At 31.0% G+C, this 60,948-nt stretch overlaps 6 protein-coding genes across 10 annotated transcripts in view; 3 read left to right on the top strand and 3 right to left on the bottom strand.

Moving 5' to 3' along the window:
• The first annotated feature begins 283 nt into the window (after positions 1-283).
• On the top strand, positions 284-15,625 carry LOC111293657 (WW domain-containing protein). Of its 3 annotated transcripts, none has more exons than XM_089743420.1 (13): positions 284-463; positions 561-601; positions 673-748; positions 844-922; positions 1,210-1,296; positions 1,411-1,583; positions 1,843-1,899; positions 2,961-3,120; positions 5,784-6,003; positions 9,122-9,235; positions 14,424-14,549; positions 14,664-14,715; positions 14,837-15,625. In XM_089743420.1, exons 1-13 carry the CDS (start codon positions 407-409, stop codon positions 14,987-14,989), a joined length of 1,395 nt encoding a protein of 464 aa, XP_089599546.1. In that variant the 5' UTR covers positions 284-406; the 3' UTR covers positions 14,990-15,625. The 3 variants fall into 3 exon arrangements, with proteins under 3 accessions (XP_089599546.1, XP_022742236.2, XP_089599547.1); XM_022886501.2 differs by having other exon boundaries at positions 1,204-1,296; XM_089743421.1 differs by lacking the exons at positions 1,210-1,296; positions 1,411-1,583 and having other exon boundaries at positions 1,843-1,895.
• Positions 15,626-19,182: 3,557 nt separating this feature from the next.
• On the bottom strand, positions 19,183-21,546 carry LOC111295287 (transcription factor MYBC1-like). The gene is made up of 2 exons (XM_022888720.2): positions 21,209-21,546; positions 19,183-21,097 (listed from the first exon to the last, which is right to left on the bottom strand). The coding sequence occupies exon 2, from the start codon at positions 20,997-20,999 to the stop codon at positions 20,070-20,072; it is 930 nt and encodes a 309-aa protein (XP_022744455.1). The 5' UTR covers positions 21,000-21,097; positions 21,209-21,546; the 3' UTR covers positions 19,183-20,069.
• A 5,106-nt stretch (positions 21,547-26,652) lies between these two features.
• Positions 26,653-31,419, bottom strand: LOC111293599 (uncharacterized). Of its 2 annotated transcripts, none has more exons than XM_089743418.1 (4): positions 31,124-31,419; positions 28,030-29,490; positions 27,433-27,718; positions 26,653-26,927 (listed from the first exon to the last, which is right to left on the bottom strand). In XM_089743418.1, the coding sequence occupies exons 2-4, from the start codon at positions 28,842-28,844 to the stop codon at positions 26,877-26,879; spliced, it is 1,152 nt and encodes a 383-aa protein (XP_089599544.1). In that variant the 5' UTR covers positions 28,845-29,490; positions 31,124-31,419; the 3' UTR covers positions 26,653-26,876. The 2 variants fall into 2 exon arrangements, with proteins under 2 accessions (XP_089599544.1, XP_022742110.2); XM_022886375.2 differs by having other exon boundaries at positions 28,030-28,648.
• Positions 31,420-43,863: 12,444 nt separating this feature from the next.
• On the top strand, positions 43,864-47,328 carry BZIP17 (Basic-leucine zipper (bZIP) transcription factor family protein). Its single transcript, XM_022887764.2, has 2 exons — positions 43,864-45,760; positions 46,642-47,328. The coding sequence occupies exons 1-2, from the start codon at positions 44,146-44,148 to the stop codon at positions 47,076-47,078; spliced, it is 2,052 nt and encodes a 683-aa protein (XP_022743499.2). The 5' UTR covers positions 43,864-44,145; the 3' UTR covers positions 47,079-47,328.
• A 6,868-nt stretch (positions 47,329-54,196) lies between these two features.
• On the top strand, positions 54,197-57,332 carry CYP98A3 (cytochrome P450, family 98, subfamily A, polypeptide 3). The gene is made up of 3 exons (XM_022886470.2): positions 54,197-54,780; positions 56,043-56,440; positions 56,529-57,332. The coding sequence occupies exons 1-3, from the start codon at positions 54,294-54,296 to the stop codon at positions 57,171-57,173; spliced, it is 1,530 nt and encodes a 509-aa protein (XP_022742205.2). The 5' UTR covers positions 54,197-54,293; the 3' UTR covers positions 57,174-57,332.
• An 823-nt stretch (positions 57,333-58,155) lies between these two features.
• Positions 58,156-60,948, bottom strand: part of LOC111293641 (Cystatin/monellin family protein) — a 2,880-nt gene continuing 87 nt past the window's right edge. The window contains exons 1-4 of one of the 2 annotated variants that reach the window (XM_022886472.2): positions 60,725-60,948; positions 60,391-60,568; positions 58,743-58,861; positions 58,156-58,487 (exon numbers count right to left, since the gene is read on the bottom strand). The exon at positions 60,725-60,948 is cut by the window's right edge and continues 87 nt beyond it. In XM_022886472.2, the coding sequence (XP_022742207.2) occupies positions 58,365-58,487; positions 58,743-58,861; positions 60,391-60,568; positions 60,725-60,913 (609 nt within the window). In that variant the 5' untranslated portion in view covers positions 60,914-60,948 and the 3' untranslated portion in view covers positions 58,156-58,364. Of the gene's footprint in view, positions 58,488-58,742; positions 58,889-60,390; positions 60,569-60,724 lie in introns of both variants that reach the window. The other variant, XM_022886471.2, reaches the window with a different exon arrangement.

Genomic DNA, 60,948 nt, shown 5'->3' with positions numbered 1-60,948 from the left:
TATAAATTGAAATTCACAATTTTTGAACATTAATTTCAATAATATGTTAATTGATTTAAAAATCACTTCAAAAAAAGTTTTTAATTACATATAAATATATTATATTATTAAATAATAAATTATTAATATACTATAAATGTATAAAAAAGTATTAAATAAATGTTATAGTATATATTTTAATTTATTTTTTTCTAATGTAACACTAACCCAATCATTTAGACTAGGAAGATCCGACCCTCCCCACCAGATCCATTTAAAGAAAACCGTGGTAACGGGTCTTTTTACCGCCCCTAGGAAGAGGGATCCCGGCAGCGGCACCATCGAAAGCTCCATGCTTTGCAAGTTACAAGTTAGTGTTGCAACTACAATCTGACAGACATAATAGCAAACAGCTGCTGTGCGAAAGATGGAAGACAATTTGGAGAATGAAAATCCAGTACCCCATGTCCTTCTGCACGAACAAGTACCTCTCTCCCTTTCTCCCTCTCTCTCTCTCTTTTTATTTCCCTTTTCAAGTATTGTGCTAATCTGTCTAGTATTTGCTAATGATGTGTTGCCAGGAGATCGCTACCCAAAGAATCATCCAGGCTCAGAGCCAAAGGTATTGGTTTGGGATTCTCATTCTTGTTCTCTTCTGTTTAATCAATCTTTTAATTGGATAATTAATTTCAGAGAGGCAGTCGCTAAACCTCCGTATAAGGATGGCACAGACCTTTTCTGGGAGCGGCCTGACCCCAATGCCCTGAAAGTGAGTAATTTGCTTTCATATTTGCTCCCTTTTGGTTATCTGTTAATCCTCAGGCATAGTTTCTCATTTTCTGTATAATATGCATGTACATACAGGAGCATCTACTGAAAATGGCTTCAGAGCATCGTGCGGAAATGGCTTCTAAGCGTGGCAAGCCTACCCTTCCTGAACCAGGTTCATATTTCATAACTTCCCTTGTTCTTTTCATCAAGTTGATGTGATTGTGTACTTGAATGTAAAATTTACTTCTCCATCTCCTTGTGCTTTTCATCCTCTATCCCATTCTACTGTCCTACCAGCTAAAAGAGCAGTGTTTTTGACTCTCTGAAGAAGGAAAAGAAAGAACAAGAAAAACTTATGTTTTGGATCATGTGTTTTATCTGTTCAGTTACCTTTTTTTTTTTTTTTTAAAGAAGGAAAGAAAATTGCATATTGAGGTTAATTCTTTTCCTTAGCTTTAGGTAACATAGAAATTGGAAACGGGTATGGTGTACCAGGAGGAGGTGCTTATTTCTATGGCACAGCAAAGCCTAATGTAGCTACACCAGGTTGGATTTACCATCAATGCACAAATAGTTCTCATGATTATTTACTAAACCAAGTCAGCATTCTTTACAGAAAAAAAAGAGCAAGTTAAAATTTCATACCTTTTGATGTTTCAGGAAATTTGGGACTCGTAAATAATGATATAAGCCAGAAAAATTCTAAGCTTGGTGGAGAATCAAAACCAACGGCTGCATCTAAGGACTTACCTGAGTACCTTAAGCAAAAGTTGAGAGCAAGGGGCATTTTAAAAGATGATGCAGGGAAAGATGATCTTTCCAGAACTGATAATGCGAGTTTATTTTCTATGTCCTCATATACCTCTTCTCTTATTCTCTCCTTGTTTTAATCATTATAGGTTTTGTTGAACTAGAAAAGCATAGCTTCAGGACATTATTATTAGATCTTTTCTGGAAATCTAACTATTCTAGTTTGCCAGTAGTGTTTTCTGAATTTTTTCTGAAATTTGTTATGTGAGCTTCCTCATATGAGTGCCAATTAGTTACCAGGCAATAATCATTTAACAACTTGCTTTTTCCTTTGGATTTCAGAACTTGGAGACTGGTTCACCTCAGCTCATGGAAATTGGAAAGTTGCCTCCTGGGTGGGTGTGTATCAATGGCTAGCCTTGTGCTTTTAGGTTTAATTTGGTTCCTGTTTGTTTTACAGCTCTTTGGAATCTTTGTTTTGAAATTTTAGATGGACCATGGTTCAAGTCCTTGACATGTGACTCAGCATCGATTCTGTGCTTGCTTCAGTTTTATCTGATTGTTCTATTAAATCTTTAAATGATGTCAAGTTTAGGAGACTTGAAACCTTAATTGGAAATATTGAAGTAAGGAGCGTATAATAATTTGTATGGGTGAATAAGTAAGCTTTTATATTAAACTTGTATATGGGGTTAATAATTTCTTTCTGTAAACATATTAAATTTATAAACTATTCTCATGATAAGGAGATCATAGCAGTATGCAATAGATCATGTCAATGAGTTCATATTTTCACTATTCCCATCAACTAGGTTTTACTCTTGTTCTAGTTGAGCTAGAAGAATTGGAAATGTAAGAGTTGCTATAATATGAAGACACAGGGAAAGTAAATTCAATTATATTATAATCTGTTAAGCTGTCAAAAATTAAAGAAATTAGTTTTGGAAATTTGCTGGCATTAGCAAATTTTTCAGGTTTGAGTTTTAGGCCAATGAACTGGGTTATAGAGAATGGAAGGAAAATAAGGAAAGGGTTACCGTTCAGTTTTATTGGTGCTATCATGTTTAAGTTTTTTTAATATGATAATTGTTATGGGATTGGACTATCTTGAACTCAAAACTGTTTCACTCGGAAAATTTTCTTTTAGGTTCAAATTATTACTTCATGTATTTATGTTATTTCACTCTGGTACATATAAAGATGCTACTTCATTGCCAGAATTCATTTTCATGTGAGCATTCTACATAATGGTGACTAGGTGCCATTACTTTTAGGGTTTTAGTTACATATAGGTGTAAACCCTTTTCTATATGCAGGAAAAACAGATGGGAAAATAAAAACATTCTTAGCTGGATATGACTGTAATCTTATCTCTAAGAAGTTGTCAATTTTATATTCTGGAAAATGCTTTTCTCAATTCTGTTTCATGTCTCTGTTAACTTCTTTTAGTTCCTATGTAGGTGGAAGCAAAAGATCCTTCAACTGGTGCTTCATATTATTATAATGAAAGTATCGGAAAGAGTCAGTGGGAAAGACCAGTGGAAACATCTTTGAGTGCTCATATTCCGTTTGCTACACGACTAGGGGGAGATTGGGTGGAAGCAGTAGACGAAACAACGGGTTTGCTGTGCATTAAGATCTTTGTCTCATTGCCACATTCTGATTGATTTTCTAACTCCACAATATGATTTTCTTTTTGGAAGAAAATACAGAATAAAAATTTAAGGAATGCATGAATACCTGAATATATCTCTTAAGTGTGCAAATGTCATCAAATCTTTTAGAGTGCAGCAGCAGTGATTAGAAAGAAGGATTCTGACATTATGTTTGGGAATAGCTTTTGATAATCATTTTTATTGGAGCTGAACAAATTTGCTGACCAAACTTGTAAAGGCTCTGTCATTAGACTGATAGTTTATTAAGCATCTAACAGTTAAAAGGGAAAGGTTGCTAAAGTACACTGAATTGCAGCACTTTTTTGGAAGTGTTTAATAAAATGCATGCAAAAACAAGTTCGTTGGGTTTGAGAAAATTTGGGTTTTCCTTACTTTTTCTCTTCTGTATTAAATTGAGTTCACAATAATCAAGTGGACTGATGCAGCAGGGGTCAGGAAATGGAGGAAGGTAGAGGTGAGACAAAGGAGAAGAGGACGAAAGGAGGGAGAAAAGAGGAGAACAATGAATAGAAAGTTTAATCTTAATTCAGAAACCAAAAAGCTAGTCTTAGAAGTGGGAAGATAAATATTATGGTTGTAATTGTTTACCTACCAACATATCTATCATACTCATTAGTTCTCACCTTAAGTATCACTTGTCTTGTGGAATGCCATAGGTTGATGGTGTTCTGGACTAAATGAACCATCCACCAACGCCATTATTTCTTTCTTCTAAGTAAGTTAGATTAGGGATTTCTTCAAGATGAGCCTCTAATAGCGGCCTTAGAACAAAATTGTTTTCTATGAGACTGATAGATGTTGGAAGGATACTACTACAAGACCAAAATGAAAAATGTGCATTATCATTTTACTTAAAAGCTCACCTATCTCACATGTAGAAAGCTTTCCTTTCCTCCGTTCCTCACAACTTGCACTAACTGATTTCATCTTAGGGGTTAAATTACTTACCAGACTTTGGCTAGGGATGGTGCTTAAGAAATTCAGAGTAGAAACTTTAGAATCAAGATTGTGAAGAGTTGATACCTTTTGCTAAAAATGTTGAAGATAAACGATGAGGTAAACTTAAATTGTAGTAATAAACAATATGAATTTCTAAACTACTAGAATTTGCACATGGCTCATAAATTTAATGCCATTGGTGTCATGGTGTAATAAAGGATGTTTATATAGGCAATCAGGAGTCTAAGAAAGAAAAAGGCTTTAAGAATTTTATATTTCTGAATGGAAAAGAAAAGGATGAAACTCAACTAGGAGTAAGTAAATCAAGTGGCTGTCTAACCAAATAAGTAACAGGCAATTCTAATGGATGAATGTTAACCCTCACAAGCACAAAGACCACTAATTTGGAAAACCAAGCTGAAATTTTAGGAAATAGAATCATCATGTCAAAAATAGGGGGTTTTGGTCATTGTCGGATCATGATGGCTGTAATAGGGCTATTAAATGAATGTACGGTGTGGAGGCTCACTTCACTTAGATGATATAAAGACTTGGATGATATAAATGATATAAAGAGTAAGATAAGCATTTATGCTATCTTTGACATCAGCTTTAAGAAGGGCACATGATGAGCTTTAGGAAGGGCACATGAGCATATATGTGAGTGTCTATTAGTTGGTGTATGTGACCTGTGGATTTGGACGTAGAGTGTGTTTTATGTGTGTGTGTATACGAGTCCTATAGGCTGCAGTTGCAATGGTTTTTGGAGTTTTAAGCTGATCTACTGGTTGTTGGTAGTGGTGATAGAAAAAAGTCTCCAAAAGGTGGTTGAAAATGGTCAGAAATATAGGTTGAGTTGGTAGAAAATAGATTGTTTTGCAAGATACCATGTGATGCAGCTTCGTAGTAGTGATGGAGGAAACGTATAGGGAGAGGGATGATAGAGCAAGGTGAGGAAGAAAAAAGGTGAGTTATAGAATATTTATTCTTAAAATTGATAATCTGAAAGCTAAATTTCTAGATGTGACAGATACTACTTATATTCATAAGTCCATGTAACCATAGTTCCTACAAGGAAAGTAAACAAGTAACCTTACTTGTAAACAAAGTGTCTAATTCTGAGATCTTTGTCCAATGAAGTGTGTTGGGAGTTCCTTGATGGTAGTCCATGATTAGGGTTTGGGAAGTTAAGGTAGTGCAATGAAGAATCGGAGGAGGGGGTTTGTAGAGAGGTATAGCTTTGGCAAATACGTATGTTTTAGAAGGTGATAAACTGGTGAATTGGCTAGTGGCTTAGCATCAAGGAGTATTATTGATTTTAGAAGGTGATAAAACTGCACACTTGTACAAATATATATTATAATATTATATGCAGGCTTGAATTCTACACTTATATATGCAACAAAAACTTGAAACCGCATTGTTGACCTGCTTTGGTGTTGCTTCTATGTGTGCTAATATTTTTATATTATCATATTGGTTGTTGATTATACTGCTTGGAGATTAACGGCATACATTGCCTTGTGTTGTTAATGTACACATGTTTTAACTTTTGATAAAATCTACAATGTGCAATAGGATAATAACATTGCTTTGTTGTGCCTTTTGACTAAGTACAGAAATGTTAAGGGTTTTTCATTTTTCTTTATTTCTTTTGGGCAATAATAGGGCACAAATATTATTACAATACAAAGACCAATATATCTCAATGGGAGTGCCCTAATTTATCACAGCCAGTTGCATCAGAGTGCCCTGGAAACAGTTTTTCTGGAAATACTTTTAATGAGAATTTGGCTTCTCAGTCACCAGACCTGGACAAATGCATTGGTTGTGGAGGTTGGGGAGTGGGCCTGGTGCAGGTTTGGGGTTATTGCAATCATTGCACACGGTATGTAATTTCTTCAGATATAGCTTTTGTATTGCTTTAATTTTATGCTGAACAAGCTCTTTTTACCTGCACATTTTAGTAGGTTGCAAAACGAAGGAGCACATTGATGTTAACTCGCTTGCTAAATTTATCTTTAAACTTTTATAGGATAAAAATGATGTTTTATTGTATTACATTATAATGATAGACTGAGTTTCTGTTGTTTTTGTGTTATAAAATGATTTTATTATCATATTATAGAACATAATGCGGATGAGTAAATTGTGTTTGTTCTGGTGAAAAAAAAGAAAAAAATCATACACATTAGAGTTCAGAAAAAAACTATTTTATGTTTCTAGTTTAGGCAATAATGTCATGATACAATTTAGTAATTATGATTAATTACATAAGGAAACCATTTTTTATTGGTCTTTTAATTAGCAAAAAGTAAATCCATCAAACAAAATGTTTTTGTTGGAAATATGTTCTTCGTTTTCTTTTAACAACACCTTTTTGTTGTCTATGTAAAATATTAAAAACTACTATAAGTTATTCTACTAAAAATCAAAGAAACCTAACCAAGATTAATTTTCTTCTTACCTATGCAACTTAAATTTTTTGGGTGTAATAGGTTAGGTGTGCACCCTACACACTATATACATCTAAATCATATCTGAAGAATCTAGAAATGGAAAATAAAATGATTGGTGCATGGGAATTGAAAGACAGAAGAGAAGCTGGGAGAGTATCAGACCTTTAAGGGAAAGATGCAGAGCTTAGATTAATAAAAGGAAAGAAAGTGAAAGCCTCTCAAAAGCACTTAAGAATAAAGAAAGAGAAGCAACTAACAATGCATCTGTGAAAGGGACTCACCGTTCTAATTGAATGAGGTCCTATTTTAGTTCTATTAATATTTTTTATTCCACTGTTTCAATGGTTGCTAGTTGGTTCCAATAAATTGTCACAGTGAGTTTAATTTTTTAAATTTTTATTTCTTTTTTTTCAACTGTTTTTTGTTGCAGATAGTCTTTTAAAGTATTGTTAATTGATGGAGGAAAGTCTGTCCTAATGAGATTTTATAAATGGTTCTAAGCATTTTGGGAAGTAGTAAATGCATGCACTATTTGCCATTGTCCACAAGACTTTAATACTCTTTGTGTATGAAAAAGAAAAGCAAATATAGGGAGCCTATAAAATGGAAACAAAGAAAGGAGCAGCACCCTCAAGAACTAGGGTTGTAAAGGAAAGTTTATTTCCTAAAGACCTTGTAGAAGTCTGTAGTTTGAAATTATAATTAGAATAGCCATCTTTTGTCAAAATAGGGGGCTAAAGCTTTTAGTTTAGGTTTTATATTTGAGCAAACTATGTGAAAAGGTAAGAATGAATTGTGTGGGCTGATATTGAGGGACTATTAGTCATGGACAAGAATTGTGCCTGGGTTTCTCTTCCTGCAAAAAATGGAGGAAAGTCTCTAGAAAGAAAGCAAACATGGTTAAAGGCAGTAACACAGCATGTCAGTCAATAGTTTCTAATTCTTGTTGACATAGGAAATTAAAAAAGAAAAAAAAATCAAGGTTTCATATAACTCAAAGGAAGTATGATTGTTGTTTAATGGTTTGCTAGTACTTGTCCTACTTTGCTATTTGAATCATTTGAAGTATACATTTCATGACATTTCCTTTTGGAGTATCATTTGTGACATAGGCAAGGTAGAAAATGCATTTTACATTTCGAACACTATTCACCTAGTATATTCCACACCCCCTTCATTATTTCTTAAACCAACCATTGGGTCTGGATTTTAGTCTACTTAATAAAACTACCCTTTTCTGGCATTCCAATTAGGGGATGTTAGGGTAGCATTTGTACATTTTTAAATAGAAAGGGAGAAATGTGTCTTTACAATTAAGGTGTTTTTTTAGATTCATCCTTTTCTATGGCACATGTTAAGTTCCTGCATATCTAAAGGCTTCAAAAGTATGCATGAACTTTTGAGGGAAAAGTAAGAGAGCTTAGCCTATTCGGTTTTGGATTGGAGGTTAAAACCTTTGCAACAGATAGGCTCACTTAGAACTTCTCGTGTGTGTGGGAAGAAATATTCAATGAAGTCTTACTGGGCATTCAATTTGTTCTTTTAATGTTTTAAAGTCAAAATTTGATTTTAAAAAGTAGAATGCTTTTGTATAGGTCAGTTAAAAGTGGCTGCTTGTAGTGTTTTGCCTAATATCATTGGATTATGATATGCATACCGGCATTCTTGTTTTTATTTTGCACTTGGATTAAATGATGTGCCATTTTCTTTTCTAATGTAAACAACTGGAAGGAGATATTTACACAACACTGGATTATACTGGCATTGGATGTTCCACGTGTAGCATGTGACTTTTATGGCAGCTAGCCACCTTTGTAGTTTTTTCAGCTAAAAATTTTTGTAATGTATACTTCTGTGAGTAAAAAGGAATACTGTGAAAAAGAGAGTGTGCATTTATGAGGTAATCTCGTAACCACAGTATCAAGGAAATTGTACTTATCCATAATCAGTTTTGGCCTCTAAAAGCCTTTTACACTTAAATTTGGTTATAAAACATACTTTATTTCCCAAGAATTTATGGTATAGGCCCTGTTGCCATTTGTGTATACATTTACACATTGCTATCTGTAGGGGATCAAAATTTTGTTTAGGTCAGACACTTTAAGACCATAAAATGGCATACAAATGAAATGTTGTAGGTAGCATGCCATGGTGCCATTGGTTCATTGAGGTTTCTTTTGTTTTGTTTTCATAATATGGATTATGGAAAATAAGATCAGAAACTGGTACACTTATGATGCCATTCTGAAACTCTTTTCTTTATTCCCTGGTCATGCTAGATCAGCCAATGAATGAAATGAAATGGAAAACATCTAATTTTTCATGTCAACATAATCCATTGTTCAAAAAATAGGATATCAAAACTTGTTCACATAGGATATTTGTAACTAGGAGAGCCCTTAACTTCGTCTTAAAGAGTGACACACACACAAACACGCACATTCACATATCTACATACAAGCATACATTTGTATATGTATTTTCATAATTCTGCATTTGGTAAAGCAGGTTGAAACTGATGATACTGAAAACTTCTTTGAAATGCAGAGTTCTCAATCTGCCACAGAGCCAGTGTTTGTCAACTATTATGGATAACCAGCAGCATAATAGCAAGTCTTCTAATACCAAGGACAATTATGAGAATAAGGCTCCAAAACAGCGGTACACACTCTAACTTTGGGTTTCTATTTAATTGAACTTTAATTTGCTTATATCTGAGGCTAATGCATGATTCAAGTTCATCTGGCAATGCGATACATTTCTCTTGAGAATTCATGTGTAGTCCAGGTTCTTGAAAATAAATGTTTCTAGAATAAATTTTCCTCCTAATTCTCTTGCAGTTTTAGCATATTGTGAAGACTTGTTGATGTAGTACCAATAATTTCAAAATCAAATTTAACATGAATATGGAAATTTCAATTGTCAAAAACACAAAAATCTCTGGTCTCAATATATGATGACTCAAAATTGAATATCTGAATCATCCAAAGTTTCCCTCAGAAGTCTTGAAATAAAATATTTGTACGAGTTTCAGAAACTTTACATCAAGCTCACATAAGATAAAGTGAACATAATAAAGTTCAAATCAAATAAGCTTAAATAACAAAGTTTTTTTTTTTTTTAATTTTCATTTAAAATAAGTATTTCTCGAAAATTTAGGTCATAGCCCTCTATCATTCTTTCCTTTTAAACAAAGCTCAATTCTGAAGAGTTAAATTCCAATTACCACTCAAAGAGCACTAGACCTAAGGTCCGAACTTTGAAAGTCATCAGCCACAAGTTAAGAAGCTTCCATGGTTGGTCAACCTCTCACTAACAACATATCAAGGGAATTTCCCATTAGCACAAACAATGAGCTCATAATCTAGAAAATGACACTCTTCTCCATATGAGGTGAAAATCCTAGCACATGTGAAATAGAGGTTCTTGCTAATTACTTGAAGGCAAGAGACTTGAAAATCCCTTTACAGGGTAACAAGTCTTCCTCGTTGCAAATAAGAGTAGTACTCAAATGACTGGGTAAATCAAGTAACTGTGCTTTAGGCGCAAGTTATCAATAAAGATATAGGCCCATGGCATGAGCATGTAATTTATCGAAAGTCTTGACAGTCAAAACAATTAGATGAACACATACTATCACATGGTTCTTTAATATGCAAATCCTGAATATATTCGACAAAAGATTTGGTAGGTTCAGAGGTACAAAACTTTCATGGAAAAGGAACAAGGTCAATAGGTGTATGGGCTTTAATAGCATGGACATACTTAAATGAACTCTTTCCAAATGTACCTATAAACAGAATTGTCATACTCAATCTCAACAGTTGGCAAGTTTGAGTGCCAATTGCTTTTCTTCCCTTATAAAACACCTCAATAAATCACCTAAACAACGATTAACCATCTCAGTTTGGCTATCAGTCTGGATGCAAAGGTAATGAAAACAACAAATCATTTCCACTCAATTTTAAGAGACTCCTTAAAAATAGCTAACTGGACATCTCTATTCAAACATGATAGGATTAGGTAAGCCATGCAATTTCACTACCTCTCTAAAGAATAACTTAGTTACATGAGATGCATCACTAGTACTGCTACATAGGAAAAGTATCATCTTAGAAGATCTATCAGCCACAACAAATTATGAAATTGGCTCTTTGCATTTCTAGGTAATTCTAGGAGGAAGTCTGCACTTAAATCCTTCCAAGATTCAAGAGGCAAAATAAGAGGGGTATAAAGACGTGTTCTGTTTTTTTATTTGTGGCAAGCTGACAAGTGGCAACTAGACATCACACACCGTCCTATCTACATCCTTCTTTAAAGAAGCCCATAAATTCCACTAAAGCAATGGTCTTATCTCTACTTAGATGACCAGCTAATTCACTAGATGCAGCTCCTAATCTAAAAACTTTTCAAGTGAAGTATGTGGACTGCACAACCTATTGGTTTGGAGGTAACTGTCACGAATGACAAAATCCTTCAACTCCTTATGATTGCCACTACTAACCTCTTCAAAAATCAATACAAAATCTGGAAAAACAGTATAATCATCCTTAGGCCTATTAAGGTCCACAATTTCAATACTTAATGCTTGAAGGACTCTTAACTACCATTTGAACTCCAGCCAACATTTTATTCTCAAGAAGATATTGATGTTAAAGGACAAAAGAAAAATACTCATTCAAGCACTATACCACCTAGAATGCTTAGGATTAAGTTTCTTTTGAGAGTGAAGATGCTTCAATGCTAAGTGGACAAATTAAAGCACAAATTTGGAGGTAACAAGTTAAACCTCCAATAATGAAGAGACTGTGCACCATAAGGTTCTTTGTTAATTGACGTCCATCTTGACTTAAAGCCCTTCCTTTACTTCTCCAAGAAGCATCGCAAGCAACCTCAAATATCTTTGAAAAATGTGGATGTTATAGTACAAGGGCCACAATGAAACTCTTTAACATTTTAACCTCACTGGTAATTGAAAGGGTTCACTTAAAGTCATGTAGTTACTAAAGCCCTTATGATGTGACTACTAACATGAAAACTAGGAGCATAAAAAATGATCTAGGCTCAATCTATTCCTTAATAATTCTAACCTTATCAGGTCAACTGCTAAGCATACACAGACATACGATGCCTAAAAAGAGCACAATAGTGGAAGAAAACTCTGCTCATCAACTTTTGCATATAATTTAGCCCTTGTAAGGGTGGTGAAAAGTAGCTGAAAGTAATGTAAATGCTCCTCTTTGGACTTACTATAGGGACGCCATTGAAACTAAACTTTTAGAAACTTACCTTTGACTGACTACAAAAGATGTGTCATCACCCCCCTGAAAATGCTAGGAACTCTAGAAAGACCAAAGGACATGAAAGTTTTAGATGCAACCTTTCACTCATCCCCTACTCTAAGGCGGACATAATGATAGTGTACAAATCAATATTAGTGTAGTAACTAGAGCCAACCAGGTTTCGATTGGGAATTTAATAGCGTTATTGTTCATGCAATATTCTCCTGGATCCTTTATTTTTAGGTTTCAAGGGGGCATATACTGCTGAAGGACTAGGACATAGTCCAGCTAAAATATATCTTATTTGCCTATTCAACTCTTCTCTCTTTGGGATTCAACTTGTTATGTGGCAGATTGAGTAACTGGAACCCTAGAACCATGAGAATGCATGCTAACTATCTCTAATAATTGGCAACGTACTAGGAAACTCATTGGGTATGCCATTGATGAATGTTAATCAACAACTTACTCATCTCAAAAGCAAGCTCACTTTGAAATCCACTAGATTGGGGGTTGCTCTTTAGCTACACTCCAAAAACTTTCAAAATCCCTACAACTCAAGATTGAATCTTTTCTGAGATGAAACATTAGATATTTGGAAACTCCTTAAATGATGGTTGTCAAGATTGAGAAAATTCAAGTGATCACCATACTCAATTACTATTTGTTATCTTGTTCCTGACTAGAAACATCAAGATTAAGCAACCAAGGACAATAAGATGTGACCAACACCCATGGGTACATCAAAATGCTTCTCATCCTTTGTGTCTCTAATATGAAATGGCACTGAATTTCTTTTAAGTAAATGTAGAGTAATTTGTGAAACCAAGCTAACCTAAAAGGAGTGGTGGTGTGGCTCTAACTTGAGGTTCAATAGACGTAATGATCCTGTAGATACCGCACTTGTAGCACTACCCCGTCAATCTTCATTATACAGGCTCATTCATGTGCTACCCTGTCAATCTTCATTATACAGGCTCATTCATCGCACTTGCTTGATGTTTGTATTGGAGATTCCACCCTTCTTCCATTCATCATTGTCACTAGCATGATAGATATACCTCACAACATTAGGATGATGATGGTCAAGTTTTGGGCCATCTCTAGTTTCTCTGTCCCCCACCATAACATTTATGTGAGGTTGCAACTTTGACCTAAGTTGGCCTCCTTAGGATACTCGAGAGTTCCCCTATTTGAACGTATCTAGGGGTTCCTCAAGCTCTAGCTCCAAACCTAATGCTCTCCACTAACATTGAGAAGCAATGTGAATGGTAACATTACATTAAATGCATTAATTAAAACCACCATATGTACAAGGACTAATAAAATTATTGCGTTTACTAGTAACTTGTGAGTCATAATGCCCTCCAAGCAGTTGTTAGTTCTAAAATTGCTGGGTAAATAGCCTTAAACTGGGTGATGGAGATCATCCAAAACCTAATGTAACATAGATATTTATGAGCTAAACCCTAAGCTTGCAAAATACCTAATATAACCCTAAAACACTAATAGTTGGAAATAAAGTAAAATAATTATTAATAAAATAAAATAACCTAAAAATAGCCTGAATATATGTAAAAATTACAATCACATGCAAAAAATATAAAATAAAATCGTATAATTTAATCTATCAACTAGCATATTGAGACTTTGAAATATTGAGCATTTTAAGTTTCTTCCTCCATTGATTTGGGTTTGAATTGTCTAGGAAAATGCATATTATCCCTACATATACCTACAAAACCGTGGATAGCCTTCTTGATACCTAGGAAAATTCCTATCAGCCTCATCATAAATGTCTACCTTGCTCAGGATAAATCTCAACTTCTATGAAAGTTTGTATTGGCTCTATAATCTCACCTACCCTCCTCAAAATTTTAATATTGTCGTGGTTCTTACAATGATAACCATTGCCTATCAGACAGCATGCTCAATGGAGTTTCTGAGCATTGGCTCTATAAGCTCGCCTAACACACCTTTTAAACATCTTCAGAGGCTGCAGCCAGCTCAAAACAAAAATTTTCCCCTAATGAATTGCAACTATGTTCTTCTGATTGGCTAGGTTTGATAATTTGATGTAGCACCAATAATCTCAAAGTAAGAATATGAATTTGAAATTTTTATTTGCCAAAAGCACCAAAAATCAAGTCTAAAAATGTAGTTTGAAAACTTAAAATCTCATTCATCAAAAGCTGCCCCAAAAATCTGAAAATAACCATTTCATGAGTACAAACATTAAACTGATCCTACATAAATACTACAATATCCAGATGAATAAAATAAAGTTAAAACAAAATAACAGTGTAAAAAAATCCTGTTTTCTAGGTTGTCTAAAATAAGATCCTTTAAAATTTAGGTGATGGTCGTTCATCATCACTTCTTCTCCACAAACTATTTTGTGCTGACCGCTTGAACTCTCTTCCCAACTTGCTAAGATTTAACCTACCAGAGATTGTGTAATCTGCATGTCTGTAAATTACATCCACAGAAATGTATTTGGTCACAACCACAAACTGCACATTTACACAGTGGTCTAACAGCACTAAGATATTTTCCCAAATTTGCAGATCCAATGGGAAATCTCTTTTGGGAAAAGGAAACAGAAAAGATAAAAGGAAGCATGTCTACAATGATGATGATGAGCTGGATCCCATGGATCCAAGCTCTTATTCTGATGCTCCCCGTGGTGGCTGGTATGTTACCATTAATAATTTTCCTGCTGTCATACCATCATCTTGAATACTAGGCATGCAAAGTCCAAAGAGGCACCCTTAAGTCTACTGATTCATTTGACATTGGCTCTGCAGGATTGTTGGGCTGAAAGGAGTACAGCCACGAGCAGCTGATACCACTGCCACGGTGCGATATTTTTCTTTGAATATGTATTGCTATACTATAGAAATTATATGACATTTGTTGCCTGATCTATCTTGTTAAAGCTCTCATAATTTTACATGTTTATTGTTTCTATGAACTTTAGGGTCCTCTGTTTCAACAGCGTCCTTATCCTTCACCAGGAGCTGTATTGCGGAAGAATGCCGAAATAGCTTCACATACGAAGAAATCGAGCTCACACTGGACACCTGTATCCAAGAAAGGGGATGGGAGTGATGGCCTTGGTGATGCAGATTGAGATTGTGACTTAAATGGGGCAAATTTCATCTTTTGCGATGCTTGTTTTAGCCTGGTAATCTAAGTGAGTAACTATGCGTAGTCTTGGCTGTCTATACTCGTGAGGATGCAAATCTTGAAACTTTCAGCTGCCCCAAACATGCTGTCATTTGGCAACTATGATGCAACAATCAAAGATGATGACTATAATTCAGCTACTAAAATTGAACGACTGATGGAAGTCCAGTTGTATTATATGGTATTTAATACCCTTTACGACTTCTGCAAATGTGGGAACATGAATATGTTGATCCTACTTTCACCAGGTCATCTATATATGTCATGGACCCAGAGATGATATTCAGGACAGGATTAAAAATGAGACAGGAGAACTATGTACAGAAAAATTTGCAGATTCTTACGCCAGAAGTTTCTTCGTGGCAATGTCAGATGATGTTTTCACAAAGTTAAGATCGTAGGTTTTCTTGTAGTTTGAATGTATGTACGAAAGTTTATTGTCTAAATATCTAGTGTGTTTTTGGCAAAAAAAAAAAAAAAAATTTGTTTGTGTTGAAATTTTGTGTGATTGTAAGTTGCAGCTAGAACCATGCTGTCTGTTAGTGTTAGTTATGAATTTGTAAACTTTGCATCTCCAAAACTCTCTAGTTTTCATCTGATCATCTACACCAGCTGCAAGGAAACCTGTTTGGGGTATCCAGTGATTCCAAGGACATGATGGCCTTTTTATTCATTAGAGGTTCTTAGCAAATAATCATAGGCATTTTAGATATTTAGATTAATCTAACATGTCAAGTCAACATTTAATATCATATCGGTCGCATCATTATTGTCTTTCATTGATCTTTTGTTTCTCATCAATTAATATAAATAATCAAACTTTATTATCTTAGGTTTTATCTACCCTCTTAATTTTTTATTATTATTATATTTTTACTTTCAACCTTTTATTTTGATCTCTAACTTAACGTTAAAATAAAACATAGAGAATATTTTTTGTTTTTACACTTAAACCATTTTCTTTTTTATTATTTAAAAAATATTTTCACATCAGAACTCAACGCAAATAACAGTATTAGATGGTTAGACACTAATTATCAAAGTTTCATCAACTGACAAAGTATTATTAAATTCCAACTTTTCCACACTGAAAGCTGAAGATGAGAATGCTGTCAAAGTTTCATCATATGACAAAATAGAAATGATTTCTCAAACAATAGGAGGAAAAGAACATAGTATAAAATGCTTGGCATATATGGACTATGAAGCTGTATGCACTACATTAAAATATTTACAAAGCTCGTAATTTTGACAGCTTACTTAATGAGCATTGCCTGTTTCGATGACCTTATCATTGACCTCTCTTTATTTCTAGGCCTTTGAGTTTGTTATAATAGTGCTGTCAAACACACCACCTTTGAAAGATTTGTTGAGTTATGGCTATTTGGCAGACAGGCATCCATGTATGTTTGTTTTGTGATATTTTAAAAACATACCAATATGCATATCTGTTCGATTTTGAAATCTAACAAAAATACAGTTTCGTATGTCACAAACACAGCTGTTTCAATCACAAATCTATTCATTTTTATTCAAATATTTAAAGAAATTACTTTAATCTTGTTTCTATTTGATTTCAGTCATCGATTTCGTTCCATTTTTTAATTCAAAATCAGGAGGAGATTGTGATTTTGGTGACATTCTAATTGTAAGGGTTTTTACAAGTAATTACTTATAACTACATCATATCATATCATAACTATAAAACCTTATCAAAACATTTTTACTAGTAATTACTTACATATCATCATTTGATCCTTTTAGTTTCTTTCTTCCATTTAATTCTTCTATTTTCTTCTCCATTCTTTGTTTAGATTGTTTTTCTATGAGTTTTCACTTTTTTTTTTTTATTATTACTACTTATATAAAAATGTCATTTTGATATAAATTTGGAATTTTATATTCATTACTCTTTCATTATTTTTTTATTTTATATTAAAGTTTTAATTTTTTTTAAAAATGAACATCCATAATTTTTTAATGTGAAAAAATAAAAAAAATTATAAAAATTAAATTTAAGCATTTAAAACATAACACTAAATATAGATTGCATCAACCTAAATAATAGTAAAAGATTTTTATTGAATGCCATAATAAAAGCTTGGTGATTTTTAATGTATTGAATAAATATAACACTTAACACACAACATTAACTAATGTTTTTATGGCATTTGATATTAAATTAGCAAAGAAAATATTAATCTTAATTAAAAGAAAAAAGAAAAAAAATGCCTACATTATATAATTAATGTTAAAAAGGAACAAAATTGGGTAAATTCTATTTATGATCCCTAACATTCATTTTGGTTTCGCTTTAAACTTTAATTTTTAAATTATTTCATTTAAATCCATAATTTTCTAATTTTTTTAAAAATTACAAATACATAAGAAATAGCAATTGTAATCAAATATTTATCCATGTATAAAAAATCGTTGAGTTATCAAACAAACAAGGCAACCAATAAATTAGTAATCAAATCTAACATAAAATTAAACCAAATTTACTAAAATAGCACTTGAATTTAGGATCTCATAATTCTAAAGCTTCCTCCTCGCCATTAAACTAAAACCTAATTAGTTTAATCTTTTAAAATTATTTTGATGCTCTGTTATATTATTTTTTTTATTAACAATTAAAAAAATCCATATGATATGATAAGGAAATATTTATATAACATGTCATGTAGGCTGTGTAACGTAGATAGTACATCCATGTTTTGGTGGAATCAAAATGGTTCTTTAAAAATTGTTACACGTAAAAAACAATTAACATGATTAACTTAAGTATCTCTTTATTTTTTAATTTAAAAATATCTTGTAAAAAATTATAAAATTTTAACTTATCCTACTAAAGTTTTTATTCTATTTTTCTAAAATCTATTTTTATTTAGAAACTATAATTTCTTACTACTTTTTACTTTAATACTAAAAGTATTAAATATAATAAGATAATATATTAATAACATAAAAAAATATAATAATTTTATTTTTATAACGAATATTGCTAATGATTTATAAGTAGAAATCATAAAATTAATTGCTCAATATATTTATTTTTATATACATATATTTGCATATTAATATACTTATAATTATAAATTTTATTTTTATATGTTACATCTAAAAAGTTTTTTTTATTCTTAGCAGATTTGATTTATTTTTTAAAAAATTATTATTATAAAATATTATTTTGACTATCTCAAAATTAAACTTTGAAATTCGCCACGAATATATAAAAAAAAAAATGTCCAATAATAAAGTGAGATCCAATTCCAAGGTGTCTTTCACATGCTTTGGACAAAGGGACACCCTGTCTTTCTTTCCTTAAAACTCCCCCGAAGTCGAACCTGCCACAATTATTGAACTCTGCCTCTCTGGGATTGTCTGTCTTACATTTGATTTAATACAGATATGGTAATGTTTTATAGCCAACAACTTGGCTTAATTAGATATTACTTTTTAAAATTGATTACATAAATAAACTGAAATAAATCCCGGTTTCATGTCCAAGCTTTTGCAATGTTTAATCCCCTGCTGACAATTTAGTTTATTACATGAAAACGCTGACCATGCGACATATATTGATCAAAGTAACAATATACTTTAGATTAGAAACGCAACTAGTTGGTGTTTGCAGAATCCCAGAGAAATTCAAAAGGAAATTGCTAATTTCGATTTTCAAAATTCATTGACACTATCAAACTGGAGAAGACGTTAAAACCTTGAAACACCATATATCTATAGAATTGAAATATCATCCCTCTTTGAATGAAATTCTGAAATTTTTATATTTTTCGCTTGTTAAAAGTTCGAAAGTATCAGTAATTTGTTAAATGCTAAGGCTATTGTTGTTGAGTTACTTGAGAAGATATTGTTTCTGCTCTCACCCATTCAGAACATAAGCAGAGGAATTTTTTCATCACAGCTACAATATGAACCGCAGATCCAATCTCATGCATATTTACCTGAGCAAAACCCCTCAAGTTTAATCGGCTGTTAAACACATGAAATGCCTTGCTTACCTCTTAGCTCCTCATTAAAGAAGTTCAGACCATCTTGAGAATTAGAAGAATTAACAAAAAAAAAAAAAAAAAAGGAAAAAGTTGGAAACAGGAACATCATACAACTATGGCAAAATTAAATGGAAAAACATACATTTCAGACGATAAGATCACATACTAATTACCTATAAACAGCAATTCGAATATACACAACAAATTATATCACTGCTGCAACTCACTCAAAAGTTAAAGTAGACAATCATGACAATTACAGGGTTAAATTTTAGATATGATCACTATTTTAAACAACTTAGAGATTACAACTTAGAGAATTTTGGAAACTCGAGAACCCCAATGCCGATTGTAACAAACAGAGAGGCCAACTAGGGATTGTGAGCATTACGTTTTTTTTCCCACCTGCAATATCAAAATTTAGCAATGTTGCCTCAAAACCACCTTGATGGCTGAAACCTTAAAGACCTCCCTGGCAAGCTGACTCAAAATTTAAGTAAACTGAGCTGACTCTCCAGACAACCATTGGGTAAGACAACCTCTAAGCAACCTTAACTCAAAACCACCAGACCAAAGTAATTGTAAGCATTGATAAGCTTAGGAACTTATTGTCGCTTGGAGTGACATCACTATCAACACCCGTCACTGGAAGCTGACTGAGATCACAGACTGCCGCTGACAACTTAACTACAGGCGTAGAAGTCTGAGGAACTGAAAATTATAAAAGAACTGACACTACAACCGACTCTAATGGCTCACGGAGTGTAGTAAGAAAAAGGACCAGATTAAAAGTACACTCCCCACCAGCTAAAGATGAAAATTCAGATTAAAATTGAAAACCATTGCCAATTACCACCACACCCTCATTATGACTAAAAGAAAGAAGCCAAAAAGACAAATGACTACCCACCAAGACTCTATATGATGAAACTCGAACAAAAGGACTAATCAAAATAAAGAAGAAAAGTTGAATGTCGAAAATGGAGTCGCAATAATTACCCAACTTTTGAATCAATCATCCCCAGTTGGAAATAAAGTAAGAACCTTCCTTCCACCATTTCCATTGGCAGATTCCAAATCTTCCACATAACTATTGGGAACTTGATTATGCACGGGTGCACCTCCCATCCTATGCATTGGCTGCTGCGTCTGCCTGCCTAAGAAGGGATGCTCGAATTGGCCATTTGGTGATGACCCAAAATGCCCCATTTGCCTATGATACTGAGTCTGCAAATGCGGATGTCCTACTGCTGCTGCCACTATCTGCTGCTGCTGGTGATGCTGCAGTGCCGGCATTGGCACAAACGGCAAGAAATGTTCTGAATTACCCCTACCAGGATGAAGAAAGTGCGGTGGAATCGGTGAGCTTGCAAACAAATGGTCAGTAGCTGGATCAGCAGTGGCCCCCAATCCGGCAGCCCCTGCTCCGCCGTTGGCACCAGCACCACCACTACCTCCCCCACCAGATAAACCTTGCATTCTCTTCAAATAAAGGCGATATTTCTGCAAATGACTAGCAACGTTTTCTCTGGTCAAACCATCAACACTCATCAACTGCATTATGGTCTTCGGGACAGCGTTCTTAATCCCCAAATGAGCCACAGCATCAACGAATCTCTTGTGGAGTTGTGGGGTCCAGACAAGGCGAGGCCGCTTGAGAGTGCGTGCAGGCTCATCTCCGGCAGCCCCGGACCCCAAGTCCCCGGAATCGGCGGCGAATTCGACTGAGGTGGGTTGGGAAGGAGGCTGCAGGGCTGAGGGTGGAGGAGGAGGGTGAGGCGGCGGTTGCAGTTGTTGTTGGGGGTGGTGGCTTGGGTTTCGAATGTCGAAGGCGAGAGCAAGATCAGGAGTAATTAGGGTTTGGGAAAGAGGCATCAACTCCTCCGGGGATGGCAGCTCTTCCTCCCATCTTGTGAACCAATTTGAGTCTTCTTCCCTCATTATTATTCACAAGTTATAATTATTACAACTATAATTTAAAAGCAACAAATCCAAATCCAAATCCAAATTTGGACAAACAGCTCCTAACTCTGCCGCAACTGCAACGAACATTAAAAAAAAAAAAAATCATCTAATTTCAGAATTTAATTATTTATACAAAAAACACAATAACGTAATTAAAAATTAAAGAAGAAGCAAGTAATACTCACAAAGCACAAGAAATCCAAGAGGAAAAAGATCGCGTCCCTTCTCGAGTTTGGATTCGAGGTCAGAATCACAGACAGAGAGAGAGAGAGAGAGAGAGTGGAGGGAGGTTCGAGGTGGATCTGGTTTTCTTCTTTTCAGCTTTTATTAATGGGATACTTTCCTTAAATTCTATCTTTTATTTCTAATTTTATTTTTTTCTAAAAAAATTACTCCAATCATGACTTAGTATATCATTACAACACACACAGACGCAGCGAATTATTGGATGACACTAAAACAGGTTCGCAATAAAAAGCTTTGAATGTAACCCAAAATCACTTGTATGGATACCATTAATGATATCATTAACTCACCCAATCTTCTTGATATATTATTTTTTTCTGTATTATTATATTAATTTTTTTTAATTTTAAAATAAAATTCGTAAAATTTAAGTTTCGAAAATTTAATTTTTAAATTCAAAATTTAAACATTAAAATAAAGGAAAAAATAATAATATATTTTTCCTATAGAAAATACTCATTACAATGCTATTTGAGAGTTGAGGAGAGAGAACTTGATTTGAGAATTGACAACCAGATTTGTAAGATTTTTAGATTTTTTTTTGGTGGGGGGATCTGCTTTGGTTTGATTGGCTTCAATCCTACTGTTTCTTCACAGCGCGTGACAGCACGCGTCTCCATCATTGGAGACAAACTGAACTGATTATGGTCGGTCATGAATGGTGTACCTTCTTCATTGATGGTTCCTCTTTTGCGGATCTGACAGAGCCAGCACCAAAGTAGCAGCCACATGCCTAGAAAGAAGCTGACGCGTCTTGTCATGCGTGCCATTCATTGCTCAGCTACGTGACAAAGCGGTGTGCTATTTGTGTCCACCTCAAGTGAATTGGACTGCCCAACTTAAAACAGAATCTTTATATATATAAACGGAAATGGACGATGGAATGCAAAGTTTGTTCCCTTTCTCACATTTCTCTTTATTGAATTCTTTCACGGCATTCTACTCGTTTACTGTTTCCTTATTCTGATGCATGCCACCCTTTTCACTCCCAACCAGTCTTTTTTTTTTTTTTTAATCCTCCTACCTTCCTTTTATAATTTATATATGACTTTTTTATTATTTTTTAATTATGTCACATATTTCATTATTATTTTTTAAATATGCCCTCATGAAATATAATTTTGAATCCATTCAAATCCAAATCATTTTAAAATTAAATTAAATTCAAATTCAAACTAATCAAATTTATTTTTTCAGTTTATGAAAGATGTATCTATTTTAAAATATTTTTTGAGTTCAATTTAGAAATTTTTTTTTAAAATTCATATCATCTTGAATTTAAATTTTATCAAATTACGATCTTGATTTTTTATTAAATTACAGTCAAATTCAAATTCAGATAAATATTTTGGTTCGTGTTTTATTTTGTCATCTCCATAAAGATATGTGGCATTTCTATAACCTTGCTAGTGGAGATATGGAGGTCTGCTCACGATGGAAGTCACATTCTATGTTACAACAAGCTATACGATTTTTAAAATAAATTTAATAGATATATTTTTTAAATAAAATTTTGTGATGGCTTATTATCTAATGATATTGAAGAGATTGCATTTAAAGGTGGTAGATAGAGGTGTAATTATATTGAATCGAGTTGATACAGTGAGCAGTTCGAGTTCAAACTCGACTTTCAACTCGTGGTTTGATACTTAATTCAAACTCGATTGAATTTTATTTTCTTAGTTCGAGTTCGATTCGTTATCGAAATCGAGTTACTCGAGTTTGTTCGATTAAGCTCGATTAATATATAAAAATAAGCTCGATTCGTATACTCGATAAAAATTCGATTATTTATGCTCGAGTTCGAACTCCAATTCAAGATATTTTATAAATTAAAATAATAAAAATATATTTAAATATAAAAGCTCGATTACGCTCACGAATTACTCGAGTCGGGTATAAAAATACTTGAATTTGACTCGATCGATGAGTCTAACTGCTTAAGCTCAAGCTCGACTCGATAATAATCGAATCGAATTTGAATTTTATTCAAATCGAATCCGAATAACTTGTGAATACTAATGTATCATTTACAACCCTAGTGGTAGATGGGCAAGTTAAATCAAATTTGGATCAAATTATTTTCGGTTAAAATAAATTAGTGTCATTTTTTGTTTAAATTATTTTAAATTCGAATTATTTAAATTTGAAGTATTTTAAGATCAATACATAGATTTAAATAAATCATCAATTTACTCAAAATTTATTAGTATGTAATTAAGTTATTTTGAAGGTCACATTTTTATAAATTTGTGACATATATTTTAATTTTAATTGTTTATATCATAAAAATTTATTTATAGAAAAAAAAAATCACTTGATCATATTGTGAGCAACATGTGTATCACCTTTAAGCTCCTATGTGTTGAAACTTTAACCACACCCAATATTATACTAATTGAAACAACTCAGAATCATCACTTGATTTTAATCAAAATCGAGAATCGATTATGTTAAAGGCATAAAGGCCACAAGTCTCGTAACTATCAAATAAATTGGTTCAAACGCCACTCGGGGTTTAGTCATCTTTTAAGGCACTTATGTTTGCTTTCTTTATTTTCTCTTATCAATAAGTCCAATCTACTATTTCATCAAGGCTAAGGTATAATGTTTGCAATTTCACTCAAATGCACTTGGTTTCTACCCAATTCTTACCAATTACTTAAGTAGTATTTGTTATCATTTTTAAGATCACCATAATAATTTAATCATCGAGTTAATCTTATTACTAACATGATCTTATTGCTTGAAATTTGAAATTATTTTCTTTAGTTAGCAATCATTAATTCTCATAAATTAAATATTATTGTGTTTGATATTTTATTAAAAATCAAACATTATTTTGTTTCAAAGTATCAAAATAATTATATAAGTTGATAATTTTAATATTGTTTAAAGATAGTATTTTGTGAACCCCAGGGTTAGCCCCAAACGGTTCACCCATCTTCCTTAGGAGGTGGTTTTCAGCAAGGCCAGGATTCAACCTCCAGCACTTACGAGTTCTCTTTCTCCAAATTTTTCTTAGGTTTTGGCCTCTTATGTACCAAAAATATAGTAATTTGTAAAATTTAATAATATTTTGTTTACTTCATGATAAAAGATAATTAAATTATTGAATTAAAAATATTTATTGATAGGTAAACTATTTTTTATAGTATAAATTATGTAAAAAAGATATTTGAATTAAAAAATAAAACTAATATATTAAAATTAGAAGATTATATTATATATATAACTAAAAAAATTAAAAGAAAATCATACAAATTAATTTTTGAACTTATTACACTGATTATTAGTTTGAAAATATAAAAATTTATTATATAAAATAATTCCAATTAATTTTGTAAAAAAATAAATTTTTAATTCACATATTAAATGAACAAATTAATTTTACGCATCACTTTAATTTGGTGATAAATATTTCTCACCCTTTTATATGAGATTTATATTACTTTTAAAAACAATAATATAATTACTCTGAATGATTCAAAATTATTGTCAAATAAAATTATTAAAATTATCAAATACAATGATCTAATCACTATACATAAACCACCATAATATTTTTATTGATTGCTCTTTATATCAAACACTCACTTAAAGGTTTCAACCCCTTGATCTTGAACTCTCAAGAATAAGGAGTTTTTGCAAACTAAAAGTAGATGAATCATGACATTGGTAAACTAACTTCTAATTTTAATTATTGTCCAGAAATATATATATATATATATATATTTATATATGGATCATTGCTTAAAAAGAAAAAAAAAAAAAAAGCAAAAAAAAAAATTCTCCATTTATTTGAGGTTTTACTAATATTTTATTTTTCATGAAATTAGTATTTAAATATTTATTCTCAAGAGAACAGTATACCGACAATCCAACTATTAAAATTTTGATAAACCATTAAAAATTTACAAATTAAAAATTTAAATTCCCGATTATTTGATTTTTAATTTGTTTGATCATTTCTTTTAGAAACAATTTTATGATTTTCGTTGAAAAAATGTTTAATATCTTATATTTTTAAGTCAATTTTATTTTTAAAAAATTATTTAATTTATTAATCGAATATAATTTCCTTTTAACCACTTATTCTTGCCTTTTTAACTTGAATAATGCTGTTTGACCTTACACTTTAACTAATTTAAATCCAAATCCAATGAATTTTTTTACTAAGAGGGACGTGTAAGATCAAAAAGCATTTTCCGTTTAGTAAAGTAATAAAAAAAAAGACTTATAAAATGGCATTTTTTTTATAAATTTTTGGTAAAAATTTGACATTTAGATTTTATAACACATCAAATAATTTTTATACCATTAATTCAGTACTTAAAATTTTTTAAACTAAAAATTCAATATTTAATTTTTCAATATTAAATTTGTTTACATTTCAAACAACTGCTCATATTAAAGTTTTAGGTTTATCATGAAAAGAAAAAGAATATATTATTGATAAAAAAAAAAAAAAAAAAAAAAAAAAAAAAAAAAAAAAAACACTCTTCTCATGTAACTCTAGTCTAACGGCCTTCTGAAGCCAAGAAAAAAATTTTTTCAATTTTCTGAAGTTCAGAAATAGCCGTTTATTTTTCAATGCGACAATCCACAGGAAGGGACATTAAAATCATAATTATTCAAACTGAATAAATCAATTAATGTAACTTATTGGTTTAATCATTGGATTAATGGAATAATTATTAAACCAACATTAATATTTAAAAATATAAATATTCTAAAAAATTATTCTATTAGGTGATAAATATGATTAAGATCCTAAAAACTAATAACTATTATTAAGATTCTAAAAACTATGATTAAGATTGTCCAGACTTCATAACAAAATTCTCTTCCATTATCCATTTGATAAAAAAAAAAAAAAAAAAAGAAATTAAAAAATTTTAATCTAAAACTGTAAATAGCTAATGATATTATATAACTCGATCATTAGATTAAAACATATTCCTTCTTCCCCCTTTCTTTTACTACCAAAGAGGGGGCGTGGGGCAGGTTTAATAACGTTCTAAATCATTTACCTTCTTCCTCCTTTCCTTTACTACCAAAGCGAGTGGCGGGTTTAATAACATTCCAGTCTAGTCCAGTCATGCAAGTAGGTATAGTAAAAAGGACCAGAGAATATATGATTGGCTCAATTGGTAAAAAGACTATACTTCTCATTTTTTGTTTGGGTTCAAATCTTGTGAGAAAATGATTTTTCATGAATTCGCTAAACTCAACGTAAATAAACTTAGTTGGACTAATCCAGAAAAAGGATGTACCGACCAAAACTTAGTACCCCATTGCCGCGAAATCCCAAAAAAAAAAAATTTTTAAAAAGGACCGAAGAATGTTTCCTCCCACAATATGGCACCCACCCACCAGTTGATTAACCAAAATAACAAGGTTTTCAAACAGTGTAAAAGCATCATTGTTACATTCCTTAACTACAATCATAATCCATAAAAAAATACAAAACAAACAAGGAAGCTAGATGAACATGAATATTTGGTCTAAGAGTGTCTTTAAACAATGAACCTACCAATTCAGCAATACTAAACCCTAACAGATAGAGAAATTTGCATGATGCAACTCAGTTAAGTGCCAGTACCGTTAACCATTCTGCGTGTAATCGAAGCTCAGAGGTTGATGACAAAATGGAGCCTGCAAATAATACCAAGAAAGCCATTTGGATGGAATGTTAAAAAATACACAGGTACACCTGAGTCTTAATTGTAAAAAATGATATAACCACTGCCACACGAGAAAAAGCACAACAACATGCAGCAAAGGGTCAAAACAGCAACAACCAGAAACCAAAGCTTAACAACTTCACAACTCACCAAAAAATTTCAGGGAAAAATCCATATTTACATACATGACCAGAAGTTGGAATACTTGCTACAAAAACAAGAACAGTCCATAGATTTTTATATATTATAAATAAAAAACAGATAAAAACTTTTAAAACAAAGTCAGATCACAAAACCAATATACCAGTGAATTTCTCATGAGCTTCTGCCAACAAATTGGCAAATAGAAGCAAAATGCAACACCATAGGAATGCAAAGGACAAGACACCAATCTAATGCTTACTGAGATAAAAGAATAAACGCAACTCATTAGCTTAATTCTGGCATAATAGATAAAATAAGAAATTGCAGCCTACCTGAAATACATCATTTCTAAACTGATCATGCGAATGAGAATACATCATTGTAGCACTTGGCCACTGCATATAAGCACCATTGCTAGAAGTTGGATTCAATCCCAGGTCACAAAAAGGCCCCAGTGCTGGCCTTGCAGGAACACCATAACAGAGGGAAGCTTGAGTACTTGCAATCTGACCTAACTGAGGAAAAGCAGAATCATACTGCATGAATGGAAGCTGAATCTTCTGCATATTGTAAGGAGCCAAACCAAAGCTCTGGTTGCTGGGAATGCTTCTAACATACCTGCATCAGTTCAAAGTAATTTAGTTTAGAATTAAAAATAAACCCCCCAGTACAAAATAACACTCCGTATTCCGTGCCACCAATTATCATTCCTATTTCATTCCTAAAGAGGCAACTATTTTATCATTCTAATCATCAGTGCTTTTACATTTGCACCTTACCTACACTATATTTTCATGAGAAAATGGGATAGGAGCCCTTACAAATTTTTGGTCAATTAAAGAATTTGCAGAAACAACACTACATGGTACATACTAATCAACCACCTGGAAATCTCCAAAATCCTAAAATGCTAAGAGCATTAATCCCACCTTTGATAACTCCGGTCATAATCTGGATCAGTGCGATCCTTCTCTCTGTCTCTGAAAATGGCTACTCGAGATGTGCCATCCCGGATCGTAATATTTTTCTCTAGCTCAACCATCAAGCTCCTGTAATTTTCACTTTCATCTCTGATAAGAGATTCATTTTTGCCATCAATAGATATCTGAGGTGAAGAATCATCAGAATCAGGACTGTTAGGGCTACTGAAAATACGTGCTCGTGCCCTGTCATACTCTTCCTTCCTCTCTTCCACACTTCTCATAGGACTTCTTTTGATACCAGTTTGATTAGCTTCATTTACAGATCCATTATGTGGCCGGGGCCTGATAGCAATTTTAATCTGCTCAGTTTTATCATTTTCTGAGTGTTTATCTGGAATTTCAGACAAACGGACAGCAGGCCATCTGATTTCACCCACTTTCTTCACCACGATTCTGCTTCCCAGGCCATCCAAACCATTATCATGAACCATAGTTATCAGCCCATAGTGTTGAGCAACACGATGTGCTGCAAGCCGAAGGTAGGAAGTGGGAAAATGTTGGAATTCAAATTGCTTCTGGTCAGAATTTTGCAAAAACCTCTGGATATCAAGTTCCATCCGCAGAACTAACTCCCAGAAAACCACAAAATAGAAAAATCCAGTAAATCTAATATGAGAAAAGCAAATTAAAGAAAGATTAAACATGCATGGGCACCACTTGATAAGATGTATACAGCATAATACTATAAACAAACCACAGGAGTAAACAAAAATGTGGTCCTTCTTTTTGTCTTTTTTCTTTCTGTCCATTTTACATTCCATGCATAAGGTTAATTTGGAAAAGACGAAGACACCACTGGTAAAATATAAATATGAGGAAATTAAACCCTAGAACACTTAAATTGATAATTTCCCAGGCCCTGTAATAGTTTGTTCACTAGAAAAAAGAAGTAAATATCAATATAAATACACTAATATGCATACATGTGAGAAACAAAAGAAAAGAGAATAAGGAAGACAAGTAGACAACTGCAGTATTTTATCAAAGCATCCACTAGGTACACAATAAGCATTCATTAATGGATCTGAATGAACCTCTTTTCCTAACCTGTTTTCCCTACTGCTAGAGAACTATTCCTCATATCTTTTTTCTTGTTAGAAACTACCCCATGTAAACTCAAGAAATCAAAACAGGCAACTGCTCCATCATGGAAATTGTATTTTCAGCTACATGGACAAATACCAAACTAGTAATCAAACTAAAATTTACATGAAAAACCTATAATCTTGTAATCTTTTAAAAGTGAACAAAACAACTAAAATTTATATCGAATAAAATTTTGTGTATTAAAAGGAACTAAAAGTCTCCAGTTTCTCAAAGCCCTGCACATGTTTCTCTGAACATATGCTTTATTAATTAAGCCTATATTTGTTGAGACATGGCATGTCTCCTGCTAATTACAAACCCCTGCACACACAATATCAGATCGTTAGTTTTGCACCACTATATGCTTGACTGACAAAGACATTAGCTACTTGATTTATTAGACCTTAATTATATTTCCTAAACAAGAAAATCTTAACATACCAAAACACTGATGCTTAAATAACAAGATTAACACCCATTGCAAGGAAAGCAGAACAGAAACTTTTTGGCTATACCAAAAATGGAAACTATGCCACTCAGAGTATTATTTGCCCTAAAGCAGTTGTGTCAATAGCTCAAAATAGGCATGGGTATTAAGTGTACGACCCTCCATATATAAGGCCAAACTAAATGTATTGTGTTGGGCACATATGCATGTTGAACTTTTACACCCCAGTCCATGCAGCATAGATTGGCCCTAACATTCTTACCTATTAAATCATTAAAAGCCCTAAATCCTGTGATATTTCAAGCAGCTACCATCAATATACCAATCACAAAGAAATCCAACATTATGAAACCTATTTTAATGCTTGAATGAGACCATTAACCTTAACGCCCTCCCAAGTAATGCTAAAGATAATAAATATTGATTATGTCATGAGAATCATGTAACAAGACTATCTATCTCAAGCTGAAAAGCACATGACAAAGTCTACTTTAATCTCCGTTCTGCATATTTGATATCTTTATTAAATAGAAAATCTTCCCACACATTCAAGGTTCTATGATCTAACAATTTAAAAGCCATAAAAATCAAGGGTCATCTTATATTAATTAAGATTCTTGAGCTTGGTGCACCTCTTATGTCATTTCCAAAAACCAGAACCAAATTTCAAATCTCTCATGTCATATGTCCAAACTAAAAGGCCCATCAAATTAAAATTGATTATTTGGAGCCGGATAATACCAATAAACACAATATAAAACTACCATATTTCAATGTACAACCCATCCTAGACCTTTGGAAGAATGCATATGCAGTCATAACCTCTCAAGGCCCACATATTGAAGAAATCAGAAAGCTATATCAGAAGTACATAATAAAAAACAACATAACCCTTCTGCATGAACAATCTCAGAACAAAGAATTATGGTCTATTCCAATCTGGAAGACAACATAGATTTTCAAAATAATAACAGCAAAACTGCAAACATTTTGGTCAGTCAAAATACACGTAGCCATGATTATAGTTAAACTGTATGTCGTAGATACATCTGAAATGTTGGTCAGATTACAGGTACTATAACTGATTCAAGTGGAAAATTTAGGAGAAATAAAGATTTCATTAAAATTTTAAATTATTTGAGGAAACCAATTAAAACAAAAGCATTCACCCAATTTTGTTTTAGGTGAGCTCAATCATGCATTGCACCAAATATTAAGCCATCAGAATTAAATAAAAAAAGCAACAAATTTAGCTTGTTTCTTATCCCCCTCAATTTCTCAACACCCAATTAAAAATCATTGAAAAGCAAAACCCAAATCTGATAAATAATCTTTTCTATTCACAAAAACCCTAACCCTAATTGACCCAACTAAAACAAATCCCATCTAAATCCCATACACACGATAAACCATAAACTCGCAAAAAGAAAAAAATTTCAAAAAAACAACTTATAAAGAGATCGAATGAAAACGCAAAATTGAAATATAAAGCAAAAGAAAAATTACTGGTGAGACGATGACGGGGATTTTGAAGAGCCTCAACCAGGAAAGGATCAACGACTGACTCTTTGTCGTTGACAACTGCAGCGGCGGCTGATGTCGTCGTTGTCGAAGTCAAGTCCATGGTGATATATATGCTCTCGTTTTCTATCCCTGGGGCAGAAACTTTCTTTCTCTCCTCTCCTTTTTTTAGCTTTTCTTCTTCTTGTTGATGACGAAATGAATCGATCAATCAAGAAGAAGAGATTTCCTTCTTCTAAGCATCTAGGAAAAGAGAGAAAGATTTGGTCGTATCTCTAACCAAAGAAGAAAGGAAGAGGCTGCGGCAAAATTTCAGATTTTATACTACTTGACCCAATGCCCAAACGCGTGCAAATTGCAACTTGACAAGGAATATTTTGTAATAAAAATATTTCAAGACCAATATATATATAAAGCGGGCCATGCATGTTGTCAATCGGGGTGCATCGCATGGGCAGTGGCCCGGCCCCAAGCAAAGTGGCTCAAGCTTGGCGCTCTATCGTCTACCCTAGATTTAAGATATTGTCTGGTGTCATTATAAAGATTAGCATAATAATTTAATAGAGGTAATTTTATTATTAAAGTAATTTCATCATTCGTGATTAAAAATTATTTTGTTTAATTAAAAATCATTAATTTTTAAATAATTAAAATTATTGTTTTTTTTTTTGCCCGACACTTTATTTAGTATTACTATAAATCAAATATTATTTTACCAACCTTTTCTCCACAAACAGAACATAAGAATTGTTAAGTTGCCCTACCACGGATCTCAGGTGGCCTGCCTTAACGAGAGAAGAAGCCAGCCAGTTGTTACTGCCGGTTACCGAAAGCAACATTGAGAAGGCCCTCTGGTCATTAAAACCCTTCAAAGCTCCAGGGCCGGACGGTCGCCATCCTTTCTTCTTCCAACAATGCTAGTCGAAAGACAAACAGAAGGCCTGTTCTACAATCCTGGACCTCTTCAAAATTGGCGAGCTCTAGGAAAGCATCAATGAGACGCTAATCACATTGGTCCCAAAGAATAAGTCACCCTCATCTATCAACCATTACCGTCCCATTAGTCTTCTCAATACTACCTACAAAATGGTTGCCAAGGTGCCGGTCCATCATCTAAGACCTCTTCTTGAGAAACTCGTATCGCCCCTGCACGGAAGTTTCGTCCTAAGAAGACAGGCAGTGGACAACGTGATCATCGTACAATAAGTCATTCACTTTATGAAAAGGAAAGAATGGGGGCATGGAGATATGCTTATTGAAACTGATCTTGAGAAAGTCTATTATAAACTTGAATGGGGTTTTATCAAGAAGGTTCTTACCTATTTTCAATTCCCTGGGGAATGGATAAACTTGATCATGAACTGCATTACTACTTCAAGCATGGCCATTGTGGTCAATGGGGGCAAACTCAAGAGTTTCCAGCCAACTAGAGGAATCCGCCAAGGTGATCTTCTTTCTCCCTATATATTCATCCTCTGCATGGAGTTCCTTAACCTCATAATCCAGGAGGCCTTTGAGGAAAAACTATAGAGGCCAATTAAAGTTTCAAGAAGAGGACCTCACCTCTCTCACCTGTTCTTTGCTGATGATTTAATCCTTTTAGCTAGGACCGGCAAAAGGTCTATGAGCACAATTAAAAGGATCCTCGAGAGCTTCATGGTCGAATTTGCAGCAAAAGGCTGGATCATCTGCCAACAGTGTGCTACAATGGCTGGATTTTGGAGCAAATTCTCTTAGCAAAATAGATTTTGAGCTATTTATGATGTTCTTTGGTCCAATTGGAATGGTCGACACTTGGAGGTAAAGGAGAATAAGTAGCTGAATGATACAAGCATTCATTGGCTGTCACTTATCTGGAAGAGCATCACAATGCAAGACCAGCTATCAAATTTCCAGGGGACACATAAAATGGTTGGCTCCTCCCAGAACCCACATCAAAGTCAACTTTGATGGAGCAATGGATTGTCAGCTTAAAAAAGGGGGTATTGGTGTAGTGATAAGAGACCATAGTGGACAAGTGATAGGGGCAGCTGCAGGGAACGTGAAACTGGTGACTGATGCGAATATAGTAGAAGCGTTAGCTGCTGTTAAAGCACTGGAAATGGCTGCTCAGCTGGGATCTATACAGATAATTGTGGAGGGGTATGCACTGAGTGTAATCAACAGTTTGAGGAAGGATGAAGAGGGGCTTTCATACATTGGGCCAATAATACAGGATGGCAGGAAATAGAGTGGATAGCACACATTAAGAGAAGGCAATGAAGCAGCACATGTGCTAGCCAGGAAGGGACTATCATTAACGGAAGAGCATCTCTTGGGTAGAGGAAACTCCTGATTGTATTAGATCAGCTGTGTTATCTGATGTTATCTGATGTTACTAATATTATAACATGAATATAATCTTTTTATTTACTTAAAAAAATGATAATCTAATAATCATAATTTTTGAGATGATAGTTTTATACTAAATATCACTTAAGGTTGTATTAAACTTTCTAGATGGGCTCGGTCCACCACACCGTATTATAATATTTAAAAATGACAATGAGTTGAGATGAAACAAATTTTTATTTGTTTTAAAATCGATTTGATTTTATATAATAAAATTTTAAACTTAATTTGATATTAAAATATTATTTTTTATAACAGATTCATATATGAATAAAATTACAATTGACTCAAAATTAATTAAATATTTTTAATATAAAATATTGTTTTTAATATAAATATAAAATTAAATAAATATATAATTAAATAAATAATAAAAAATATTATATATATATCGAGTCAGGTGGAGTGAAATTATCTAAAACTTGCTTCGATCTTGATTTTTTTAATAAAAAAATCAATTCAATCCAATCTAAAATTCAATTTAAAATTAAAAAAAAAATTAACTCTATAAAATTAAATAGGATAAGAACTCAACAAATTCTAAGTTGAATTACCAACATGGTATCTAATGATATCCTAGATGATCCAAAACAGCTCAAAGTTATGGGATTATCTTGGCATGGAGGTAGGAATAGAAATGGACGGATTAAATTTAGGTACTCGATCTTTGTTACAGTTTTTTACTATTTATAAATCATTACAAACAAGTTTTGAATAATAAAACCAATAATATGTTATACGATTTCGAGCAAAGTCATAAATAGCTATATAAATATAAAAAATATTATATATGTATCAAACGCAGTGGTAATTTAAAGTTCAGATTACATCGGGATAAAATCATTTCGAATTTGATTTTAATTTCGATTAGTGTAACATTGATAATGAAAATTTATATTTTTAATATTGTTTAGATGACAAACACATGGCATTTGGAGAGAATCTCAAAACCCCAAGATTCAACTATTTGTCAAAAAGTTCAGTTTCCAAGTAGAAGTTCTTGCTGAGCTGCTGTGGCGTGGTTATTGGGCTTTGTAAAATCTTGGCAAATTCCCAGTAAGACTCACGTAATTACTTTTAAGTATCAAGTGAATGAAAAATGAAATATTTTTAAAATTTTAAAAATTATGAAAATTGAAAAATTTTAAGAAAAATTGAAAATTTTTTAAAATTTTTTGAAAAATTCAAAAAAATAAAAAATTCTTAATATTTACAAAAACTAAAAAAAATTGAAAATAAAAAAATCTAAAATTTTTTAAAAATTTTGAAATTAAAAAAATCTATTTTTTTTTAATCTAAAAATTTATAAAAATTCTTGAAAATTAAAAAAATTAAAAAATTTTCAAAAATTTAAAATATTCTAAAAAATATTAAAAATTTAAAAAAGTTAAAAAATTAAAAGTTAAATAAAAATCCAAAAAAATCTAAAAAATTCATAAAATATATAAAAAAAAATTAAAATTGTAAATTATAAAAAAAAAAAACAAAATTTTCATAATTTTTAAAAAAAAATTTACAAATTTTTTAACAATTTTAGATTTTTTCAAAAAAAATTAGATTTTTTATTTTCAATTTTTTAAGTTTCAGTGATTTTTTAATTTTAAGATAATTTTATTTTTATTAAAATTTTCATTTTTATGAATTTTTCATAATGTATTTGAATTTATTTGGATTTTTTATTAAAATTTTAAGCTTTTTAAAAGTTTTTAAGTTTTCTTAAATTTTATTTTTTAAAATATTTAGTTTTTTAATAATTTTTAAAAATATTTCATATTTTAAAAATATTTTTAAATTTTTGTGAATTTTTGTAAACTTTTTAAATATTGACATGACCATTAATGATATAATACTAATTGAACTTTTTGACACGTATTAGCATCTTATAAGATATTTATGCTACATCAATAAAGATATTTATGTCATATCAATAAGTTGATTAACGATATTAGTCTCAAGTATCAAAGTAAATAATGAAATAAAAACTGGAGTACTAAATTAAAAATTTTATTTCTTTAGGTCCTAAACTAATAAAAAATATATAGTACATGGACATTTTTATATTTAACCTTTATTTGAGTTATGGAAGAAAAGTGCATATGGGTAATGTTAAATTTCAGCATAAGGTATCAATTTATTTTCAAAAATTTATGAGTTTCCAATTGTAGATACTTGATGTTTGTTATTAATATTTTATTTTTTAAAATTTCTCTAAAGTTGTTGAAGTTAAGGATAAGTCCAAACAAGTGATAAGGTTATTTCAGTGAACATTATTTTATAAAACAACCATTTATAAAACAATTTTTTCATAGAACAACTGTTGAAGGAACAACTATTCAAAAAATAATTCCTTCATGAAACAACACCTTCGAAGAATAGCTATTCTCAAAACAATTTCTTCAAGGAACAACACCAATATCTTTACCGAAAACTCTTTCATTAAAAATTATTTTATTAGGAATTATTCCATAAAAAATATTTCACCGAATGTTATTTTATCAAAAGAAAAGTGAAAATAACTCTAGAATATGACAAAGTTTTTGGGTTAATTCTACTATTAAAATGTTCTAGAAAATTTGGTTTAGTGGATCAAATATGAAGATAATTCAAAGGTTTCCTTTTAACTTTTCACTGAAATGTGAATGCTTCTTCCTTTCTTTCAAAACATACAGTGAACTTTTATATTTACTATACCTATCACTAAAAGTTAATTAAACTTTCATTAACAAATACATTAACGCCTTTTGTAATAGCCAATTCTTTCATTATTCACTATTATTCATATTTAATATATTAACACCTTTTATACCTGTCAATTTCACCATTATTACTATTCAATACTCAAAACATATAACTTTTATTCTTTAAACCTATAAGTAGGAGTTTCCCCAGTTCATAAGGAGACATTTGGAGACTTTTAGGAAATTTACTCAATTTTCTTGACAATTATTTCTTCCTAAATCCTTTTTTCAGCCTTATTTTCTTCTCTACTCAACTTTGCTTTGCCACATATTATTGTACTCAACACTTTAAGGTCTATTCTAATCTTTATTTCCATCTCTTCCTAGCATATCTTGCTTTACTTTTTTACAATGCTTTCTCACCTCAACAAAGAATCCTTTTACATTTTGATGACTCCACTAGAGATAAGTGATTACATTGGGTAGAACTTCACTAGAGACATAATATGAGCAACTCTACTAAATATAAAAAATCCTAATACCACAAAAATACTCAATGGTGGAGCAATAATCTAGTTAGAATGTTTATTCTTTCATATTATAAGTTTAATCAATTACAAATATTTTAATTTTTATCTTTTACTATTCTCAACTATCTAAGCATTTCTTTACTACTATTATTTAATGCATACATATTTAAGAATTTCAATAAATTGAAAAAAAACTTAACGTGAGAAAAATGAAAAATATGTATTATTTGAACAAATACCTATTCTAATGCATACTCCTTTATCAAATATTGTAAAAAAGATGAAAATGTTTGTTAAAACTTTTTTTTAATTGTATATGAGATTAATCTTCAAAACCAAATTGAGATACAAAGTAGACATGGCTGGTGTGTCGATACACTTTTATTGACCATAATTTAATAGTTCATGCTATGAATCAAATTAATATCTTTGGTACAAAGTTGAGAAAAAAATTATATTTTTAATACATAATGGAGTCACTCCTTGGCCACAGCTTTAATGCTCATTTTTTTGCAACTACTTTATTGTTAATACTTACAATCAAATGAACCTCTTCAGTTCCAAGTTAAGAATCATCTTTTTTTTTTATATATAAATTGAAAATTGTTCTTTAGTCACAACTATATCACTCATTCTCTGGCTATAACTTTATTATTTATACTTGCTATCAAGTGAGTTCCCTTAGTATTAAGTTTTGAATTATTTATCTTATAAATTGAGAACATAATTATTGGACACAACTTTATTGCTTATTTTTTTGCCATAATTTCTTAAATACTATGATGTAAATCATTTCTCTTGATGCTTTTTGGCTACAGCTTCATTGTTTTTATTTGGATTTAACATCTTATTTGTATTAAGTTGAAAAGTTATCTCCCTAATATAAAGTTGAGAGTTCTCTTTGACCGTGCACACAATTATATTAGTGTTACTATTATACACCTTACCTACTTTATAAGTGGAGGTATTACAATTATAATGAAATGCTAATACTATTAAGATTTTTTTAACATCAAAGTTGAAAAATCTCTCTAGTACTACATCTTATACATATTATTATATCACATATTTTTTATATGCTAAGAAGTTCACCTTGCTACGAAAGTAATTTGCATATGAAACACTTAAAACTTTTTAGAATATAGTGGAGCAAAAATACATAGTGCATACATATGATGATACAAATTTGAAAGAAGAGTTAATTCCAAACTTGAAATTTTACCTAAAAAAGATCTTCCTAAAAGAAGTGAAACATCTAAAATCTTACTATATCATTTAGTTTACATACAAGTTCTTACAATAAAAAGTCTTATGGTCTTGTATTATTTTTGTCACTATCACATATCAAATATTTCAAAGAGAAATTTCTGTAGCATTGCATTACTCTTATTTTTAACTTTTTCCAATAAACAAAAGTTTGACGTTGTAACTTGTTGAGTTTTTTCTGTCACTCTTCTAAAAAAAGAAAGTTTCATGTTGCTCTCATGTATAAGTTTTTCTTGAAATAAAGTTGATTGATATAGTATTTTTTACTACTACAATACCTTATATACAAGTACTTTAAAAAAATGACCATTGAAGTCTTTTGTATTACTTTCTTATTGCTATTACTTTACTATTATATAAAACTTTTTTCAAAAGAAATCAATTGATAATTGAAATCTTTTGCATACTTTTTATTGTGAAAAACTTCTTATGTAACAGCTAAAAACATCATCATTATCCTAAGAAATGTTTCACTTATACGCGTTTTTTCAAGATTTTTTTTTTAAAAAAAGTGCATTTCTTGCATTATTCCAATAAACGTTTTTAAAAAAATGCTTCTTACTTAACATCTTAAGGTCGTTTTTATGTGCCATTTTTAATAATTGTTTCTTTTATGCACAATATCATAAAAAATTATCTTATCTGAGAAATGCCTAGCCAATAATTGTGTTTCATTTTAAAAGATATTTCTTAAGAAATGAATTTCATGCATATCTTTAAAAGTTCTTTTCATAATAAGTTTTCATGAATTATCCTATAATAAATTTTTCATGCATTACTCAAAGAAGCAATTCTCATTAAAAAATGAAATTCTTTCAATGTACTATTTTAATATCTTAATAAGTATTTCACGTCTATTTTTATAAAAGTTGTTTCTTATTATTCAAAAGTATTCTCAAAATATTCATGCTTATTTCTAAAAGATGCTTCTCATGAAACAATTCTCATTACTTATCATTTTTTAAAAAAATATCTCTCATTCATTTTTCTATATTGAAACCTTTTTTCACATCTAAATGATGAGTCTTAAAAATAAATTTGTCATGTGTTATTCCAAGAAGTATTTTCGCTCATAATTTATGAGATATACATCTCTTGCATTCTTACAAGGAATGTTTCCTACATTTCAAGAGATAATTGTCGAGAAATATATCTTATTTATTTATGTATAATTCAAAGAAAATTTATCTAAGAAATATTTGTTACCTAGCATTCTTAAAATAAAATAAAAAAAAATCAATATGCTACTTTAAAAGCCACTTCTTATGAACTCTTTGAAATATATTTAAAAAAATTATGATGTACCCGCATTTTTTCTTAGAAAACTTTTTCTATATTTTTTTAAGAAGAGTTTCCAGTATTTAAAATAAATATATTTTAAAAAAATTATTCCTTGAACACACTTTCAAGTAATGTTTTTCGTGAAGAATTTTTCATTATTCTTTCAAAATGATTCTCATATGTTACTCTACGAAGCTCTTCTCGTTATGAAAAAAAAATCCAAACTACTAGCATATCATTTTAACAAACGGTTTATGAGCAGAAATATTTAAAATAAATAAATAAATATATTTTTAAAATAAATATAAGCATTTAAAATAAATATATTTTTAAAAAAGTATTCCTTGAACACACTTCCAAGTAATGTTTTTCGTGAAGAATTTTTCATTATTCTTTCAAAATGATTCTCATATGTTACTCTACGAAGCTCTTCTCGTTATGAAAAAAAAATCCAAACTACTAGCATATCATCTTAACAATCGGTTTATGAGCAGAACTATTTTTTTTTTTTTAAAAAAAGGTGATTCAAATTGTCATGAGCCTTTTAGCTATCTTGTTTTATTTTAGAAAAATAAAACCGATGTTCATTGCTTGTTCTCCTAAACAATACTTTATTTATTTTACAATATTTGTTTTCCTATTCTTTTAAATAATTCTTCTATTTTTTTCAAAAAAATATTTTCATTACTTGTTCTACTAATTTTAGGAAAGTATTAATTTTACTTGATCTCTTAATTAAGCATTCTCATTACTTATTCTTATATTTTTAAGGGAAACATTCCTAATAATTATTCTCCTATTTTTTAAGGGAAATATCTTCATTACTTATTCTATTATTTTTTAGGTAAACATCCTCATTACTTATTCTATTATTTTTTAGGTAAACATCCTCATTACTTATTCTACTATTTTTTAAAGAAATACTCACATTACTCATTCTCCTATTTTTTAGGAAAACACTTATGTTACTTATTCTCCTATTTTCATTAGGAAAACACTTTCATTACTCGTTCCACTTGATAATTCTTTTTTTTTTTATTTTTAGAGAAATACTAATGTTATGGTTTATACTTTCATACATTACTTATCTCCTAAGTAATTCTTTCATTTATAACATTAAAATTTATTTATTTTATACATGGAACATTCTTTGATCCTTATCAAAGAAATTTCATGCAGTGGGCAATGAACCTACCATGCGCAATAAGCAATCAAAATATATATGTTTTTTAATAAGGTGTACATTATTCATCCTTTGCTCTTTCATTATACTCATGCATGAAAACTTCTTATGTGTAGAATTCTCATGCAGGGGACAAACTTATATCATTCATATTTAAATTATGAGAATAAATATATCTTATATTTTACTTTGACTCTTTATTTGTATTAATACATGAGAACTTTTTATACTAAAAATTCTCATGTAAAGGGCAAAATTAAGATACTTGAATTTGGTTACTAATATTTTATTCTTTTAAATTTCTCTATCATTCGTCTATAAAATTATGAGAATATATATATCTTATATTTTACTTTAACTGTTTAATTGTACTAATGCTTGAGAACTTCTTATACTAAGAATTCTCATTGAAAAGTAAAACGTAGATACTTAACTTTGGTTATTAATATTTTATTCTTTTAAATTTCTCTAAAATTGCTAAAGTTAAAGATAAGTCAAAACAAGTAATAAGGTTGTTTTTGTGTAGATTGCTTTCCTAAACGGCTATTCATAGAATAACTTTTTCATAGAACAACTATTTAGGGAACAACTATTCAAAAAATAATTTCTCTATGTAACAACACCTTTATAGAACAACTATTATCGGAATAACTTCCTCAAAAAACTACATCAACACCTTTACCAAAAACTTTTTCACCAAAAGTTACTTCAGTAAGAGTTATTTTACAAAAGGTGCTTCACTGAATGTTACTTCACCGAAAGAAAAAGTGAAAATAAACCCAGAATATGACAAAGTTCTTGGGCTAATTTCACTATTGGAATATTTCAAAGAGCTTGGCTTGGTGGATCAAATATAGAGATATTTAAAAGGTTTTCTCTTAACCTTTCTCTGAAATATAAGTGTTTCTCCATTTTCTTTCAAAACAGATAGTGAACTTTTATGTTTAGTATACCTAATATTAAAAGTTAATTAAAATCTCATTAACCTATACATTAACATCTTTTGTAATAGCCAATTCCCCATTATTCATTATTATTTATATTTAATACATTAATACCTTTTATAGCTATCAATTTCACCATTATTACTATTCAATACTCAATAAATGTAACTCCTATTCTTGAAACCTATAAATATGAGTTTTCTCAATTCATTAGGGGACTTTTGGAGACTTCTGACAATTTTCTCGACAATTCTCTCTTCCTAAATCCTTTTATCAACCTTACTCTCTTCTCTACCCAGCCACACGCCATTGCACTCAACACTTTTGGGTTTGCTCCAATCTTCCTTTCCACCCTTTCTCAGTACATCTTATTCTACTTAGTTTCAACGCTTCATCACGTCAACAAATAACCCTTTCACACCAACTATTTATTTTCTTTACATTATAAAAAGTTTGGCTTTCTATGCATTGCATTCAAGGTTGATTGATCCTTTTGTTCTTAACAATAGTTTGGTTTTTAGGTTTTAATTATAATAGAGAATTAATTTTGATGATGTTATGGAAGATTAGGCCTTGCAATTATGTAATTGAAGATTAAAAATTAATTTCAAATTTATTTCTTTACTAAAATTATGATACGGATTTATCTGAAATGATATGAAATTATGAAGTAATTATATAAAAATAATGATATGAAATTGTAAATGAATTATATGCAATTGTGAAGCAAACATATCTATTTTTTTTTCTCTTTAATTTGTGTAGGAAACTTGTGTAGTTGTGAAAGAACCTGAATTGTTCTTTTCTTTGTTGTCAAACATAGAAATGCATTATAAAGGATATTGAGAATTGAGATGTTTTGTAACAGTGTATCCATGGCAACTATTTTCTGATCCATGTCATGATTCTTCTTGGATTGTTTTGAACATGTGTATGTTAAATTATTTTATTTTTAAATACAGTTATGATTTGTTTATCATAAAAAACCAATTGAAATTGGTGATATTGCTTATTTTACATTTGAAGATGATGGATGATATGTTTCAATTGTTTTTGTTGGTGGTATTAATTATCTTTAACTATGCTATATGCATACATTTGATTACAGAATACTGTTTTATAATATTATAATTTTCTTGTACCGAATGCTTTTGCCTTTCTTTTTTTTTTTTTATAAACCCGATCCTTTATATGGTACTTTTTTGGTCATTTTATTGTACTTAAATGTGTTATCAAAATATTTCATTGTATTTGTATATGCTTTATGTATAGCATGTGTATCATAACATGTTCATATCATGTTATTTTTAATTTCTTTTAAGTTCAAATATATAATTGTATGGTATTTATTTTTTTGGAGGCTAATAATAATTTAATAAAAAATATCATTAAAAATTTTATATGCTTGGTAAACCAAACATAAGAAGTTTATATGCACGTTAATTGAATATAATTTTGTAGTAAAGAATTCAACTACCAAAAGTAATTTAAGATTTTACAAATAAAACATATTTTAGATAATGTTTGATATTATTTTCAAGATTATCATGATAATTTAATCAATAAGATGATTTTATTATTAAGATATTCTTATCATTTGTGATTTAAAATTGCTTATTTTATTAACAATTATTAATTTTTAAAAATTAAATATCATTGTGTTTAGTATTTTACTAAAGGTCAAACGTTATTTTGTTTCAAAATATCAAAATAATCATGTAGATTATAATAATTATATAAGTTGATGATTTCAATATTGTTTAAAAATAGGAACTGTAAAATATTAGTAATATTTTATTTATTTCATAATAAAATATAATTAAATTATTAAATTAAAACAAGACATTTATTCATAGGTAAATTAGTTTTTATAGTACACATTATGTAAAAAAAAACTAATCTATTAAAATTAAAAAGATCATATTATATATATAAAACATTAAAAAAGTTTAAAAATCATACAAATTATTTTTGAATTTTTTACAATGAATATTAATTTAAAAATATAAAAATCACATATATATAAAATAATTACAATTAATTTTTTAAAAAAAAATAAAATTTTAATTATATATTAAATAAATAATAATGACTACTATTAATTTTATATATCATTTAAATTCGATGATAAAAGCTTCTCACCCTTGTAATGAAAATTAAATAATTATTTAAAAGAATGATTTGATTATTTTTAAGTAATTCAAAATCACTATCATATAAAATTATTAAGTGATTATTAAAAATAAAGATTCAATCACGATGCATAAATCACCATGCATAAATTATTATAATATTTTAATTAATTACTTCATACTAAATACGAATGAATTTTGAGAATTGGTATAATAGGATTAGTTTTTTTTTAATTGATATTATATGATTAATTTCTCCTGCAAAACACAAACGATGAAGAAAAGGTTGCAAAATATACATACCGAAAAGAAAAGGATGTAAAATTAATTAAAAAAAAAAAGGGTTACCATTGCCTGTGCCCACGCGGCAGAGGAACAACGTCAAGGGAAGTCTTCGGACTCTTTCAAAAAAAAAAAGAAAAAAACCGACCATTTCAAAAGAATCCTATTTTGCGAATTCAATGCCGAAGTTACTACTTCTTTTCCGGGAATCTAATAATCCCCTAACCTAAAGAAATCTTGAGTCTTTCAGTCAACCATCACGTTCCAACATCCAAACCCTCTAAATTTGCTCTGCAACCTCCCCCTAAACCCAAAATTCAATGGCTGATGCGGTGACGGAACCCTATCTGGGCTCCGAACTGGAATCGCTGGCCATACCACCAATGGATCCGTTGTATCTATCCTCTGATCTGGGGTTTTCTCTCGACGACAATGATGATTTCCAACTCACCTTCGACGACCTGGACCAATTCTACTTTCCCTCCGATTCCGAGCACATGCTCATCCCCGACTTTTCCGTCACACCCGAATCCGACGTGGAAAGGCATCTCAACTCTTCCTCCCCGGAACTTGACAGTTGCAATGGCCCTGATTCTTCGGCTAATTCCCACTCTCCTGTCTCCTCTTTAGGCTCTGGAAATTGTGGTTCGGCCGTTTCCGAAGCCACAAATGTTGCCTTCCCCGATTTCGGAAACATCGTCGATCTAAAGGTTAATGTTGAAGAAATGGGTAAAAGGCGAGTGTCTAAAAGAAAGAAAGACAATGAAGAAACTGATTCCATCAAGTGTAGAAGATCATTGCTGTCCACTGTGAATTACTCTAACTCCGATTCTAATAATAATTCGAATGCGCTGAGCGAAGAGGAGGAGAAAAGGACGGCGAGGCTTATGAGGAACAGAGAGAGTGCACAGCTGTCAAGGCAGAGGAAGAAGCATTACGTGGAAGAACTGGAGGATAAGGTCAGGACTATGCATTCTACTATTGCTGATTTGAATGGTAGGATAGCTTTTTTTATAACTGAAAATGCTACCTTGAGACAGCAACTGAGCACTGTTGGTGGTGCTGGAGGTGCAGGCACTGGAGTCTGCCCTCCACAGCCATTGCCTATGCCAATGTATCCACCAATGACTTATCCTTGGATGCCCTGTGCACCGCCCTATATGATGAGGCCACCAGGGTCTCAGGTGCCATTGGTACCTATTCCTAGATTGAAACCACAGCAGCAAGCCATACCAGTTTCCAAGGCTAAAAAGAAAGAGAGCAAAACTAAGAAGGTTGCTAGTGTTAGTTTACTGGGTATTTTGTTTTTCATATTATTGTTTGGTGGTTTGGTCCCAATTGTGAACGTTAGATATGATAATACGCCTGTTGGGTTGGGTTTTGTTGGAGATGGGTTTTACAAGGTGCATCGTGGGAGAGTTTTGAGAGTTGATAGTCAATTAAATGGGTCTAATGATAGTAGGGATGCAGTGTTTTCTTATGGTAAATTTGACGTTAGCAATAGAGTTGATGGTAGAGGATCACAGTCTGCTGTTGATCTGAAAGAGATTGGTGCACACAGTGTACCTGCTTATATGGGCAATGGAAGTGAGCCTCTCATTGCTTCCTTGTACGTACCGAGAAATGATAAGCTTGTGAAAATTGATGGCAACCTGATAATTCACTCTGTTCTGGCCAGCGAGAAAGCTGTGGCCTCTCATGAGGCTTCTCAAATAAAGAATAAGGAGACAGGTTTGGTGATCCCTAAGAATGTCTCTCCAGCAGTTGCAATTCCTGATGCCAGAGAGGATGGAGAAAAGCATTCACGTGAATACAGAAATCCTGCAGAAAGACAGATGGCTCTTTCTTCAGGTTCTGCTAACGCTTTGAAGGACCATTTCAAGTCAACTGCTGCTGATGGTAAGATGCAGCAGTGGTTCCGGGAAGGAGTGGCAGGTAATTATTTTACTATTACATTTTATAATTATGTACATCGGGTGATTTTCTGAATGTGAATGTTCTATAAAATGGGATGTAATTTTAACTTGGATGTTGGAAATTGCTGGAAACCAAATAAGGTGTAGAAATTTTTGCTTGGCCACTGACCTGGTTTGCAGGTTAAGGCTAGGTACCTTTACTGCAATCAGTATGAATTCGTAATTGTTATATAATTGCAGCACAAACACAATCAATTTTATCCTATTCTGCTTCTCTTGACCATTTGCTGCAATCAGTGTGCTGAGTAGAATTTTGTTTTTCTGTTCAAATAGTCTTGGTTTTGTTGTGGTTGATAGATGGCAGAAACTCTGCAACCCCACTCCCCAACCAAAAAAAAAGGGAAAGAAAAATAAGTAAAAGGAATTAATGATAGCTAGTAGCTAACACGCGATTTAACAGTAGATTTGAATGTGAAGAACAAATTAATAATTTTTCACAAGATTTAAAAAATAACTCTTAACTAGGATCTGAAGCATGGATTTAAAAATTAGTTTATCATGTCTTGGTAATATTGTTAATTTTTTAAAGCCTGTCATTATATTTTTAGCCTTTTTTTGTCTCAAAATTGAAGTAAAATCAATTGTATAGAGATGAATGGAAGTATATCACCTCTAATTATTGCATTACAATTAACCAATTATAATTCATAATTGTTTAAGATCCACCAAAATTTTATATGGAGCCCACATTTCATGGTGAACTCTTTCATAATTTTTTATTATAATTGGATAATTGTAAGACTACAATAAAAAAAATTGTAGGTGAAATGCTCCCAACTATGCTATTCGTGCTTGTGTCGTACTATTTTGACTGTGTTTCTTTTGTCTTCTCTGTTGTAGGACCAATGTTGAGTTCTGGCATGTGCACTGAAGTGTTCCAGTTTGATGTCTCTGCTGCGGGAGCCATTGTTCCTGCTTCCTCTGTTACCAATGTTTCTGCAGAACATAGTCAGAATGCTACGCAGCTTAACAAGGGAAGAAACAGAAGGATTCTCCATGGTCATCCTGTTTCTCTCTCTGGATCTGATCGTAACATAACCCAAAAGCATGTTGGAAGAAATTCTCAAAAGCAAAAATTTCAAGGTAATAAAACTGCTTCTTCTATGGTAGTCTCCGTGCTTATTGATCCCAGGGAGGCTGGTAATGGGGACATGGATGAGATGATTGTACCCAAGTCGCTTTCTCGGATCTTTGTTGTTGTGCTTTTAGATAGTGTCAAGTATGTTACATATTCTTGCGTGCTTCCGCGATCTGGTCTGCATTTGGTGACTGCATAAGGACAAAAAACTAGATGCTGTAGTGAGAGAAAGGCTTGCTATTTTGGCTTCTAGTTTCTTCTTTCTAATATGATGTGATAGACTAATTATTAGCTATAGCGTCTGGGAATAACTTCTGTAACATTTTAACCTCCCTATGTACTTTGGATTGCTTTTAATATCCTTAACTTTGCTATACCATGACAAACCGCTGTACTAATATGGAAATATTTGCTCAAATTTAGAGCCATGCCATAATGCCATCTGCTCATCTGTATGGAAAAGTTTGGAGCTATACTTTTACATTATGTTTGGTTGGAAGGACAATAGAAGGAAAAGAAAAAATAAAGAAAGGGAAGAATAGTTTTTTTTTTTTTTTTGTATTCCATATGAAAGAAAAAATAAAATAAAATAAAATAATGGTAAAATTATAAATAAAATGTATAATTTAAGTAAAAATATTATATATTTTTAAATTTGGAAGAAAGATAAGGGTGTAGTTGAAGCACAGCTCCTTTTTCCATTGGAGAGCTTCCGAGGAGGCTGGCTGAGGGTTGGATAGCAGGGAGCACTCTTCGTTGCATCACATGGCCATCCAAATATAGTCAGTCTTATAGACAGACAAAAAGAAAAGAAAGAGGAAAGAAGCACAACTTTGCTCCCATTAGTTTTCCTATCTTTGATTCCTCTTTTCCTCTCATCATATTTCAGTGTTAGAAAATCCAATAATGTGCCTAATGATGCTTTTAGTTGAAGGTTTTTAGGATTTGGATTCTCTTGTTTTGTGCACTGCCAGGAGGATTGAGAGTTGGTGAGCCAGTGGTAACAGATGGAAAAATGCCCAAAGAAAGATGGTGTGTTATTGCTATATTTTATCCTAGTTCGACTACTCACAAAATAGGGTATGAAGGTTATAATATAACAAATTCATAAGTATTTTATTTTAATGAATAATCAAATTATGGACATTTTAATATTTTTATAAATATTGGATCATATCAAACAAAATGTCTTGTGAGTGGTTTGACCTATGTCAGTATTTTGTAACATTTAAAAAGGGCAAAATTATAATATCTTTGTAATTTTTTTCAATATAAAAAAAAAAAAAAATGAAGGACAACTTTGCAAGTTATTTGTTATTGGTTATCCATAAAAAATTTCAATCTTTTGTTGGGTATCAGTTGCCTTCTTTCATATCATATCTCTTTGTCAAATATATAGAGTTGAGTTCATAAATCATGATACTCTTCTTGTTTAAGAATTATAGTTTTCATTTTTTTTATTTCCTGTAATGGATTGATTATAAAATTAATAGAAATAAAAAAAAAATGAAAGAGGGAAGGAATTAGGAGAAGGATAAGTTATTTTTTGTCATTTATATTTATTATCAACAGAACTTAAAGAATTACATACATTAAGAATAATTAAATTGAGAAATTAAAATGGAAAAATTAAGTTCAGCTTGATTGAAATAAAATTTAAAATTGTAGAGATTTAATTGACTAAATTCTATATTCTAAGGGGTCAATATATAAAGTGCCAATACAATCATAAAACTGATCAAGGGCTGCCCATTCTCCACTCTATTTAACAAGGCTTAGCCATCCCCCTTATGAAGGCTATTCATTAGTTTTAGCTGTCTCTTTTGTGGAGAAATAAAAAAAACTTGAGGCTGGAATTAGGTTTCGGCTTTGGCTATCCCTTTCTCATCTTGAGCTTTTTTTTATTTTTTATTTGTGTGGTACCTTTGGAAGCTAGACAATTAAATAATTGAAGGTTTGCTACAACCTAATTGACGATCCAAAATTAAAATAAAAAAAAAGTTGAAGGTGTTTTATAAATCGATAAAATGTAAATTTAAATGATTTAAATTAAAATTAATAAAATATAACTCTAATTCAAATGAATCATTCAAATCAAATTTTGATTTAACTTTTAAAAATCAATCATTAAATAATATAATTTACCAAAATTCAAAATAACTGAAATTGTCATCAAACCGTGAGCCGACTTGACCCGTTTAATTGCCACCTATATATACCTAACCCATTTATGATATATTCAATATCATACCCGTCCGTTTAGCAACCCGCTTGAGTTTTAATTACCTGGCACGTGGAAAGCGATGCGAGCGAGTGAAAACTGGAGTGGTAGTTGTGATCACAAAAAGACGAAAATGTTAGGTCCGCCAAAGTGGCTTTGGCAATGCTTTTATCATTATAGTTGTTAAGCAAATTGAAACGGAAAAAGCTTCTCAATCTCACCAACCCTCCACCGACTGATAGTGGGTCCCATTACCTCTATTTCAGATCATAATTTTTCCCAACCACAACCTACCATTGTATAAAAAAGTGAGTTTTTTTTTTTTTTTAAGAAAATATTTTTTAATAAAAAATAAAATGATATGTGCATTTCAAATTTTACATTATTATTATTATAAATTTATATTTAATACATTATTATTATATAGATATTATGAATTTTAAGTCATCTGATATATAAAATTATAATGAAATAAAATAAAATAATATTATAAATATGATTAAATTAAATAATATTATTATATTTTATATTTAATATGAGTAAGAATTAAGATACGATAATTTATTTATTGATCAAAATTAATTTTTTTAAAATTTATATAATTTAAATTATTGATGTAATTTTTAAAGATATAATAAAAAATATAAGTTTAATATTATAAATTAAAAATAATCATTTTCACGTTTAGAATATTGACTCATCATATACAAGAAGATAATAATTCTTTCTGTAATCATATCCGTTTCAATTATATATAAACTAAACATAATATAAAATAATTATCATATTATCTTATCTATCATCTTTTGCATCAAATATGATCTTAGTGTTTTATAAATATCCACTTATTAACAAATAAAATTAAAATTTAAAAAGTTTTAATATGATTAAATATTTAAAATTTAAAAAATATTTTTATATACTTTAAAATTTTAAATTTGTTAATCAATGATGTGGTAATTTTGTGATGGAGTGATAATGTATAGTATCTAATCAAATATAAACCCTATTATTATTCTATTTTATTATTATGTATAATCATAAATATGAATTCAATATAAATGAATTTTATTAAATTTATGATTTATTCATTTAATTGATGAATATTGGAATATTGTTCATAATTTTTTGTTAAACTTAATAAAGAAATATAAAAATAAATAAAGACTAAATATATTCACAAATTATTCGTTAAACATTCTATTTATTTATATCTCGGATGTAAATCATATTAATGAATTTTATTATATTTATAATTTGTTTATTTAATTAGCAAACCCTAATATATAGTTTATATTAATAAACAAATATAAACGAATAAAGACAGAGTCTATTCACAAATTATTGATCAAACATTTTATTCATTAACAATACTAATCACTTAACGAATAACACTAAATTTAGTCTATAACATTGTATATAATAAAAAAAAATTAAAATGATGAATGTACTACACAAAATCTATGTTAGAGTTTAGCATATTACTCCTCTCATTTTGTTTGTTCATCTATTTATTTTTCCGGTATATTAAAATTTAAACCAATAAGTTAAGTAAAGCTTATCCGTTAATTTAAAAAATATAATTTTAAATTCAATTGAACTATTGCTTCTATTATATTGGAGTATCTCTTTTCTGCTTTATTGAGCATTTTATGTGTAATAATACTTAATATATGGGTTAAATATAAAAATATCATGTATTATATATTTTATGTCAATTTTGTACTTGAAAAAAATAAAATTCATAATTAGATATATCTTATTCGGAGGTAAACAATTAAAAAAAAAGTTAAGAGTTTAAAGTAAAAGACTCATCTAGGGATGGTAACGGATTGAATCGAGACAGATTTTTATTCGTCTCGAATCTGATCTGATTTTATATTTGTCAAACTCGAATTCGATTTGATTTAATTTTTTTTATTTTATTAATACTCAAATCCAAATTCGACTCGATATTATATAAATCGTACCTAACTTTGACATAAAATTAATAAAATATTATTTTTTAAAATAAATATTTAAATATATAATTATATAAATATATAAATAAAAATTTAATTTAAAAATTATTTTTATATAATATCGAATCGAATTTGTTTAAAACCTAAATCTAATCTTTTTATTAACGTTATTCGATCTAATTTGACTCAAAATTTGATTTAAAAAAAAATATCAGATCAAATCAAATTAAAACCCATAAAAAAACGGATTGAATTGTCCTCCTAGACTCACCTGATCAAATAAATAAAATTCAGGGTCAAAGAATCTTCAATGTTAACTATTAAATGTAAAATTCATGATGAAGCCTCAAAACCTATTAAGACAGCTAGCACAACACACATCGAAAAGAAAAGATTGAAAAATCAGTTACAAAGTACTTTAATGTAAAGAAAATTAATGCGATGTATATATATATATATATAGGCATTCCTCAACTGAAAGAAACAATCGAAACATCCAGTGACATGTACATATTAACATAATTAAAAAGACAACACTCTTTAGAGATTACATTAATTAGACTGGATATATGGTACTTTGTGAATTTATAATCACAACAAAGTAAGAAAAAAATAAATTCATTGCTCTATTAAATTCAATGGCATTTCCAAGCTGAGCTAATCCAACTGGCTCCAACTTGAGGCAATTTAAATTTTTATATTTTTTTATTTATCTAAATTTAATTAAAAATAAAGTAATTAACATAATTATTTGATATAACATCGGTTTAAATTTTATAGTTAAAAAAATGTTTTATCATTTTCTTATTTTTATTTTTATAAAATAAAATCATATAATTACAATTCAAGCATTTTTAAATTATAATTTAATTTTTTAAAAAATATTTTATTAAATAAATTTTAAATTCGAATCATTATGAATTCAAATTATATCAATCTCAAATATTTTGACAACTAAATTTATATCAATTAAAATTTTTAAGTTTCAATCTTTGAAATTCTTTTTTGTTAAATCCAAAGTAATCTGTGTTTTGTGTTGGATTGATTTAAACGAAGTTTAGGATTTGGGTCAGTTTTTTCAATTCTACACCAAATTTTTTGGCTAAAAAAAAAAAAAAAAACAAGTCTCACCTCAAATGGTCCAACCAGTAGAACGAGCATAGATGGCTGAATAGGCTTGAAAACAGCATTAAATGTTTAATCTTGTTTTACTTAATTTACACGAATTTACTTCAATTTTAATAAATTTAACGCTTTTATAATTTTATTAAAATTGATTAATCGATAAGTATGATAAAATTTGCAATTAATTTTGGCAACGTGTCTTTTTTATGATGTAACATGCCAACGCAATTTTATTTTGTTACACGTAGTATAATTTTTTAATTAAAAATTAATAAATACTATGATGTCATGTCATCGTCAAAAATCAATCAGAATGTCATAAAATTTAAAATAATGAAAAAATTTTAACATTATTAATAATTATTTTTAAATTAATTTTTAATAAAAATATAAATATTAAATTTATTAAAATTGAAGTAAAATGATTAAAGCAAACAAATTGAAAAAAAAAAAAGACAAATTCAAAATTTCAACCTAAGTTGTAAACTTGACTCTGATCAAGTGTTGAAGTATTTTTACACGGAACTTGAGTCCACGTCTTCCTTTGGCCAGGCTTGCATCTCATTCAGAAAACACAAATAAACAAACAAATGTAATAGTTTTAATGATTAAGTATAAAAAATTTTTTAAATAAAAATTAAATAATTATTCAAAATAATATTATTTTATTAAAATCAATTAAATTTTTAAATATTTATTTTCATTTAATTAAATTATTAAATTAAATGAAAATAAATATTGACAGTTAATAAATTTTCATTTTATATGAATTTGAAAATAAATATTTAATAATTTAATTAATTAAAATAAAATAATAAAATTTTGAATAATTATTTAATTTTAATTTAAAATTTTTTTATATTTATTTCTAATTTTTACTTGTCAAATAGTTGATCGTGCTTGTTGTTTGTTTGATATCCATAAAGAAACAGGGAGTTGGTGGTGGAGTGGTGGCGGACTGCCAGCGTCACCCGATGGCCAAAAATGGTTAGCGGCACAGACTCCAATACTTGCGGCTTTCCTTCCCTAACGCACATAGTATTATGGACTTTGAATTTCTATATGGATTCAACCATAATTGTTAATTAAAAACTGTCATGTTTGGTTTTTATTTTTTAAGCTGCATACGAGTGTGTAACCCCGGTTTTGCCTGAAATTAAATATTTTTATTTTAAAATATAAATTACTTAAAGTTTTATTTTAATAAAAACTCTATTTATTTAGCTCATTTAATGATTTGGTTTTAATTATTTTTAATGAAAATATAATAATTCATGAATAACATATTTACATATTTTAATTATTTTAATTATTTGAAGTTAAAATTTATTTAATTGTTAATTATTCAAAAAAAAAAAAAACTATTGTGTTCTATTTCTTAAATTATTATTTTTATTATTTAATAAGCTATGAGGAAATCAACCTAAATTGGATGTTACAACATGGTGGTTGATGAGACAAATTAATTTCTTCTTCTTCTAATATTTCATTCTTAAAAATATATATATATATGAGAGAAAACATCATGTTCTAACTCTTACTTTAGTATAGAGAAATTGAGAATTATCCTTTTTTTTTTTTCCTCATTTGCACCAAAAGGGACCACTGAGAGTGAAAAGCTCGACTCCAATGCCACTTATACTGTTTTTAAGACATTTACCTTAAATAAAAATGACTTTTTTTGTTCATTTTTCTTAACATGTTTATTTATTTAAAACAACTTGATTATCTATGGGCTATGGATTAGGAGAGCCCACCACCTCACCAACCTTTGATTCCCCCGCAATCCACATACTTCCTTCCAATTTTTCACCTCACCAACCAACCAATCCCACCAATATTACCCAGTGCGCACCTATTCCATCACCAACCACTAACCAGGCATGCCTCTGATGTGTGCTTACTCCATTGGCCCTTCACCAGCACCCTCTGCTTTGTACAAGTGAAGATATCAGCCCCTCCCAATTGCATAATAAGTCTAAAAGCTTTGAAAAATCAATTCACCAACTCCCTCTCGCCTATATATCAACTTCCTACCCAACGCTTGATCATAAAATAAGAACCATTTTCTCCCTAAAATCAAAATTAAACCACAAAAAAATAGAAAATGAGTCTTCCTCTAATAATTACCATCTCAATCATCGCCATCTTCTTAGCGTACACGCTTTACCAACGGCTAAGGTTCAAGCTCCCGCCAGGTCCACGAGCATGGCCGGTGGTAGGGAATCTTTACGACATAAAGCCTGTTAGGTTCCGGTGTTATACGGAATGGGCGCAGGCATACGGTCCGATTATATCAGTTTGGTTTGGTTCGACTTTGAACGTGATCGTGTCGAATTCGGAACTGGCTAGGGAAGTTTTAAAAGAACACGATCAACAGTTGGCTGATAGGCACAGGAGCAGATCAGCAGCAAAGTTTAGCAGAGATGGACAGGACCTTATTTGGGCTGATTATGGCCCTCATTATGTTAAGGTAAGGAAAGTGTGCACGCTGGAGCTTTTCTCTCCAAAGAGGCTTGAGGCTCTGAGACCTATCAGAGAAGATGAGGTGACTGCCATGGTTGAATCCATCTTCATCGACTGTACCAACCCTGGTATGAAACTTTTGCTTTTCTTTCATTTTTTTTATTAATTGAAAAAATTATTCGAATCCACTTTTGAAATAGAGAATACATACAAATTTCAATGAACCAAATTAGCATTTCATTTTTTTTCCTTTTCAAACATACAAATTTTTTTTTCTAGTTTTGAAAATCTCCATCAAAGTGTTTTAATAGTTTTTTTTTAACGAGACCACGTATGAATGAAAATGATAGAATTAGGACAAATTAGTAGTGATTATAAACTATAATAAACGCGTCATAAGTGAGTAGAACAAACGCTTCGACTTGACTCTAGCCATTTCCTTTTGGACAATAGCTACGCGCAATTGGCGCCGGCCGCCGCCCTCCCCAAAAACGTTATTTTTAAGAGTATATTTACTTTGCATGTCATTTAAGATAATTCTTAAAAAAAGAAAAAAGTTTAATCTTTACTATATATGTTTTTTTTTTTTTCTCGAGGTTGAAACGTAAATTACCTCTCGGCCAACAAAATTCTCTTCATAAGGTTATAATGAAGTACTAATGTTAAATGAATTTTTTTTTTACTCAAAACTTGTCAGGAAATTGTTACCTCATCTAACCCCAAAAAATAAATAAAATATTAGAGATTAGATATAGGTAATCTTTGACTTTTTCCGTTTGACGTTGCAATTTCACTTTCATTAGCCGTGAATACGTTTCTTGACTAGGATGTGTGACCAACTTCTTCCTTTTTTTTTTTTTTTTTTTAGCAAATTCCAAAAAATTTCAATAAAAATAACCCACCTATCAATTCTGTCGCCACAAGCTTTTCGGTGTTTCACTTGATCTCTCGTGGAAATGGCTGTCTGATCAAGTAAATCTGGACTCTCTTTAATTCAAAGGCAATTGAATGATTCAACTAAAAGATTTGCTCCGCGTTGACCCCTTGATACTGGCTTTTCCCCCAACTTATTCACCTTAAGTGATATATTTGTAAAATTTATATTCGATGCATTATTAATATATAAATATTATATATTATTAATAAATTATATATTGATATTTTATAAAAAAAATTAATTTTAAATATATTTTTAAAATGTTAGTTTTAAAATTAATTTTATATAAAATATTATATAATTTATTAACAGTGCATGATATTTATATACTAATAATACATCTAATCTATAAACTGTTATGAGTAATTTAGTGGTTTGTGTAATTAAGTTAATTTTGTGGCATTCCAACAATACGTAAAAGTTGGTTGAACTTGAATGCAAATTTCGATGCAGAAAGCAAGGGTAAAAGTTTGCTAGTAAGGAAATACTTGGGAGCGGTAGCATTCAACAACATAACAAGGCTAGCTTTTGGGAAGCGTTTTGTGAACTCTGAGGGCATAATGGACGAGCAAGGCCAAGAATTCAAGGCCATTGTGGCAAATGGGCTTAAGCTTGGTGCATCACTTGCCATGGCTGAACACATTCCATGGCTTCGTTGGATGTTTCCATTGGAAGAGGAGTCATTCGCCAAGCATGGGGCACGGAGGGACCGTCTCACTAGGGCTATCATGGAAGAGCACACCCTTGCCCGCCAGAAGAGCGGCGGTGTAAAGCAGCATTTTGTTGATGCCTTGCTTACATTGCAAGACAAGTATGACCTTAGCGAGGACACTATTATTGGACTTCTTTGGGTAAGCATGTTTACATTTTGGAGATTACTGGTAAGTTGGCGTCCATAGCAAGCAAAGTCAATTCTAACAAAATAAATTGAATATGCAGGACATGATCACTGCAGGCATGGACACAACAGCAATCTCAGTCGAGTGGGCAATGGCCGAGCTAATTAGGAATCCAAGAGTACAGCAAAAGGCACAAGAGGAGCTAGATCGTGTGATTGGATTCGGACGGGTGATGTCTGAAACTGATTTCTCAAGTCTGCCTTACCTTCAAAGCGTAGCCAAGGAGGCACTAAGATTGCATCCACCAACTCCTCTAATGCTGCCCCACCGTGCCAATGCCAATGTGAAAATTGGTGGCTATGACATCCCCAAGGGATCAAATGTGCACGTTAACGTATGGGCAGTAGCCCGTGATCCGGCTGTGTGGAAGGACCCTGAAGAGTTCCGGCCAGAACGATTCCTGGAGGAGGATGTGGATATGAAGGGTCATGATTTTCGATTACTTCCATTTGGTGCAGGGAGGAGGGTATGTCCCGGTGCACAACTTGGGATCAATCTGGTCACATCCATGCTGGGTCACTTATTGCACCATTTTACTTGGACACCAGCCGAGGGAGTCAAGCCTGAGGAAATTGACATGTTTGAAAATCCTGGACTGGTTGCTTACATGCGGGCTCCATTGCAGGCTATGGCCAATCCTAGGCTGCCTTCCCATCTGTACTCACGAGTGGCTGTTGATATCTAAGTTTTCTCCTCAATTTCTTCATCTTGTTATCCTTAATATGTTGGATGTTGAACTCTTTTTACCAGTTCGGTTGTATCATCAATTATGTCTCGAGTGATCTGTGATTGGTTGGATGAAGAGGACCAAATAAAAACGCAACGACATAATCTTTTCACCCAATCACAGAATGCCATATTGTCTTTATATTTTTTACAAAAGAGATGATAGTACAGAGGATAGGAGATACTAAAATTTGAATCAATACAATACTTATTGGAAGCTATTTTTTAAAAATAATTATAAGAATTAATTGAGTTAATTTTCGAATTCAATGCCATAGAATCTTTCATCTCATAAGCACTCTGATTAAAAACTATTTTTCTATGGCGAGGTAAGACTTCAAGGAAAATGCAGATGCCGATTAAAACAGAGTTTACACAAGTATTAGTCGTCAATCCAAATCTATGAAACCTGGCAATGCCATAAGAGTTAACCTATTTCTTAATAGGATATTAATCATCAAGTTAATACCTACTTTTCCTCTTTTGTTTTTCTTTTAATCATGAGAACCTGCACACTATAAGTCAAGTGTAACTTACAATAACAAATAATCAAAATCAAGAACTCCAATTAACATAACATTGCTATATTGTAGAGATCCAACCTAAATTGAAAGGTATTTTCCACTCCAAAATATATTTTCTTTTCAGTGATTGCATCCTTGGTGCAGACGAAAGACCATATAGAATTGCAAAAGAAATTAACTAACGCCAATCATCAATCCCATTAATGCTAGTCATACAAACTTGGCCAAAAAAGGGTGCAGGTCATACAAGCAATCAAAAGAATCTTAAGGTTATGTTTGGATGGGTGGTGCGATGAAGTCGGGGGTGCCCCCCACTCCACTACACCCCCAGTTGAGACCCTTTGGTCCAGTGAAAAGAGGGCTCAACTACGGACCGCCCATCTAAACATACTCTAAGAAATAAACAAGAAAAAGATATTTAAAAGCAACAAAGAAAAGTATATAATTAAATCCAATTCATTGACATCGACATGTATACAAAGCATTGAGAAGAGAAAGGTTATACAGACAAGACTGCAGACACAATATACATATTAAAGAACAAAAACAAGTTCCTTATTGTCTTGCGTTGAAATGGAGTGGATAGCGATATCAGTAAACAGTTATTTGATTATATAAACATGATATTACACATAGTTCATAAGAAACTTTCCTTCTTTATTCTTAGTAATTTCAACCTTGAAATTTTCTTCCTTATTGCCCCTCCTTAACTTCAGAAGTAACTCAAACCTTATATAATCTTCAATTACCTGCATTTAACCAAAGAAACTTCTTCAATAAACTATGAAACTTTTAAGTGAGAAAAAATGATCCTGCCCAGAGGGGAAATGTAAAGATAACAAATGGATTTTTTTTGTCTTTGGAAGGAGACCTAGAGGCAGGAGAGTTTGGGGCTTGATATGTGGTTTAAGCTAATAAATTAATTACTATATTCACAAATGCAAATGCTTTCATTCCAATAGAACAACAGTTGCAGAAAAAAATGAACATAAGAAAAAACCAACCTTGATCTTAGCTAGAAGGATTTCTAGAAGCTCATAAGGGAACAATGAGTTGGATCTCTGCTGAATGGACTTAATAGCATGATTTGCAGCATCTAGGACCTGAGGATCATTTGTTGGCACTGTTTGCCATCCTAGTTTAGGACCATCTGATTTACAGAATGTACCAATCATATCACTACTTTCTTTCTTTTTTATATGAATTACTGAATGACTCAATGATGCTTTCAAACAAGAAGAAATTAAATGTGAAGGCCAAAAATTTTTTTTAAACACTTCATTCAAAGCATAAAAGCAATATGAAGCTCAAGAAAACTTAGCATTCTAAACAAAAGCTGGTTCAGGGGTTCAAGCAAAAATGCCAGTCTCGGTTTCTAGGATGTGACAGGAAATATCTTGTTAAGTAGCATAAATATAGTTAATATATATCCTCTCAAGCACATGAAACTATAATAGTACTTTCTTTTCATCTTCCTTGTAAGGAATAGACACAATAAATCTAACACAGAACTGAAATCAGGAGAATTGGTTCACTTATCATCAAGAAAAAGGATGAAGGAAAAGATAACGAAGAAAACTTTACTTACCATCAAGAAAAACAATGATGGAAAAGAAAAAGTTCATTCAGTCTGAAACTCATCCAAGAATAAACATGAAGAAGAAAAGGAATGAAGAAATGAAAGAAACTAAGCAGAAAAGAACATCACAACAGAAAACTAGTACATACTAGATATAAAATATTAAGCATCTTCATCTTTCGCAAAGTATTAAATGCTTAATCTTTTATTCTTTCTTTGCTATGGAACATCTGTTTAGTTCATGCGGAATCATAGCAGAAGACAAATAAGCAAGATATAAAAAATAATAAATGCTTAATTCCATTTTTTAATTCTTCAAAATATTGTTTGGTTTTGTATTGAAATGCAGCTTTGGCGTTTTTTTTTTTTTGGCTTTCAAAAGCAGAAAGCAAGTGCAAGAATAATGACCAAAGGAATCCTAATAGCAAGCACGTTCATAAAAGTATGAAAAACTACACTCCAGATCATAATGCAGTGAATTTTTATAAGTCAAATCCACTGTTAACCATTTGAAAAAAGCTTCCAAAAATATCAAATCTCTGATTACGATTTAAGTCAATTTTAAGGGGATAAAACTATTTACCAGTTTAAATAGAAGCCACAAAAGTCTACCAGAACATTTCTAAAACAGCCGAATGAAAACCCAAAACCTACATGACTTGGTCATGCCTCAACCAAAGAGAATTAAGATTAACAATAAGCACTAAAATCTTTATTTCCTTCCACCATGCACCCGGATAAAGTAAAACTTCTAGCAAAGGCAAGTTCCAAGACTGTAAAGAAAATATCAGCATTTTACATATAATAACTAGTCTATGCGATAGTATGACAGTGCATCATTCGTTCAAATTGGCATCTATCTATTACACGGAGCTACAGTACAACAGGGCTGCTACAAAAGTATATCAGGCATCTAACGAGTTGCAAGGAAAACCATAAACAACTATCTTTCGCGCTTCATTATACAAAGCAACTTATCTGACATTTTATCTCTGATAACATGAATAACTGATATGTAAACAAACAGCAAATGACAAAAAAATAAATAAATAATAAAAAGGATAGAAAATCACCTAGAGCAGGCTTGAATTCCTGCAATTGCTTAAAGTTGATCCATGGCTTCACCCATACTTTGGCTTCATACACAGTATTTTTACCGGCATCCACAACTTCCAGTGTAAGATGGTATATTTTACCGGCAACCACCTGTTCCTTGGCCTTCAACACCCTTGATAATTCAAGAAAAGCATTCTGCAAATATCCAACTTTTATAAAAATATAACTATATCTAATCTATCTCTTTACTTCACATATTTTTAGAATTATTTCTTTCTCTTCCTCTGTTTTCAACCCATAATCAATATCATTGACAGCAATTATAGTTTAAAGAAAAAAAGCAGAAAAAACCTGTTTTTGGTTGTGCTGTTGAACGGCAAATTGGGCAAGACTTTGAATCTCGGCGGCGGAGTTATGAGAATCACGGAAACCTCCTAACTTCATCCTTATAAGGTTGTCGTCTCTCTCTCTGCAATCGCCCAATTCCCAAAAAGCACAAAGCACAATTACAACAACAGTTAATCTCCTCCAACCATTCATCTTCGATCCGATTCCTTCTCTTTAGACTATTGGAT

The sequence above is a fragment of the Durio zibethinus genome, chromosome 14 (genome assembly GCF_047325235.1).
Source record: "Durio zibethinus cultivar Kanyao isolate XHJ-2024 chromosome 14, ASM4732523v1, whole genome shotgun sequence".
NCBI classification, from domain to species: domain Eukaryota; kingdom Viridiplantae; phylum Streptophyta; class Magnoliopsida; order Malvales; family Malvaceae; genus Durio; species Durio zibethinus.
Note: the sequence above shows the minus strand (reverse complement) of the source record. Positions and strands in the feature narration are given on the sequence as shown.

Bases quoted from the DNA above. Each gene is read 5' to 3' on its own strand.
- LOC111293599 (XM_089743418.1), bottom strand. From the start codon at position 28,844: ATGGAATGTAAAATGGACAGAAAGAAAAAAGACAAAAAGAAGGACCAC. The intron at 27,719-28,029 runs GTGGGATTAATG...GAACTGATGCAG, and splicing joins TATGACCGGAGTTATCAAAG to GTATGTTAGAAGCATTCCCA. The intron at 26,928-27,432 runs GTAGGCTGCAAT...TATTATTTGCAG, and splicing joins TTAGAAATGATGTATTTCAG to GCTCCATTTTGTCATCAACC.
- CYP98A3 (XM_022886470.2), top strand. From the start codon at position 54,294: ATGAGTCTTCCTCTAATAATTACCATCTCAATCATCGCCATCTTCTTA. The intron at 54,781-56,042 runs GTATGAAACTTT...ATTTCGATGCAG, and splicing joins CATCGACTGTACCAACCCTG to AAAGCAAGGGTAAAAGTTTG. The intron at 56,441-56,528 runs GTAAGCATGTTT...TTGAATATGCAG, and splicing joins CTATTATTGGACTTCTTTGG to GACATGATCACTGCAGGCAT.
- LOC111295287 (XM_022888720.2), bottom strand. From the start codon at position 20,999: ATGAGGGAAGAAGACTCAAATTGGTTCACAAGATGGGAGGAAGAGCTG.
- BZIP17 (XM_022887764.2), top strand. From the start codon at position 44,146: ATGGCTGATGCGGTGACGGAACCCTATCTGGGCTCCGAACTGGAATCG. The intron at 45,761-46,641 runs GTAATTATTTTA...TCTCTGTTGTAG, and splicing joins GTTCCGGGAAGGAGTGGCAG to GACCAATGTTGAGTTCTGGC.
- LOC111293657 (XM_022886501.2), top strand. From the start codon at position 407: ATGGAAGACAATTTGGAGAATGAAAATCCAGTACCCCATGTCCTTCTG. The intron at 9,236-14,423 runs GTACACACTCTA...CCAAATTTGCAG, and splicing joins AATAAGGCTCCAAAACAGCG to ATCCAATGGGAAATCTCTTT. The intron at 14,716-14,836 runs GTGCGATATTTT...TATGAACTTTAG, and splicing joins CAGCTGATACCACTGCCACG to GGTCCTCTGTTTCAACAGCG.